Source organism: Myiozetetes cayanensis, unplaced genomic scaffold, assembly GCF_022539395.1.
Source record: "Myiozetetes cayanensis isolate MyiCay16 unplaced genomic scaffold, myiCay2020 scf2-11, whole genome shotgun sequence".
NCBI lineage: Eukaryota > Metazoa > Chordata > Aves > Passeriformes > Tyrannidae > Myiozetetes > Myiozetetes cayanensis.
In genome coordinates, this window is record NW_026087411.1 from 79,299,339 (window position 1) to 79,371,427 (window position 72,089).

The 72,089-nt window shown below is 39.3% G+C and overlaps 2 protein-coding genes across 2 annotated transcripts in view; one reads left to right on the forward strand and one right to left on the reverse strand.

The window, feature by feature from the left end:
- GJB7 (gap junction protein beta 7) overlaps window positions 1–688 on the forward strand; it is a 12,799-nt gene extending 12,111 nt beyond the window's left edge. The window contains exon 4 of the mRNA XM_050315713.1: window positions 1–688. This exon is cut by the window's left edge and continues 92 nt beyond it. Coding sequence (XP_050171670.1) covers window positions 1–688 — 688 coding nt within the window.
- A 2,134-nt stretch (window positions 689–2,822) lies between these two features.
- On the reverse strand, window positions 2,823–56,901 carry ZNF292 (zinc finger protein 292). The gene is made up of 8 exons (XM_050316632.1): window positions 56,731–56,901; window positions 31,761–31,915; window positions 31,180–31,258; window positions 29,687–29,822; window positions 21,821–22,023; window positions 18,913–19,049; window positions 16,164–16,305; window positions 2,823–14,428 (listed from the first exon to the last, which is right to left on the reverse strand). The coding sequence occupies exons 1-8, from the start codon at window positions 56,890–56,892 to the stop codon at window positions 7,256–7,258; spliced, it is 8,187 nt and encodes a 2,728-aa protein (XP_050172589.1). The 5' UTR covers window positions 56,893–56,901; the 3' UTR covers window positions 2,823–7,255.
- Between the last annotated feature and the right edge of the window lie 15,188 nt (window positions 56,902–72,089).

Sequence of the window (72,089 nt, forward strand, 5' to 3'; positions counted from 1 at the left end):
AATTTGGGTAGCCGTTGTGTTCATGTTCCGCTTACTGGTTTATGTTGCAGCCGCAGAAAACATCTGGAAATATGAACATGATGAATTTGAATGCAATATCAAGCAGCCTGGTTGTGAAAATGTCTGCTTTGACCATTTTTTCCCTGTGTCCCACATCAGACTTTGGGCTTTGCAATTAATCATGGTCTCCACCCCTTCACTCTTGGTTGTTTTTCATGTTGCTTACAGAGAGAACAGAGAGAAACACCACAACCAGAAACTTTATAGAAACCCAGGAGAGATAGATGGTGGGTTGCTGTGCACTTACCTAATCAGCCTCATTTTAAAAACAGGATTTGAAATAGTTTTTCTTGTTCTGTTTTATAAACTGTACAATGGATTCAAAATACCGCATCTTGTGAAATGTGACATAAGACCATGTCCCAGTACCGTAGACTGCTATATTTCCAAACCCACAGAGAAGATGATTTTCCTCTATTTTCTGGTTGCAACTTCATGCCTGTGCATCATATTAAATCTAAGTGAATTGAGTTATCTCATTTTCAAATACTCCCTAAAATGTTATCTGAAGAGAAACATGAAGAAACAGCAAGGCTCCAAAAGCAATTGTCGCAACTCAGAAATCACTGGTTACAACAGAGCAGCAGCTGCAGGACGATTCCCTGACAGCTCCTCATCTTTGCCTTGAATATACAAGATGAACATGAAAAACGTTCCCCGTTGACTTGAAGGAAGGCTGGAGACCACCCTCGCATTACACAAGCTGCTTTTGACAAATTGCTTTTCCAATCAGCGCTTTTTTGGAACCGGAAGGATAGTTACAGAGGAAATACTGTTTCTCTACTAGTTCCCCATTACTTGAGCTGATCAATTCAGTTACATTATATATGTCATACATAAAATCATAGAGATCTTTTCATGCTGAAACACGAAGTGTAGAAGTCTGAGAATCCCACGGAGTTTTAATATAAACACAGATGCTTATGATAAATGCTTATGAAACAACTGCTTACAGTTGTGTATTGAATATTGCACAGAATTGCTTTGGTACAAGCAAAAAGAGGCTTTTTATATGCAGAGGTGGAAGAACCTGGGATTGATTAAGAAGCTGAACAGCAAGGGGATGTACAGCATTTGTCAGCTGGGTGGATCTGATGACTGTTGAAACCGTAATAGGAAAGTGCTGGTGTTTGAAGTGAACTGTATAGTCACCAGCCCATTCCAGCGGACTAGCAAACATATCAAAAAAAGAAAAAAGAAGAGGTAGACACATCTATTTTAGCCCATGGTGACAAAGACAGACTCGCTTATTTAGCTTCTTATGGAGCACCTCCTCCTGAAAGCATCTGAGCCCTTTACAATTTTAAGGGTATTAATCATCAGAAAGCATCCTCTAATAAAGGCACTTGCTCAAACTTGTGCAAGCAGCATATACCAGCATACAGTTAACTCCTGGTCACCTGCACCAAGCAGCTCCCCAGTCATTAGACTTCTCTTCTGCTCTGTGGTTGTGGCATTTAAGAGAACGGGTCATTCCCAGTTCCCCAGGAGGGAGTAGAGAAATGCAGGCCACACAACATGGCAGAACAGTAGCCAGCAGTCCCTAGTATTGAGTAGCCTGGATTCTAGTCCCTTAAGTAAGGCTGAAAATACTGCTGCTCTTTCCTTTGGTAAATTTCTCTGCTGTAGAACATGTGAAATCTAAAAATATGAAAAACCTCTAGTAGAAATAAAGTAAAAAAGGATCATCTATTCCCTCCCCCCGTTTCTAAGTATCTCTTAAATACCACACACTTCTGCTGTGTTATGTGTATCATTTGGGATAACTGGAAAAGGATAGAATTAGCTAAGATGTATCTTCTGTTGAACCTAGACTTTTAAGATAACAGAAACTAGTGCCTTAAAAAACTTATTTCAGGGTAGTGTGCTCTTTCTGTTGCTGGAATGAAAGACCCTTGGACAGACATCAGTACTGAGCCTGATCAAAATGAACCCTTTAGCATTAGGAGTACTGGGGTAGCAGTTACAGAATTAACTTTAGGAACTAATGAATAAGCTACATGCTTTAGACTGTGATTTTCAAGGTGTGTTTTGCTTTGGTTTTTTCCCTCTAAAATAAACCTAATTTTATAAGGATTTGTTGCTGAACTGAGCAGTGACAGCAGTCCCTCAGATACCAGCTTGCCAGCCTGTGGCCAGCTGAAGTTTTGCACCTCGAGTGATGGTGAATCAGCACCTGTATCAAGACAAGGCGCTTTACGCAATTCAGGATGTTTCCTGTTAAAACTCTACATACACAGAATGTGGCTCATGACAGAAATTCCACTTGGAAAGTCTCTTGCAGCTACTGGACAAACCCACCAAAGAATACATGAAGCAAAACCACTGCCCATGAGCACTGAGAAACTGTGACTTCCACAGTTTGAGTAACTGATAGCAAAATCCAAGATCGTCTTGGCCCTTTTGGGCCCTCATACATAATGTTTTTAAAACAAAGGCAACACTATGAAAGAAAAAAGTGTTTCTAAAATGTCTGGGTTTTAATTATTGAGGATATATTTTAAGACAGCACATTAATGAAAAAGTATTTATTAATTGCTTTTAAAGTAAGGTTTATTTGGGAAAAAATGAAGAGAAGCAAACACAGTTTAGACAACACAGGTTTCTGATAAAATTTGTGCATTAGCTGCTCCCTAATAAAAAAGTATATAAAGTCAGCGCTTGAAGGGTTTTAAAGCATCCCCTAAAGCTCTGTGGCTGGTCAGAGATTCCCACTTAGACCAAAAATTTTTCCATAAAACAAGAACTCTCATTCTTTGGAATGTATGTTCAAAGTTTTATTTTTACTTCTATCTTCCAACAGCCATGAAATGATAAATAAATTCCAAAATCAGCATGTTTTGAGTCTTGGAGGATACTTCAGTTCTGACAAAGCCAGTACCTTACATGAGAAATATTCTGAAAATTTATTACAGACCAACTTTGTGTAACCAACTCACTCACAGCAAACTGCCAAGTAGCCTTCACATCATGCACTGAAAAATTTGAGTATTTGACAGTGCAACTCATAAAAAAGGAAGGGAGCGTCACACAAGGCAGCTCTGTCAGATTTTACTGAACCTCAGAGAACAGAAACTCATCTCTTTCTGAATCCTTGTTCTTGGCCATCATTTGGTCTTTTACTGGCTCCTTCCCTTCCACAGCCCTTTTCCTGCCTTTATATATGCCTTTGTTCTCCAGTTTAGGTTTCACTCATCCATACATCCCTGAAGCATTTGCTGTTACATTTTTTTGGTTCAAATGAGTTTACAGGCTTGGCCCCTAAACTTCTGAGTCACTCAAATAGACATGTTAAAAAATTTAATTCAAGTGCTATGTTCCACAAGGATATAAGCAATTGATAAGAAACTTATCTGAGCCCATACAGTAATGGACAAAAACCCATGATCACTCCATGCACATTCATACAAAAATATTTACCTCATTCATATTCCAAAACATCAAAAGATCCATGTCTTACATAAACTTTCATTTTCTTTAAAATCCGAGTAAGCTCCTTGCCTTGGGATAGAACAGATTTGAAAAAAAGACACAGAAAAATATTTCCCTATTTGCTGATAGTTTATTCCCTCTACTTACTTCTCCAGTACCAGTGGCCTTGTTTCCCACTCCTTTAATAGTATCACCTTCTCCATGCCAAGGCTCCAGCCAGAGCTGAGCACGAGCTTCTCCAGCTCAGAGGACCTACACCTCAGGGTAGCATGTCCCTGCCCGCACAGGTGGGAGCCATAACCAACTCTTTGGCACAGAAACTCACTGAAACAACCAGCCAACTACTTTTCCCCACCTGATTCAACAATTGGTTCCAGTGTTACTTGTGCAAGCATTGTTCACTTGCTATGCAAGAGCCATAGACTTGACATCCCAGTGCAATCCACAGTTCCCCCATCCTGCTCAGAAGCACCACCTGAAACATGTGACAATAAACCCACTACTCTTATTTACACTGAATTAGGGATCCGAAAAGAGTAGATTTCTTTATGAACACAGTTAACCAAGGAGAGGCTGACTGTGACTTTCAATCACAAAACAGTCTGTTCTCTGCATCCAGCCAGACTCCTCGATTTGGTTGCTTCCCCATCAGCACCAACTTCTGTTTTAGTCATTCCTGATGGCGACAAGGCGTTAAAAGAAAGAGCCTTTGCTTGAATGTCATCCCCCACTCCGGTTCACAGGTGACAAGTCTGGAAGACAGAGACAGAGGAAAAAAAAAGGCAAGGCAGAAGACAGAGAGGGACTGAGCAGCAGGGCCAGCAGCACCTTTGGGTGTGGGGGCACCCTACAGGCTGAGGTGCTGCTGGTAGAGCTGCCTTGGCCACTCTGGAGCCCCATCCTGTCCAGCAGCCCCAGGGGCAGGGTATAGCTCCAGGCTCCAGAGAAACCATCCCTTCAGGCACCCTGCCACTGCTACAGTGGGAGGTTTCCTACATCACCCAAGGTAAAACATCCAAATGCAAATACCATTTTTATTTCCTCGGGAGCCTTTCTAGGTGGCACTACCAAACCTGAGTGCCCTCTGCAGTCTGTGACATCTTAAACCAGACCCTGCCTTTGGTCCCCCACTTAAAGTTCAAAACACTTTATTTTAAAAAAGGAAAAAAACAACCCTAGCTTACCTGTGTCAGTACCCACCTAAAAGGGTCAGGGAAGGCACTGATTGTATTGGTACAGCACCTACTTTAACTGGATTGGGATGAGACAGTATTAAATATTTCATTCTCAGAAATTCAGACCCTACATTCAGATCCAAACCAGAAATTACCTTCTGGATATTTATGACATTGGAATTTTTTGTCTTTTTTTTTTTTTTTTAATAGCATTTTGGTATATCACTGTGTAGTAAATAGTTGTATGGTATTCTCAGTTCAAGAACTGCAAATGATGTGGAATTTATCATCAAGAATGTCAATGCTGAAGCTATTCAACTCACACAACACAAAAATTCTTCTAAAGACTAACAGTTGCGAGGTCTGTTGACAGTGACTGCAGTGGCTAAGTACAGCTGAAAACAAGAGATTTCAGGTGGTATTTGTGATCCACTCCAGAGGATCTCTGCTCTCTTCTCCCCTGAAGAAGCTCCCTCTACAATCACCATGACTGGTATCCAAGAGCAGCTCCATCCAGGGGGACCACGAGGCCTCTAGTAGGTAGAACATGGCACTGTGTGCTTGTAACTATTATAACAAACTCTCCTAGAGTTAAAATGCAAGGATTTGTTTTGGTTTTATCATTCTCAGGCAACACCTTTGATTTACTAACTTGGCAGAACTGTCAAGTCTAGTCACCTGGGAGGGATCAAAAGCGAGAGGAGCCAAGGGGCTCTGTTCAAATGGAAGCACGGGCTGTCTGTGAAGGTAGGCAATTTAGCACCACGAAGTAAACCAAGGGCGATGCCCAAATTGAACTGCTGTTGCCTTCCTGCCGTTTCATACATAATCCTCACTCTTGCAACAAGTCATTTCAATTGGTTGTAGGAATGTGCCCTCTGGACTGATATTCAGGAAAACTGTCAAAGATTCCAGGTGAATAGCTTAAGAGCAATCAAGTGTAGCATTTAATACAAAGCTTTAAATGGCAAGACAAGTTTATAGAAAAAAAAATCCAGCCAATCTCACCCAAGTTAAAGACTATTTTATATTACTGAAGGTAGGTCACATCCAATAACGAGAATAATCCAGGAAAAATTTTTTGGTACCACACAATCCAGCTGGCTTGTCCCATCTGAGTCAAGATAATCACACGTGAAAACCAACACTGAAGATTCCTGGGTACTGACAGCTCCCACCAACACATTCACACTTTTGGTTACTCAACAAACTGGATACCTGTCATTTCAGTTAGCAGCATACAGAGGAATTGCTCCAATCCCGGGCACTACAAGCAGCACCGCTTCTGAGGCTCGTTCCAGTGTGGAAAAGAGAGGTTGTGAGAGTGGTGCCAGGTACAGTCAGCAAGAGGCAGAAGAGCGCAAAGGGAGCCCATGCCATCAATAGAGCACAACCACTGAGTTTATCTGTAAGATCAGAATATCACTTCCCTTTCAGAAAGTGTCTTGTTTATTTAGCTTTTAATGGTATGGCATAAGGACTCGTGTATTTTATGGATAGATACCAAACTGGTATTATCAAAATAAACCATCTGTTTTATAAACCCACTATTTACAAAAACGGTTTCTGAAGTTTTTTTGTTTTGTTTTGTTTTTTTAACAAAAATTAAACTATACACCAATCTAAGTTACAGAAACAAAAATAACCTTTATAAGATCACATGTATAAAACAAGAAATGAAATGTGTTTTTATTTAAGGCAATACTGGGCTACTTCACAAATCACCACCTCAAATATATACACTGCTCCACACTACTAATTTTCTATCACATTCACAACGGATTCTTTAATACCAAATATTGTTTTAAATCTCCAATGTAGCAAACTATTTTTATTCACATTTCCATTTTTATTATGGAATCATAAATGCTTTGTATCCAATTAAAAGCAATGAAAAATGTAGCTATAAGAAAACTATTATATTTATGTGTTAACTACATATGAATATCATCCATAGATACTGGATGTCAAAATTTACAAAAATGAGAGTGTGTCAGTACATTTAACCTATGAAATGTGATCTTATCCAGCTCCTCTTCTGTAAATAAATGCTTTATGCAAAATAAACTGGATATGACAGACTTAGCTAGCTTTAGTTCAAAAGTTCTTAATTTAAAATGATTGAAGGACAGTTTTAAAAACTTGCTCACTTAGTTACAAATTAAAATTCCGAATATAAATGTGTCATTTAATAGTTTAGACTTACAGACTGCTGGTGGCAGCAAATGATTTACAATAATAAATATATACAAAAAAACTGTATCTACAAATAAAGAAAACTGTTATACATGAGAAGTAACCTGGTGAAAGATAACAATCACAGACAACTCACAAAGATTTAGTTCATGGAAAGGACAATCTGATAGAAAGTTGAGGTCTTGATAAAGTATTTACAGAACTGAAGCAATTACTCTGTTCTTCAAGTCCCATAGGGATAAAAACAAATAAGACATTTACATGACTCATGTCATGTTTTTTGCTAGATTAAATCACTTCAAAATAAAAGAGCTCCACAGTTACTAGCATGCTTGATGGCTTCCTATTCAAAATAAATTCTATTACAGGTCACGGTTAAACACATTAGGTTTTCAGTACTTTGATTCCCCTTCCTCAATACCCAAAACAATTACTTTTGCAGCTATAACTTCTGGATTATCCTCCCAACGTCCTTCAAGCCTTCTCAAACTGACAACAGGTTTCATTTCCTGAAGTTGCTTCAACAGACGCTCAGTGCAGTCTTTAAGAGTCTTGTCTAAAACTATCTTTACATTATCACCACATGGAAGCTGTGATGGGTTGGCAAACAGTACAAGGGTTTCAGTTTCAGAACATGACCAAGTGACATCACTTGCTACGGGGGTCTTCTCACTGGATTTCCGTGAGTTTGAATGGGATCCTTTTTTGGTTCCGCCACTGTGGTAGTCTCTTTCAGTGTTTTTCTTTTGCTTCACAGCAGACTCTTCAAGGAACTTGAGGAATGACACTTCAAAACCCATCGGCTTAAACGAGCTCCAGTCAAAGGCCGCAGGCTGCTCCTCGGCCGTTTGAATGGCAACAGCAGTCTCTTCCTCCCTGTGCGTGCCACTCACATCAACAGGCAGTGCTTCCTCAGTTTTTTCAGCTCTCTTTCTCTTATTCTGAGATACATTTTTTTCTTTATTTGCTCTTTTCAGGTTGTTTGATTTTTGCTTCTCTGAGGAGCAGGAGCTGGTCTCCTGCAAGTCACTATTTACACTGGAAGAGATTTTTGCTTGATTTTCAGTAGTTGAGCAATCCTCATTAATTAGTTTAGTAATGAATAGTTCTGTTAGTTCATCCACTTCATCCTTTTCGCCTTTTTCAGTTTCCTTTTGTGGTAAGGTAGTTGTGCTTGAATCATTATTGCTCACTATCAAACTCGGTTCAGGCTCTTTCACATCAGTTTTTTTATCAGTTTCCTCTTGCTCACAAGTGGCTTCCTTTACTTGGGAGACAGACTGCGTTTTAGATACAATAAGAAGATCTCTGTGTTGGGAAGTAAATGCTTTGGACAGCTTATGACATTTATAATGCCTTATTATGTTACTTTCACTTGTAACTACAGATGAACATCCCTTTATCATACATGGATACTGAGTCATGAACTTGCTTGTACATTCCGACAAGGCATCGTCTCTAGACTTTATTAAATACACATACTTGCCACGTTTTAGTGAATAAGACTGATTTTCTTCAACATCTATTTCTTTTGAGTCTTTATTTTCCAAGGGCACGTTTTTCTTTCGTTTTGTTTTCGATGACAGCCTGTTACCTTCTTTTCCCGATCTGTTTTTGAGTCCTCTCTGTTTAGACTTCAATGGTTTCTCCTGATTTGCTTTGCTTGAAATGTTTTCCTGGCCTGGTGTCAGTCTCCTGGGTCTTATTAGATGATCTTTATGCCTGTCATTATGTTTGTTAAAAATATGCCTCAAGAGGTTAGACCTAGTAGCATAAATACGGTCACAGCCTTCACAGTCACACTTGAATACACCGTCATCTTCTACTTTGTTTGGCCTTATCTTAACACCGTGATCTGTCTCAAGATGCACTACGTAGTTAAGATACTCTGTAAACGAAGCCTTACACTGAGACTGGTCACAAAAAAACCTTCCCACCTCTAGGGCTGATTTCATGTTTCCAATCTGCTCTGGGGTCATGTTGTGAAGCTTCACGTAATGTTGTATCAAGCTGGTAACTTCCTGAAAGATGCGGGAGCAGTCACTCACCTCACACCTGAACTCTCTGATGGCAGGTTTGGTTTCCACCTCCTCTCGTTCCTCTTTACCTTGCTCAATCTCCTCCTCCACTTCAGCAGAGAAGGCAGGAAGGTCTGATTTGTGCACAGCTTGGTAGTGAAGGATTAGGTTTTGTTGTATCGTAAAAGCCGCAAAGCAGCCCTGATGGACACAGCGGTATGGTCTGTAAGGGCTGTACCTTGTGGGAAACTCCAGAGACTTTGTTACAGGCTTCCTACCATTTCTCTCCTCTTTCTCCTTTCTGTGCTTCCTAACCTTGCGTGCTTTGGGTTGTGCGTCTGTGCTACCAAAAGAGGCTGCATTATGCTGCTCGAGTGGAATGGAAACCACTTGGGGAGGTTTTTCCAGTCTTTCAGGAATCTTATTTTCTGGTAGAAATTTTTCCGAGACTTCAACAGGCTCTACAACTTCCTTTATCTGAGCTTCTTTGACCAATGGAGCTGCAGTTTTGTTTTCTGTTACTAGTGTCTGCACAGTTTTTATTTCAACCGGTTGTGGGGCTGTGTTTACAGTTTCATTTTGAGATCTTCTGCCATAAGGCCTTTTAATTTTTAATTTTACCATCTCCTCTGTTGTAAAATGATGTACAAGCTGGCAGTGTGCTCGGAGATTAGAGTTTCTTGTGAAAGTTTTTGGACAGGAGGCTACAACACATTTGAATGGGGCATACTTCAACTGATGTTTCTTGATTTCTAGTATCATTTCTGCAGTGTACTGATGAATCTTGCCATAGTGTTTAAATAATGCATCTTTTGTCATAGCACTGTAATTGCAGCCAGGATTCTGACATACAAAAGGTTTATTAACTCTATCACTAAACTGAATGTTACTTGCCTCTGGAGATATCTGGATGAGGGGCTTATGTTCAATTGATCCAGTCGGGACTGCTGGTGCTACCGCGTCTGCTGGAGGACACTGGGAAACAGTCTCAGAGATGTGAACGGGAGAATCATCTTCCAGCTTCATTTTTTGCAAGCCCTCCAAAATTTCCAGCATTTTGGTATCATCCTTTTGAGATGTCTCAGACTGAGCAGAGCTACCCTTTGCAGCAGTGACATTCCCAGTGTGCCCAGAAAACTGCGTAGGAGTGGGCAGTTTTACACTGGGTGCAGAATTTTCTGAGGAAGCCTGTGCATTATTTACTCGCGAGTTCTGTCCTGAATCAGCAGTGGTATCCTGAATTTCAGTTTTCACCTCAAGTATCTGTGAATTCATAGCAGTTTTAATTATTTCCAAGGTTTTTTCAAAGTTCTGCATAACACTGTCTTTTGTAATCTGTTCCCCCGAATTTGCTCGCACACAAGAATTTACAGTCATCATTTGGGAATCCCCATTTTCAGTTTTTACTGTTAAAGGGGGCAGCGCTCTATGAGCCTCGAGATTTGTTTTGAAATTCTCTTTGATACTGGCCATAAATAACTGATTGTCAACATTGAGTTTTTGTGTGAGATTTTCCACCACCGCTTGAGAGCCACAATTTCCAAGCAAGTTAGACTGAAAACCTTCTCCCTGTATTTGCATGTTTCCTTCAGTACTTTTGGTTAGAAGTCCCAACACTGTTGCATTATTTACTGCTACCTTCTGTGATATACTGGGCACAAGCAGAGGTGTAGTTGTTTTTCTCTTCCTCTTTGAAGAACTGGTTCCCTTCTTATTCAAGTCGCTTGATCCTGAATTCTTGGGCCTACTTATAACTGAAACTCGTGAACTGTTCCCTGCAAAGTTTTGTGCTGCTGCAACAGTATTAGAAAATGAGCTAGGACACAAGCCGTTTTCAATGGTCTTTAGCATTAAGTCCTCTGTTGCAAAACCAGGCAAACTCTTGCATTCGTTTAGTGGAGGCATTTTGGCACTGAGGGTCCTGTTTTGGTCTGTTAGCAGGGTATTGGGGTTACAGACTGTCTGCAGCAGAGGGGACGTGGCTGAGTTGGGAAGAACAGCTGCATTTATCTGGGTCGTACCAGAAACACAACTCGTCGTCACTATGCGTGGAAGTACTTCTGTGTTATCAAAGGTACTCGGGATGCCTGCACTTTCCAAGGCTTGCTTTATAATTTGATTTCCTTCCTCATTCCCACTGGTATTAGTCCCACTGGCTCGTGGAAACATAGTCTGCAGTAAGGCTGTGGAACGATTTTCAGCTGCAAGTAACTGGAGGAATGATGGATCTTTAAAACACGTTTCTGGATTGAAGGCAGACTCCTGGGGTTGCTGCAAGTTTAATGAATTTGAAGAAAGAATCATACTGGCAAGCAAAGATTGTCCATTAGCCTGCAGGGCTTCTGGAGAAATCTCTGATCCTTCAAGAGGCTTACAATAAGACCTCTTAGATAAGTGACCACCAAGTGATCTAGGATTAGTGAAAACTCTGAAGCACCTGCTACAGATAAATTTGCCATCTCTAATTATTGCTGGCCACTTTGCCCGCTTGTTATGTTTTGGCTTCCTTTCTTTCCCATTTGGGCCCTGGCCACGATCTTTTTTCACCTTTTCTGAAGCTGGATGTTGAGAACTAGTTTCACTGAAGTTATTTTCATTACTCAATCGTGAGGGAAATATTTGATCAACACTTTCCTCTTTTGGGAAAGCAGAACTAGTGTTTCCTTCTAGTTGCAATGAAAAGCTATTTGTGTTATTTTCCAGTTGTGAGAAGACCGAATTTGGAGGATTCTCTGCTGATGAAGGAAAGAGAGACATCGGACCATTTTCTGCAGGCAAAGGAAGAAAAGGATCTGAACTGCCATCAATATTCAGAGGCATAACTGTTTTTGCCAGATCATCCAACTGGGAAGGTAAGGTTGCACCAGAAAGATTTTCCATTTGTGAACATAAAACACTCTCAGGCTCACTTTTAATACGAGTAGACAAACTTGGATTTATGACACTTTCCACTCCAGGCAACATAGGGTTGGCCAAATTTTCCAGGTGGGTTGGGAAAAGAGTACTTGAGACATGCTGTACTTGACTGGAACAGCTGGGATTCAAATTTGATTTGTTCTGTGCAGTAAAAGCAGCACCACTGAGATTGCCCACTTGCGACGGCGTAAGATACACAATCTTCCCATCATTCGGCACATTTTGCAGACTGCTGGATTTTCGTGGTCTCTTATTTTTACGCTGCATTTTAAAAGCAGCATATTCATCAGGGTGTGCTGCCTTCATATGTTTGCCAATGCTCTGTGACGAGTTGTATGTTCGAGTACAACCTTCAACCTGACAATTAAATTTCTGAACTGGGGTTGCTGGTAACACAGGTGGAACTAGAGAGCTATTTATGTTAGGCTGTGATGGAATCAAGGTAATACTTTCTAAAGTTTTTAAAGGCAAGTTATACAGATTAGCTGCAGCTTTAATACTGTCTTCAATTTCAAGTTTGGAAATGGGTAGACTGTTTCGATATCCTGTCTGATTCTGCATACTGAATGGATTTACAACGCTCACTTGTCTTTCTAAGCTTTTTGATTCAAGGGTTTCTGGTTTTAGTGTGTCTGAGGTCACAGAAACAGTTTGAATATTCTGAGTCTGACTGAGACAGTCTTCTTCCTTTCTCTCTTGGAAAACTGGAAGACAAGAGTCAACCGAGGGGCACAACTGCTGGACTCCAGGTTTAGTAGTATCTACTTTACTGGTAATAGCAGCCAATTTACCTCTTTTTGCAAAATTATCTCGGATCTTTTGGTTAACAACAGACAGCTTCATGCTGCTTGCTGGAGCTGTCACTTCTGTTTTCACTGAGCCCACAGGAGACTGCTCCGAACCAGCACTAGGCAGGGAATCCCCTTGCTGCAGTATACTTGCCGGTGAATTTACACTTTCATTCCCTACTGGCTCTGCTTTGATTTGGTTCCAAACAATGTTTTCTCCTTCAGTGGAACTACTTCGGTCATCAGCTGGAGGAGACGTCATTTCCTCTTTAACAGTAACTCCGTTGGTGTTTTCATTGGCTTTAGAAGGTTGACTAAGATCAGGCTGATTATTTTGGTTTTCAGTCTGCTGCTCTTTCTCAGGCTGCTTGCTGTGATCCTCAACATGCTTTTCCAATTCATTCTGTGAACGGTATACCTTTCCACAGCCTGTGACTTTGCAGGTATAGGTATTATAGTGTTGTGCTTCATGATCATAAAGTAAATAGGCTTCAGAAAACACTCTGCCACATTTAGGAAACATACACTTAGCTCTGAAGACTTGATGCTCTCTTCTGTGTGTCAGTAGCTCAGCATAACTGTTAAAACCAGCCTTACATTTCATCTGTATGCAGATATAAGGCTTGCTGCCACAGTGCATTTGTAAATGATCATTCAGGTGAGTAACACTTACAAAATGTCGTCTACAGTACTGGCAAATCACTTTTTTGCTTTGCATTTCAAGAAAACGTTTAGCTTCTTCATTATCTTTATGCCCCTTTGCGTGTGCTATTAGATTTTTAAAATATTTAAAACCTTTTTTACAAAACGTTACAGGGCATGTGAATTCATTAACAGGGAGTGGCTTTGGAACTGGCACTATCTCTGGTATGTAAGGTTTATCTCTGTCATCATTTTCATCATCTGAGCCATCATTATCGTTAAACACAATGAAGTCTGTTGAATAGAGACTGTTCTTCTTAATGGGTCGCTGCTCCTGTTTGGATACAGAATTAGTTTTCTGATTCTCGTTGGCAGTTGCAATTTTAGGAGGTCTTCCCAGTCTTCTCAGTGGTTTCATAGCAGCCAATCTCTCTTTGCTGGATTTTTTAACATGCAAAGTTACATGGGGAACAAAGTTTTCTTTAGAATTAAAATTTTGGGCACAAATAGGGCAACTGTAAATTCCATCTTTATAATGTTTTTGTGCATGTCTAACTATTCTATGACCTAGGAATTCTTTGTCACATAACACACAATACTGCATATAAGCTTGCCAGTTCCTAAATCTAGCTGATATGAACCCCCTCTCTCTGAGTTTTTTGATTTCTCTCTTTTTCTGCTTTTCATCTCCGATACCCCTAAGAAGGCTTGTAGCTTCATCAAGGCCAGCAAGCCCATTCACAGAAGTTTCTTTATTCTCTTCCTGGCAATCCTCAACCTTCTCATAAACTTCACTATCATTTAGCTCATCTATTGAGGACACGATGGATGCCTCCTCTCCCATAAGTGCCAGACACTGACGCTTTAGAGTTTTCCAGTCCCAGAACTCTGGATCAAAAGGCCACTGAGTTTTCAGCACAAGCAAGAGCTCACAGCGCAAAGAATTTGGTATTGGAAGATTCTCTTCATCATACTTCTGGTCGGGCTGATTATATAGCATTTCAACAGCATAATATGCATCCACAGTGGGCTCAAGAAGAAATTCACTCAGTTGACAAGCACGTTTAACTTCCAAATCATCCGGAAGTAAGCAGGAGATGGTCTTGCAAATAGATATCTTGACATCTGCATTTTCACTGGATTCCAAGCGCAGTGCTTTCACACATAGTTCAATGCAGGTTGCAAGTCCAGCACCATCGATCTGTAAAATCAAGACTAATTTTAGTAAGTCAGCTTATCATAACCCTTTCTATACTTGTAAGTGAAAGATGTCATTATTCAATTCTAAGTGTCAGAAAAAATACATCTGGAGTTCACAGTAATACCTTTTACTTTAAGAAACTTAGTGGTTTGTCCTTTGATGCTATTCCTTAGGTTGTATAATTTGTCTTCGTGCTACAACAAAAATGTGGAAGTGCGCATACAAATAAAATACAAATTATTTGTATGTTCTGCCTAGTTTGAGGGCTTTAAGACTGTATGTTAGAGGTATTAAGTTTATATTAGAGCAACACTGAGCCTTTTCATTAAACAAAGCCTGTCAGTTGAGTCACAGTTATTGCAGACGAGCTTCTATGAAGCTGTGTATTATCTATCAACACTGTGTAGAATTCAAATGGTTAAAAGTGCTACAGTTAAAGAAAAACACAATCTTCAGAAAGATCTATAATTTGTAAATCACTTAAAGTAAAAAGGTTTATTTTTATTTTTAAAGATTATGACACTTCAACTGACCTCAACTGAACACATGGCTTCAGTCCAACAGAAAGCACTAAATATAGTTAAGCATAGTTAAATGTTCCATCATTTGAATGTTCCAAAGGTCATGTGGTCTTTTCTCATTCATACCTTCAGGCAACATAATTTACGTTTACATCGGCTTTCCAAACTTTTTATGCTGCCAGGGCTGCACAGAGAGGCTGTGGTATACATGAGAATAAAGTCCAGCGAATTTATGAATGCACCAGTCTACTACCTAAGTGGTCTCCAATTTCTGCCATCAGTGAAATGATCCACTACTCACTGGAAAAAAATCAATATGGCATGGAGCGGACGGAGCTCTTAATATCTTAAGACTCCGTGAAAGTTATTTTGCTCCCCCCCGCCCCCCTGCCAATTCCAATTTATTTCAGATCTTTGGTAAAAAATAATCCTTAAGATCAGGAGATCATGATTAGCAGTACCAGAACACTGCAAAAGGAAAACTGGAATTTTAATTCTTAGAATTAATATCCTGACTTACAGAAATCTCCCAACTAAAAAGCTTTGTAAGAGCTCAATTTAGCTATCAACATTAAATATTGCAACTACTAAGGAAATTAAGAAAATTAGAAGGTGAGGTTAGCTGAGATAGATGAACAGAGTTTTAATACAACATTGGATCTAAGTCCACAAAAGGCAAATATTTAATTTGTTAAAATAAGCAATTCATAAGGGTTTCTTTTTCCTGGTTTCTTTTTTCTTTTTAAGCCTTTTTGTAATTTTACTTTTCTTACATATTAATATACACTCTTCATTTTCTTTCTTCATAAGCTCTCCATTTTCTGTAATTTTTGAAATACAGAAAATAATGACAAGGAATGTCAGGGCCTGCTTACAGAAAATACCTCATGCAGAGGACACGGACAATAGTAGAGGCTAATAGCCTCACCTTTAGTGTTTCCTTCCTCCCAGTTGTTGGCATCCAGCTTTTCTGTTTATTGCCCCTGCCTCCCACCCCCACTTTCTTCCAAAGGAACAAAGAAGCTTTAGTGATTCAAAATGAACCAACTTTTAATGTAGAAGGAAGTTGCTACAGCCTTTTTTCTAAAACCAATTAGGATTGCCCCAAGGTTGATGCTATACAGCAAGACAGGCTATCCAAGAAGCTTTCATAAATTTTCCTGATTACAGTTCTATTAAAAGTGCCAAAAATATTCTTTTAGGAGTATCCTTACCTCTGAATTAATTACTTTAATCAGGAAGAAAATGTGATAAACAGTCTTAGTTAACACAGACAGTTGACGACATCTCTCTAGATACACTTGAATAGAAGGCTCTACCCTTTGCTGCAGTTTACTCCAGAAAAGAGTCAGTTCCCTAGAACAAGAGAACAATATTTCAGGGCCAGCAATGTAACCACTGATCTGATCACAAGAAATGCAAGCCTGAGGACAGTTTCCATTTTGTCTTTGGGAAAGGAAAAAATCTGAATTTATTCAAACATTACCTTAGAGAGAAAGGCTTTTATTAAAATACTCATGTTATTAGTATCTAAATTTCCAAATTATGACAATGACTCAGTTCCAGAAGGTCAGTTCAAAATAAAACCAGTATTACCATACCTTATGCTACATAATTTACAGACTCATGATGTAGTCTTAAAAGAAAAAAAAAAGAAAAAAAAAGAGGTCTCACACAGTAGTTTACTCTGACTGGAACTGTATGCTTCTGAACTTTTACTAATTACTAACTGCTTGTCGTGGTTTTGCCCTGGCTCAATTTACTTTTATACCCCTCATACAATTACTATTAGTTGAGAGAAGGTTTATGCAGACAAAAAGAGACTGAATTAAAAAAAAGTATGAGTATTTATTATTAACAAGCTAACACTAAAGAATTATATTTACAACAATTCTACTTAAGTAAAAGGTATTATGTATTTACAGAAGATACTTCTCCCCCCACCTGTCTTTATATCAGTCCAAGGAGGAGAAGCAGTTCTTTTCTGTTCTCAGAATTCCAGCTCTCTCTCTCTCTAGTAACTCTGCAGCACTTTCGTCGCAGTTGGAACTTCTTTATCTCTCTCTCATTCTGTGTTGGCCTCCAGGGCTGGGCCTACCCCCCTCCTGGGTTAAAACCGAAGGCTGAGGGTTACCCAGGTCCTGAAGGGTCTCCTTCCATAGACTTGCAAGGGGACACTTGCTTACTATGGATCTTCTTCCACAGGGTTACAGGGGATAATGGTTTAAGAGTTTACCCCTGTTTCCCTATGGAGGTCCCTCCCCATGGGAGAACAGTCCTTGATTGACTTCTCGGCATGGGTCTAGTCTGGATCCCTTACTCGGATCCCAATATCCCACCTGAACCATTTTCTGCTCCAGCGTAGGTCCTCTCAGGGTCACAAATCTCCAGCACCAGCAGCACGGATCCCACACATGGATCCCAACATCCCTACCCGAACCATTTCTCTGTTCCAGCGTAGGTCGTCATCCCCCTCAGGGTTATAAATCTTCAACAGGATTCTGCCTCATCTGAGCCGCTTTTACTCCAGCATAAGGCTTTCTCTCTGTTAAAGTCACAAATCTCTGGTGCATCCACAAGTTCCTCTGTGAGCCGCACGGGGGGTCTCTTCACCCCAACAAACTTTTACAGGTGGCAGGGTTTTATTTTTCAGTCTTTACCCTGCTGAAGGGAGAGAGAGCGAAAGGGAGAAGAACAGCAGCTCTCCCCCCTTCGAACTTTTCTTCTCTCTCCTGTGACTGTAGCTTTGACCTTGAAAATCCTGTTATCTCATGGCTGGAATTCTTCTGCAGCGGTTTCTCGTCTAAGCAGTTCGTCTTTTAAACCTTTTTTTTTCTTCACTCTCTCACAAGAGAGAAGAGAGGCTTCAGTGCTGCACCTGCCCCCACCCCCGGCCCAAGCCGGGGAGGAGGGGGCCTTGGCCCTCCTCGGGCCCGTTACTCTTCTACATGGCTGCTGCTCCTAATTTCAACTGCGCCACCAACCTTCTCTTCCGTTTTCTTAAAGATGTAATTAGCAAAGGCGTCACTGAACTTTTTGATTGGTTTTTTTGTCCGGAAATCACCTGGACAAAACCATCCTCAGCCCCAGGGATGGGCTGGTGGGCAAAACCACGACACTGCTACAGAAGATTGTCTTTTCTCTGTGGTAGATGCATTTTTTTTTCTCAAGCTGCTCCGCTTTAAGAGCTGAATCTGACTGTGATTTGGTGAGAAATTACCCCCCAACACCAAACAGTAATTATCATCTACATTATCTCACTACTTCATTCCTCCTAAGGTGCAAATAGCCAAGAATTCCTAGCACCTTGTGGAATGGTGCCTAACCTTTAGCAGAATCTCTTAAAGCAAATCCTGCATTAGCAGTTTTCTCCTCCTGCTGCACATAAAAAGATGCACAAACAAAGCTAATTCTTCATGAATTGTACAGGTTTGCAAGTTAGCAGATGGAAATTCAGACTCTAACAGCTGAAATATCTGCCAACAAAGACCAGTTATTTACTCCCACATTAAAGAAAGCAAGCCCTAAACAACAAGTATCTTCATCTAGCTTATTACTGTGGTTATAAACGTAGTAAAGAGCTCCTTCTTTATTAAAAGTGCATTAGAAAAAGAAACACTGTGTTATTACAGAAGGACAGATGGGAACAGTACTTACCCATTAAATGTTGACATAATGTCGACTAGTTGCCTGCAGATATTAAACTCCTTATTTCTACAGAAAAATTATTAACCAGTTATTGGTATTTCACTCATCACATGTTTGGCCTTCAAGTTCTCATAATGAAAGGTAATCTTGCAAAATCCTTTTTTCTTTTTCAGCTGTCCAAGAGCCTTATCTCCTTCCTGTTTAGCTCACAGATTTTATCAGCTGAAGAAAGTTCACTTATGGATTATGTATCAGCTCTAACTTTCCCAGACTAAATTTTTGTTCCAATAGACAAAAAACAAGATTCAAACTCACCAGGCACAGTACATCTCCCCTTGCTGCAGCTGGCGAGACAGAAAGGCTGCACATAAAATTAGAGCACTTTTTTCATCTCCATCAGATTCTAGGTTACAGATCATTTCTAGAGCATCTTTGCAATCTACTTCTGCAATCTAGATAACAGGAAAGAAAAGAACAAGACTAAGAAAGTGTTTTCACATTTTCAGTCATCTGAGCCTTTGCAAAATGACTAATTTAAAACTTGGTGAATATTTAGATAAACTTAAAAACCAAATCAGTACATTTCTAGACAGAGTGTCAAAACTGACTATGCCACCAGAAAAGTTGTTTTATTAAAATGAATATAAACTTGTTTCTACTGTCCCAGTAACCTAAGAATTTTGAAGTACATTAATTATTAATATATATTACATTAATATTATAATTATGATAAGCAGATTTATAGTTTTAAATTGCAGCCTAATACAGAAATAAAACTACCTGAAATTCCAACTCAGTTTACTTGATGTTAGTACTTCTTTAATACTACAGGTGGGTGATCTGAGGTTTAACACAAATGTTCCAGTATTTTTAAGAAAAAAATCAAAGATACGAAGGAAAAGGAAAGCTGTACATTAAGAAGCAGGTCAACTGAATGCTTTTCTAGAAGAACACTGCAGTCTCTAGAATATAATTTGTTTGTTTAAGATCTCAGTTTCATGGTAGATCAAAGGAAAAACCACAGTTGCCCACTATTACTAGAGACAGCTGTATCAGTACTGAATCAGCGCAATTGTTATAAGAACTACTGTCTAATTTGATTCTCAGCAGACTGGCCTGATTACATCAATCAGTGCACCTGGCAGGACGTGCTAGTATTCATTCTTTAACACCAGCAGCTAAAGAATAGTTTGACCATGGCCAGCACCTCTGTTGGAATTCTCTCTTGAGAAATCACAGGACCACCCAAAGCAAGAACCAGAAGTGCCCACCCAAACACCCAGGTGGTTCAGTGCTCTGGATAATGTGGCAGCACAGCTGCACTGGGCACCGTGGTGTCCAGCTACTGCTCCAGCAATCAAACTACAATGTTGAATAGTACAACTCCTCATTTTTACCTCTAAATTGACACTTTGGGAATACACTCATAACCTTTCACCGAACATCATTTGAGGTTTAATAACCTCAAAGTCATCTTCTAAAGAAAACTGCATTTCTTAAGATGGAACGGCATAACTGTAATAGCAATTTAGGCTGAAGATCTGCTTTGCTCAGTGCCCCGTCTCAGACAGGGACTATCAATTAAAAGCTTAGAGAAGAATATAGCAAACTGAATTTACAAGAAAGGAATTTTTTTCAAGAAAAGCTTTACCAGCCTCTCAGACTTCCTAAGGGACCTAGTTTCCAACAAAGGTCCATGTAGGTCCATCCATCAAGTCTGTCAGTTTAGCATTTCACATACTGCAGATCTGAATTCTTCACATTATTGAAGCAAACTATTAGACTAACCCAAGCTGAAAATGAGCTTAAATGCTACTTTTCTGCCTAATGGATATAAAATTTTCCCCACCACTAATATACATTTTTACAGTTCATTTTTTTTACCATTTTCTCACTGTTCTCATACTACAAAATGACTGTCCTTCTCAGTTCATAAGTCCACCTTGACATGTTAAAGCATATCTGCCTTCTCTCGGTAATACATGATCTTTCCAGAATGGTTAGTCATACTGGAAACATCGCTGCAAGCTGAAGCTGCAAATCTAAGCAATCCAAAGATTAGAAATATCTGAATTAGGTTCTCTGATGATGCAGTCTGAACTTAGCTGTACATTATGGCACCCAAAGAAACAAGGCTACCCCATTCCTTTTGGGGATTCACAGTTCATTCACTGAACGGTGAACCCACTCTGCTCTGGGAGCACAGTGGGGCTGAGTAATGAAGGGAGTGTATCTGCAGGCTCATAAATTCCAAGTCCCATTGAATGTCCTCAGAAAACAAGGATAAGACTTCACAGCCCTATCACAGCAACTCCTGAGCCTGTTCTGGCAGGGTTTGCAGCAGTTAGAGCTGGGAGAGCAAGACAGATCCAGTCCTACTGAGCATCTGAAGAACATGCTCAGTGAGAAGCTGTCATCTTGGAATTTAGTCTGTATCTTGGGTAGGAAACTTTTTCAGCTCCAATCATGGCATAGCTTTCATCTCTTTATGATCAACTGCAATATGCTTAACGCTTTTTATTAACATAAAAAGACAGCAATAACAAAAAGACAGTAGAGATACAGACAGACAAGAAAAGTGACAATTGCAGTTAATTATCCTTTAGGAAGGAAAAAAAGCTCAGCTAAAACTTTGGGATGGGATGAGAAATGAAGATGCCACCTGAAAGAATGTAAAAGAGCAAAGCTGTCATCTCCTCTTTGACTTTTGAATTTAAATTAGAAGGATTTATATTACAAACCAGATAAAGTATCTGATTTCACCTTCAATCGCACCCAGGAATTTGGGTCAAAAGAGGTTACATTTATTCTCTGAACTGCAAGTAGCATCTAAAGGGCCTCATTCTATGTATTAGACACACAAAAAGCTATAGCTAAAATAGTAAGAACGGGAAAACCATTATCTTCATCTTACTAATGCGATCTGAGGCAGAGTTTTAAAATACTTCAAGCCAAATCCAAAAAGTTGTGGCAGAGAAATGCCTACAAGCAGAAAATGCCTATTAGCAAACTAATATTAACACTTCCACAAGTGTTTTGAGTCATGACGACTAAGCTTAGAAGTGACTTAAATGAAAAGAAAAAAACAAAATACCAAAAATATTTTTAGATCATATTTTAAGAGAAAAACCTCTTCTACAGAAAACAAGCCTATGAATAGTGACTTTATTATCATTACAGAGATGAGCCTAAAAAAAAAAAATTCTTCATTTTTTTTACTTACTTCTTCCATTAGCTTTTCATTTGGTGATCCTGAACAAAGACAGACCAGGTAGGTTTGTTTGAAATTGCCTTTTGCACTGATTTCTGGATGGTCAGAGCAGAGTTTTGCCAGGGCAGTAGCTTGCGTTAATTGCTTTGTTTTCATTAGGTGCTTAATACGCATATCCAGCAGGACAGGGCCTTCAGACACTAAAAATTCATTCACTTAAAAAAAAAATAAAAAAATAAAGAAGCCAAGACATTAAATGCATGTTACAGAATTAACAGATGACATTTACTCATTTATGGTTGACCCCCTAAAATTTATACAAATCAAAATAGGCACAAAAGGTATGAAGGAAAGATGAGGAGAAGGTTCTGTGTGAACTGTACTTCTTTATCATAAGGATTCCCTGTCACAGGCCTTGTATCTACTTGCAGGTTTTAATTAAATCTAATTTCTTGGCAAAACAGATACACAAAACAAATTTAGAAAGCATATAAATAATAAAACATTTAGATACCATTTAATTATAGCTCTACAGAAAGGCAACACAAAGCCACTGCTCTCACATCCTTTGTACATTTGTACTACACCTTTACTAATAGTTGCCTTTTAAAGATCTTGCTATTAAAGGATATATGTGACAAGTGTAGAAGAATCTGAACTGCTTTCTGTTGGTGTTACATGTTTCATATACACATCCATAGAATGCAGTCAAACTTATTTACAAGTTTTTCAATACAAATAAGTTTCCTACAAAAAGAGGCTTATCTTGTATACATTTGACTGTGCATAGTTTAAAACTCATAAGACATGGGTATTACCTGCATTTTGCAGATATGCTCCTACCAGAGTTAAACACTGTAGTCTATGCTAACAACTCAACTCTAGGTGCTTTAGGGGAACGCATAAGAATCCTACAAAAAAGGGGAGCACAGGTTAACATTCCCATTCTTAAATATACATCTTGTGTCTAATCCAGATCTTTAAGACCAAAACGGTTTCATCTTTGAAGCACGAGGTTTAATACTACCTTCAAAATATTTAAAAGTCAGTCATTAAAACCAGACACCTAGACAATCACTTTTGTTTAATTCTTTTGATATCAACCCATCCCTGTGGCAACTGTTTCCTCAAAATGGATATACAGTGCATAAAAAAATATTTTGGTTTTCAATTATCCACATTTTAATTTCATGACATATTCTCAAATCTTTTAAAATCAGCAGAATTTACTACTGCTTTTTGTTTCCATTCTTTCATGAAAAACAGCAGATTCATAATATACTTTCACTAATAGGGTAAAATATTGATCTTTTCTAAATGAGCTTTTTTCCAGCCTTTGAGTATTTTCATCTCTCCTTTGCAAAACCTTCTAGACATTTGCAGTGCTCGCTTTCTGACACATCTTGGTAGAAACCTTCATTATATTCATCTTAATTTACTAGCTCTTAATTTCAATGGAATCATGTTACCTGTTTACTTAATTTATTTTGTCTTGACTTTAAAAGTCCTGTTTGGTCTTGATGAAATAAGTATGTTCAGCATGTGAAAAACTGTGTCTCTAGTATTTGGAGTCTTAGTATATCAAACATGAGGTTTACTAAAAGACAAATAATTATCTCATTTTATTCTTTGCTTCCTCCTATCCTAGTTAGTTTTTGATTCATGACTGGTTTTTTATCTCATGATTTCTCCGTCTTTTAGCTACTTATACAGAATATTGCTAAAAGGCCATCTTGAAATCAAAATTAGGTCAACTGTGTTCTTTATCACTTCAGCACACAAAATTTTAGGGCAGAATATATAGCCTTTTGCAGAAATCAGGCTTGTTAGACCCCATCAGTATCTCTGATGCATTTTCAGATTTATAGTTGAATTATCATTCCAACCAATTTCTCAATTATTTGTTCAGGATTCTTGTGCCCTGGGACACATGATCAGTGATAACTAACTGATGTGTAAGAATGTTCAAACTAAATATGAATTCCTTCTTCCTCTCCCCATGTTGATGAGCTATGACCAGATTTTTATTCATGTAGGAACAAAGGAAAACCAGAGTATGCTAACAGACAACAGGCAGACAGCAGCCATTTTTGTATCTATTAGAGGACATCTGCCTTTTAAGCAGCAGATGAATGTTCCTTTAATGTCATTACCAATGCCTTACAAAAAACATTCATACTCTTGTCAACCCACAAATGACCCAGTGATTAACTACATTCAATAGTTTCAGCCTTGCTCTTCCTCTACTAGGTTCCAATAATCCGTTCACCCACAACATTTAGTCCCAGACAGTCTGCCTGGAATAACATTGGAACATTTTACCTTATTTCTGTAACAAGATACAGGAAGACCTTAGACTTTAAGCTATCGGTAACCCAAGATGTTTCACTCTGATTTATTATTATAATTACTGCATTTAACAATTTAGACTCTACATTCTACCTGCTAGAACTCAGTAATCCCCTTCCTTTAGTGTTTACTGCTTCAGCCAGCCTGTGTTGCATAAGCATCAGAACATTTTCTGTTATCTTCTCAACAAGATATAGGAAGACCTCAGGGTTAAAGCTACATATTAGCTCTTAAGCCTTTATTCTAATCCAAGTGATTATAACTATGAAGTTTAACATTTGAAAGCTCATTCAAAACATGAATTTTAATTATATTTATTTCATAACTGAACTACAGATGACATTTTTAGATAAAAACAGCGCCAAGGTTACAGGAGTAAATCTATAATGGGGAACAGTCTTAACGGTGAGATTTTGAGGGGTTTGTGGATTTTTTGTTTTTTAACGTTCAATAAATATGTTTTATCTTGCAATGTCTATTTCAAAAGTTATTGTAGACAAATTGTAACAAATTGACAATTGTAAATTCATAAAATCACTTTGAAGCACAAGTGCTTTTCTAGCACAAGTCACTGAATTGAGCACAAACCCTGAAGTATTTAATGGGAATGATTCTTGGGAAAATTATTAAACGTAATTTTAGTGCAATGTTCCTCTGCTCATTGAAATTCGTAAACACGTTTGTGCAAGTCACGTGCAGAATTCATATAAAATTACAGAACTAACATGAGAGAAAACAAGACAAGCAAATGACAGTTGACAGATGGTACTATGATCTACTCACTCTAGCAAATTAACTTGGGGCTACTGGAATATAACCTTTCAGACACAGTTTCCCTATAACTCCCTGGAATCCCACAGCTGGCATATCAGGTCCTACTAACCAAGGATTCCACGCCAAGCCTGCGAGGATGACTATGAACTTTTATTACAGATAATGCTTATACTATCCATGGATTAAAAGAGAGAAAAAGTAATCCATAGAGTAGCAGCAGATGAGAGCAGGAATAACCCACATGCATAATTCTGCAGCAACAGGTTCTCAGTCCACACATGTATGTCATGTTTTGGCTGACTGGAGGACTCGTAGAGCACAAAACAAAGAACATTTGCCTTATAAAGTACTCATAATCCTACTACGCCACCCTTCATCAATTGCAGGGTAAGTATAGATTTATCTACTACAGACCTTTATGTCTTCTTAGCCTTGCCCTGGCCAAGAAGGATGAAACCAGGGGGTTTCATGTGGACAACCCACCTCAAAGAACTTCAGTTACTAGTCAGTAACCTCTTTAGTCATCTTCAGGTGTTAGTCCACATGCACTGTGGGTGACTCTGAACTGGACTCCATACTTTCATATTTACCAGAAGCTGGAACTCAGAATCCCTCATACAAACAACAAATTAGCACAATTCTGCTGAAGTCAGCACCAATCCCAGATGCTTTTATGATGGCATACTGTCTGGTGAAGGGTAAAAAGTCCAGAGGGCTTTTTTGAGTATACCCCAAATGAAAACACTGGGTTTTTTGTTTCTCTCAAAAGTGAGGCTGTTGGTATCATTAAACTTCTGGTGATTGGATGCTCTGATTACTGAAAATAGTTCCATGCTGGCTGTTAAATTCTGCCTTTTCTCCACCTTGATAATCTCCGAATAGTAATGGTAGTATCCTTGATCATTTTTCAGTGGGATGTTCTTCAGAAGCCTCCCTACTACATTTACACTTTTGAAAAATTCAAGAACTTAACTCTTGGCATCCAGACTAAGAATATAGTCTGGATATATATCTAAGGATAGTCAGAATCAGGTATCAAAAAAACAGTGGCAGCCTGGCTTTTTGCAGGGTTATCCGAGCTCCTTTTCCTCTAGACAGTTCCTCCACTCACTCTCAGTACCAGCTGAGGAGACACCAATGACAGCTTTGAAGGACTACATCATCACTACAAGAAAATGACAATCTCAAGGATGGAAGAACAGGTTTGTGCTGAACAGCACAAGCCACACTGACAGAAACTGAGGATGGAAGTGCAGTAGTAGAGTGTTTCAGCATTGAATAGGCTACCACATAACCCCAAACACTGAGGTGTAATTCCACTTTCAGTCAATGGCATACTAAGAAATCAGATCGGACAGACAACCACACAACTTCACAAAACCTAATTTTTGGTTGTCATGAATTCAATTCAGCTTTAGTTCTAGAATAAGATCAGTCCTGGTCTCAAATTAGGCTATCTGGTAGTTCGGGAGGTGTCCAGTAAGACAAAACACACACTATGATGTGAAGAAGTAAGATAACCTTAGAAAGGTTTCCCTCCCTAACCAATTAATGCAGTGGAGAAATGTGGAAAATTCCTCCTTCCAAATACGTGTACTTCTTGTTCATCATATGCAATGTCAAAAGAAAAAGCAGTCATGCAGGTGAATCCTGAAGTAGATGCAGTTCCAGTCAGCATGCAAACAATGCAATGTCTGACAGCAACATGGAAACAGCTGATGAGTGCGTGAGCAGGTGAACCATTTCCTTTCGGACTAGTCAGTGATCACAGCTAATACTGCCTTCTTGAATTTAATGGAGTGGATAAGAGATTTTATTTTCATATCTCTTTCCAGATTTCTTTCTGCTTTGGTACTGAGAGTAGTTGTTCCCATTATGTGAGGCTGACGGAAAGTGGTAGAGCGGTGCTCCACAGCAAAGAATGTTACCAATGTGCTCCCAGCGGATCTCTGAAACGTTATTTGAGAAGCCTGGTACTTTGCTATCCCTGTGACCCAACAGGATTATGCAATTTTGGGTGATCTTTCAAGTCTAAAATGTCTACGATGTTACATGAATAAAGCTCCAAATCTGACAAATATCCTTTAAAAGCATAGGAGATAGGTTTCAAGTGGAAAAGAAGAAAATTCACATGAACAAACAAGTAGTTTACACATCCTGAGCACACTTTTAAGAGGTAATACTGCTGAGGAACCACAATCTGAGTAAGGAAGTTGCAGGCCTAGTCACATAATTGTTGTCCTGTTGGCTAAAGACATAGGCAAGAAAGAGAGGCAAGAAAGAAGATATGGGGAACTGGGGGAAGAATCTGTCCTTTCAGCACTGAATTCTTAAGTGGAAAATTGCCTGGAAGCTCTTAAATTAATATAGATTGATCCATGACACAATACCAAACAGATTTGGGAAACTCAGAAGGAGTTTCTCAGGAAATCTCTCAGATGGCAGTCACAAGTAATGCTATCAACTCCAAATGTGCACTCAGGAGGCCCACAGATGATAACCAAAGACCCTACTGGCAATTCAGTTGCTACTAATAAATATTCTTTGGAGTCACCAGTCAAGAACAAAAAAAAATATATTCCTCAGCTCATCAGGGATCCAAATACTCATTTCTAGGCTAGTCCTCCATACAATACAGACTAGCCTTGTGGGAACAAGTACAGTCACAAATGACAATGCTCATGTTTCACTTGCAAAGCAGAGAGATAAACTATTTTCAGAAACAACTCAAGTAGGGTATCAGCACTAAGTAGTTCCCAAGAGAAGATTCTCTTTTATTTATTATTATAGAATCTGGCAACTTAAGTGGCGTTTCCCAACTTCTGTTGTCATGGACTAAAAATCCAGGGCCATGCCAATGTTTGTCACCCAAGCAGGTGACCAAACAAGTTGCTGAATACTTCCAATGTGAAAAGACCTTCCATGTGCACAAAACCACAAATCTGTATCTACTGTATGTGCGTAGTTCCTGCACTACAGTTCAAGACAGATTTTTCTATTTTATATCACAGTACTGTATCAACACCTTGTAGTAATGCAGCAATACTCATCAGCAAAGAAATCAATGACAGGCATGCTGTTCTCAACACTGCTTTAAACAACTGGCTATCCATCTTTAGGGTTTTTTTCAAGCTCTTTAGTGCACAAATCCTTACAAACATACATTCATCAGAAAACCAAGCAGTGCCCAAGGCAGTAAGGCAATTATTTAATGACATGGCAACTCAGAGAACAGTCTCCCTAACATCTTAGGAAGCAAGTATTTCCTGCTCATATTTAGGTGGAGCCCATGCAATAGACCATTCTCAAAACTCTGGAGTGCAAGAGAACCACCCAGTTCAAAGAAGCCTGCATTTCCTCGTCTGTAATCAGAATGAGAAAGCTGCGCTGTGCAGTCAGAGAACATGAACTTATCTCACACTATGTCCTGAGTTTTTACAACTGAAAATAAAGGAATTCAAAAGGATCTATCTCTGAGATGAAACAGACAGCTAGCTGCACTTCCTACAGGAGATGCAAAGAGGTAAACTGTCCTTCAGGAGTCAAACACAGAGGACTTCCATAAGAGATAATCACTGACCTAAAACTTAATAAATACCCACTTATGGCAAAGATTCTGAATAAATAGGTCATAATTGAGATGACTAAGACTGGAATAAAACAAAAAACCCATGAAGGAATAACTGAAACAAACAGAGGCATCAAAAGTCTAAGCTGATCAGGAAAAACACTTCCAATCTCAACTAAAATTTCACGTCCAACAGACAAATGTTTACACTAGCCATTACTCAAAGACTTGAGTTAATCAAATCTGCCAAATGATAACAACCCAGTGTAACAAGCTGAACCTTTCATTTCCCATATGAGGAATGAGACAGTCAAGCCAGAAGATAGTATAGAACAGACACTATGGAAGAGAGAAGATATGATAGCAGTCTAATGAATCATGTCTTATGATGCATTCATTAAAAGACATAAGAATTGTTTACTTTTTAATAACTAGAGATTATCATATGAAATAAGCAGGCACCAGACTAAAGGTAGGCAGACAGTAAGAGGAACTAGTTTAACTGATATAAGAACAGTGCAGCTCTGACAGATGCTCAGGTGTGACACTTCCTAAAGATTCTAAAACCAATTAGGCACAGAATCAGAAAACCAGCTAAGACTTATTAACACAAGGATACCACTTCTGAATTGCAGTCATCAACAATGGTAATAATATATGAGGACAGTATCACTGTAAGCCCTGTTGATTACATACCCTTCCCTAAGTAACTTCTATAGCCATTCTCAGAACTCAGGTCTAAATGAATCTTCAGTGATGGCCCTCTTGGCATTTCATAACTGAGTAAATGCTATTCTCAAATATATATATATATATATATATACACACACACACATACACAGTTTGGGGTTTTTTTTTGTTTATGTCAAGTAATTTTTGTATTCTAGTACTGAACTTACCCCACTGTAAATTAGCCTATATGTAAACTGCCTTCACATGGCTTATAAAGAAAATTGCAAGAGATCTCAAGGTATGATTATGTTTTGTGCAAAATACCAACATAACTTGTATACTCCTATGAACATAATGCCCTAATAATTCAGACAATGCTACACATATATCTATTTATATAGCTTATAAACTATCACAAACTATATGAAACAAAAAATTTCCGTGTATCATAATAACATTTCAATGTATTATAAAAATGAGGTATATTTTATACGAACCATAATTTTAATTTTTACCTTCATCTGGGTCCAACTGTTCCTGGGAAAGAATGCCACACAATACTGGGTTCTTCCACACTCCTTTCTCTTGTGTAAGGGTAGTTAAAATGTGCAGTTCCCGGCTGCCATTTTCCATCAAGTTTTTATGAGCCACCTGAATAATATATTTTACAAAACAAAGTATTGTTAAAAAGACATTATTAATGAGTCTTTCATATTCCTTTATACCTTGTGTGGAAAAAATAACCCCTTACCAGACAGAGAGTTAAATGTATAACAAACCAATCTTAACATTCAGCTGATACAGATCTTATTTCTGCCACTGCTGCCTAAGATTAAGGCTGAGAAACCAAAACAACAGAGTGCCTCAAACTCACCTTGAGATTTACTAACAAGGCTACTTCCAAAATTTCTGAAACTAAATTTTGAAATAGGTCTCTCTTTTAAAAATGGACGAGTAACTCCTCTGGTCCACGTATTGGTCTGGTACCAGCTGCCTAAGCTATTATTCTTTTCAAACGCTTCAGTGGCTCAATTTCTAAGTGCTGGAGACAATGAAAAAATATTTTTGTACTTGTGAAAGATTTTAGCTGTAAGACCTCACTGCATGGTTCTAGGCAAATAAGCAGGTTGGAGTCTTAAAATCAATTAAAATACTTTTCACTGCATTTATATACTAGCATAAATCTGGGAGCAGACATACACTTGGGAGCAAACTAAGTACCTGCCAAAATCAGCTGAAGAAGCAATGCACAACTTACACTGGTCCTTAAAAAAAACAAGAAAAGGTTCACATCTTTCTTTTCACTTTTCTATTATTTTTTGACCTGCTCTGAAGGCTTTAGAGCACCTCAGCAAACACACCTCTTCAGAACTGTTTTATATCAGGCAGTTGGTAGTCAACATTCACTATAAAATAATCAGCCTTGCATCTTCATGTTATTTAGGCTGAGAATCCTGAGGTAACTGTATCTGGTCTTTTTCAGTATTATTCTTTCCTCCTCCGCAATCCCCTTTTCTTCTAAACTGTAGACAGGACAATTTTTTTTTTTATTTCTGAATTGTAGACAGGACCTCCCACTACATATTTCTGATAAATACTGAGGAGCAGAACTTGTTCCAACACCCTCCTTTAAAGCAGAGCTCTAACCTTAACCAGCTAGTGCCCTCTCTGAGATATAAGAACCCTGCAGTATCAAGAGGCCTTTCATCAATAAGTTTCAAATGTACAACCATATATAGTAAAGAATGACTTGTATGATATTTCATTTTTAAGAGTGTTAATAGACAAATACATCTTAAAACATGAATTTTCTTTCAATAATGTGTAAATGTTTTTTTCTCCACAGCTGCTGCATGCAGGTGAACATGACCTTCAGCAATACTGCAGAGTACCTAAGTTTTCCAGCTAAAGGCTTTGCTCTTTACAGACATGCTACATGCTCAACATTCCTAGGTTTCTAAACGATTCTGGAAAGCTACTAAGACTTCACTCCATGAATCAAACTCACCTGTACAAAAGCCTGAAATTCTTCCCATTTATTTTCAGGTAAATCCAGAGGCAGACACAGTAGAAGTTCAATACAGCTTCTGGAAGTCAAATGGGAGAATTATTTGAGGCAATTTTTTAACGTATAATTAACAACTCTTTATTCTAATATCCAAACAGTTATTTGTTTGAAACATCAGTCACAAAAGTTGCTTTCTTTGAATGCATAAAGAAAAGAAGGTCACAGACACTCCTGCAGAAACTGTGAAAGCAAACTCTCTAAAAGAAACCATTAAAAAAAAAAAAAAGGATTTGTCATCAAATCCAACCCTGTAAAAGCCTGTGTAAACTGATGCACTTTCAGATTGCATGCAGATCAATATTAGCAAAGTGTTTCAAGCCAGGAATGTTGGTTTGTCCTAAATCAGGAGTCCTTCTTGCCTCATTTCCAATAACCAAAGATATTTTCTCTCACATACAGCACCCACCATGACGAAGGTAGGTGCTTCCCAACCTTTTTAACACCAGAGTGGGAAAGCATTTAGGCAGTGCAAAGTTAATACCGTACAGGTTGGGTTTAGTAACGAAAAAGAATATACTCACAGTGCTAAACGCTCAAGCACAAAGGCTACATTTTCACACTCAGAGGTAAGATAAGGTCGTGCTTTTACATAACTTCGAATAGCCACCGTGTACACCTCCAGCAGAGGCAGAGGGTCTTCTGATGTTTTCCACTTTTCTGCATACTCCAACAAAGTCTGTTTAGGAAAAGGAGAAAACAATCAAAAATTCAGGAACAACCGTTAAATTTTAAATTTTATATTCTTCACTAGCAGACCACCCTCCTTAATGATTACATCTATTCTCCTTAATATGAATTGCATGTTCTCAAAGCATGCCTTTTTTCCTTAAAATTTACTGTTTCATTAACAACTGGAACTTAGACTCCGCACACCATCATTCTCTGATAATATAAAAATGTTATGACTGACACTCCCTCCCTATGGTACCATCATATGATTCATTTTACATTCATATTTTCCAAACATAGAAGCGTGAAGAGCATATCATAATTAAGGCACTGAAAACTCATCTTTTAGACATTCACCTCTACAGTTCAGCTTCTAAAGCAAGTAAATTTGAAAGTTCTAGCCTTTATTTTAACTTCTCTGCCTTGCCACCTTACTGATATCTACAGGTATCTTCAGGATATTGCTTTTTACATGGCCCTGAAAGGAACATGAACTATGCATTTTAAAGACATCATTTACGCAACTAAAAATCATTAGTCAAAAAGTTGTTTTCCTACTTGCCACACGAATACCTACAAACAGTGATTTCAAAATAAAACTCACGAGAGTGATGAAATAATCATCTCCACCTAAAATACAAAAGGCTTCTATTCGTTTCAGTCAAGGCTGGGGGACTCAGACACACATTAAGGCAGAGTAGCTAATAAGGTTTTCATGTCAACACCCAAACCAAATTCCTCTTGGATCTCTGCTCTCAAGCCTAGGGTAGCTTAAGAGATTGCAACCTAATTCTACCCTACAGTGGGTTGCATGCAGCCTGTCATATTAAGATGATCAATTTTGCTCTTTGCTTCTTGAGGGGCATAACAGGCAGAAAGCCAAGAGCAAGAAAGAGCAATTTTGGTTTTCTGACACCCAGCTGAAAGCAGAGCCATTAGAATATGTTGTTTGGAGGAATGTCTGATGGAGCTGTGAGTATCCTGAAGGACAGATTGCAGCCTTTGGGGGCAAACTGTTTCTGTGTGACTATAATTTATTAGGATTTTCCTCCATGAGTACTAGATGCAATCCCACAGTTTCTCAATAGAGGGATTAATCTCCCTCAGCTGGTGCTAGCACAGCTGAGGGTGTATCTGGTGGTCTGCCAGAAGGGCACCCTGGAGGCTGCTCAGGAAGGCAGCTGGATTGGTGTCCCCAGAGCTGGTCCCCAGCCTCTCCCAGTGCATGGGGCTAGTCTCCCCCACCTGCAGTGCTTTGTGCTCGCCTTGGCTGAACTGTGTGCCAGCCCATTTCCTCTGGATGCTGACATCCCTCTCAAAAGCTTCTCTGACCTCCCTTACCTCACTTGCTCCCAACCAAGTCTGCAGCATCTGCTGCTATCCCCTCATCTGCAGAACCAGCTATTTCATCACATAAGGAAATCAGGTTTCTCAGTGTGAAAGCAAGTTACATAGCTCACACTGTCAAGGCCATTTAGCAAAAGTAACAGTTCCCCTTTTCATTAAGGTCAGCTATAATTAAAAGAATTTTGACAACAGTGGTTCACTTCTGACAAGGTTTGTTCTGGTAAGGCAATTCAGACCCCTCTGAACAACAAAGCTCTTCTCCAGAGTCCCCCACATACCTGAACAAAAAATGGAACAAAGTGGTTCTCAACTCATTGTAACATGAAATGGTAAAATTTTGTTAAATTGTTAATATGCAAATGCAACAATCTAAAAGAACTTGCTGTGTCTGAGATACAATGCAACTCAAATGATAAAATCATACTTGGAGCAAGTTCATATATTATAAAGTAAGCAAACCAAGCTTTATTCCTGAAAGGTAAGTCAGTCACATAAAAAAAAAATACAAGACAAAACAAAACTAGGATTATTCCTATCCTCGACTCTACCAAGTTCAGCCTAATTTAAATTCAGTACTGCCCTGTCTGTGCTTGCTATCTGTACTGAGTTAACCAGTGGTGCCTGTTAAGAACATACTTAAACTTGTCATATTTGGCGATGTCCAAAATAAACCCTCTCGATACAAAATGTCAATTATACTAACTGAATCAGAGCAGTTTCATGTGGTCATTTGCAGTCACAATACTATCACTAGGTTATATATAACTCAGCCTGAACACAGATCAAAAGTACTGCATTCTTTTGAATTCACATTCACAGAACAGGTAAGAAATATGCAGGTTTTAGCAAATGCTGCATTAAAGCCTAGTTTGGTTTTAAAGGAGATCCTAATACACTGTCACCTTAAAAGAAGTTATATACTCCTCTCCTGCACCAGAAGATGGTTCTAGTGCTTCCTACTGGAACCCTGAACCTGACTGGAATATTGTCTCTGTTTTACTCTAACAGTCAATATCATGCTCTCCTGACAGCAGCAAAAAAGCACCACATATCATGGCAGAGAAATCAAGGAAGAGCAAAACAGAGTTGAAGCATGAAAGAAGCAACAAAGGAAAACTGGATAAACAAGCTAACATTACCAAACATCTATTTCAGTACCACTTGGTAATTTTGATCAATGCACTACAATAATCAGATCAGAACAAAGCAGTTGGCTTCAAAGAATCCTGAAAGAAACTCCAGCAAAGAGCCTCCCTTTGTCCTAATACTCACATAACCACAAGTACTATGATTTTCATTATTGACTTGTCATATGTTGACACGTTTAAGGATGCCAGTGGCAAAACAGCAAAGCTGAACAAAAAACACTTCAGGAAAGGATACTATACTTCACTTTTGGGGTCTTGAAGCAATGTTTTGGATGGAACAGGCAACAATTTCTTCCTCTTGTTCATCTGATATAAGTATTCATGTTAAAGGAGTGAATATGACAAGCTTCAGGTTTACATGAATACTACAGACTTGCAGAAAAAACCCTCCTTCCTAACTTGATGCTTCTTGCTAAGAATACAACAGAGCAATCAATGCTGCACCTTTCACAGTGTAAAATAAAGACACCCTCATATATGATCCTCTTCCCCTATGGAATAAACTTTTTCTTAAGTGCTTGGTTATGACTTGATTATTTTTGCCCTGGAGAAAACAACAAACAACTCCTTTTTTTTAAATGAGTATTGCAGCTTAACCAATTTTACACTTGCTTAAAAGAAACAATTCTCCCTGTAAAGGTAAAATGTGAAAACAAGTTACTGGTGCTACTGAATAAAAGAGGGACGAACACAGTAATCAGAAATTCAGCACAGCTTACTGTTCATATTGATTTGTAGATATGCTGAGAAAATTCTTTGCGTTAGTTTGGAATGCTACCTAGCTCAAACAGAGTCAGCTTCGTAATTGAAGATAAATAGTTAAAGCTAACATTGTCATAATGAATTCCTTTCCTTTGTGATTCATTTGAAACAATATATTTCTCTTTTTAGACTAAATATATTAAAAAATCCAAACCAGAATATAATAACCCACCCCCCAAGTGATAGCTAACATATCAGACCAAGGCAGTAAGAGGTTGCAAAAAGTACCATTTTTACCCAGCTTTTATCCAGGTCATCCAAACTTGTTACAACTTACCTGGCAGCCAAATAGCCAAATCTGCCAAATAGTTTCTGCCAGTAAATTAAGTTGATATTTAGGAAGCTCATCTATGAAGTTATGAATCCTACTTAATACTTGAAACACTAGGTTAACCTATTAAAGACTTGATGTAAGTCTCATTTTGAATGTAGCCCACCTACTTTTACTATTCTCCTCTTCAAAAGACCACAGCAAGCAAGAAGACTAATGCAAGCTTTGGCAAGTGAAGGACATTTCAAACTTAGTTATCGAGCCAGGACAACATATCCTGGAGGTGTCTCAAAGTGTTAAGTTGAGCAGAAGAGGAAAGAAGAGAGAGGTGAGAAAAGAGGAGGCAGGGAGATGTAACCAAGCAATTGGTCATCTGAGAAGCATGACTGAAGAATATCAAGAGGATTCTCGCCTGCTGTTACAAAGACAGCAAAAACTAGAACTTGAAGAAGAAACCGAGAGCCTCAGTAGAAAGACTGATTCATAACGGAGGCTGTGGCAAGTGACCAGGGAGACCTGTAACAACCAGATCAGAAGATCTCAAGTTTCATGGGGCAGGAGAGACAGACTTTATAGCCAAGTAGTCAGCATGCTAAAAAACTTCCAGCTAGGCAGTATCACCACCTGATCTGCACGAGGGACAATACTGAAGACCGATGACCCATTATGACAGAATCCAGATAGAATCCTCACAGATAATTGGGAACTTTACAGAAATACCATGTGGTCCTTAACACAAGAAAACTGGATGGGAGAATTACAAAAGCACTTGCAGAACCAATGACAGTCCAATGAAGACCTCAACAATTCAAATCCAGATTAATAAGAATAAATTGAAGCAAATAAAATTTCATTTTTAAAATATGAGGTTTAGTAGTAGTAGGAAGCCAAAACAGACACAATCAACAGATTGGCAAATTCTCAGAATCCACCATCTAACAAAAAGTATTGGGTGTGCTGATGACCTGTTACTATGATCTTTTAAAAGTGGCAAACACACTGTTCAAAGCAAGTAGAAAAGATTGCATTATAACACAGTGGCACTATTTCAGCACTAAATAGTGTTATTTTTATCTCATATATATAGATCAGCCACTTCCAAGCCATTACATAAACTATATTATGCCCTCCACACCCTTCAAAAATATCCGTTAGTATGACAGATTTCCTTGTCTGGATGTCCCTAGACTATACAGCACTGCCACTGTATAAAGAAAATCAAATTCATTCTGTTTCACTTAATGAATCATTGTTGTGCTCTGCTTGCAACCATAAAAAGGAAGAATTTTACCCCCAGCCCTGGGCCTCATTAAGTTATTTATCTCCCTAGTCAGGACATGCTTGTTAATCAAGCCAAGTACTGCATTCAGAGCACAGCAGCAAAGTTTTGTTCCTCTGTGAGACTGAAATGGGCATTTTATTTTAGCAGCAGCTTACACAGTCAAGAATCGTCCAAAAAGGGAATAATCTTGATCTGTACAATAAAAATAAGTATGCATTATAACTGTGATTGAAACTATGGAAAATATTTAGCCACAGGTAATATTCAAACAATACATTTCATCATTTTCAATCTTTTATCAGAATCCTGACAATGTTGCTGCAGCAACACACCCAACAGAGGATGCTTTGCTACTCTTGGAAGTTATACTGAACAACCCTCTCTGCTAAAACTAGATCTGCAACACCAAAGCAGTGGTTTATACTAAAAGGCGGCATTATTTACCATTAACTGAAGTTACACATGTATGGTCCACATTCTTGTGCTTCTTCACCTCTTAAGAACAGATTCTTACTCTGCACATATCTGGATAAGGGCAAACTTACTTCAATTTATGTATGCCTGGGACTGTTACTTTCATTCCCTACTAAATCGCAAGGACTAAGGGCCTGGGAAAATGACAGTCAGTGGGCACACAGGTAAGCTGCACTTCCCAAACCACTTCAGTAACAAGTAAAACCACTATTTCAGTGACTTTCCTCAAGCATATCCACAGAGAAGAAAAGTCCAAGCAACAAATTTGATATGCTCAAGTTACCTGGAGATGTCTTCAGGAGCTGCACACAGAGTGGCTGCAGGAACTCCCTCCAGGAAATAAACTCCACAGCAGCAGAGGCAGCAAAGCAATGACAGCTCCATGCAAACAGGCAAGCGCAGGAGCAGCAGCACTTCTCAGGGAGATCACTCTGCCCCTTCAGGTTCACACTGTGCATTCCCACAAAGGCAGGATTCCCCTTCGACTGGCACATCCCCATCTCTCACTCCTCCAGTATCTGTCAATAACCAACTGACTCAAAAGAGCACAGCTGCTTTCACAGGAACCATCAAAGGGTCCAATTCAAGAAAAAATTCAAAGCTGGTAAAGAATGCCTACAATTCTGATAGTATCAACAGCAATTTCAAAGGAAAGTGAGGGCTCCAGTCAAGAAAGAGGGTAACTTGAGAAAATCAGTGAAGCAGGTATCCCGTGTGAACCATGCACATGATTTAAAGAACCTTTTTCTTGGCTTGAGATTCTCCCCTGCGAAGAAGGCAGGTATGTTCTAATGACCAGAGCCATCCACAGCTTGTATCGCTAGATGGATTCATGAAAATGAATTGGGTAACCTGGGTTTGGTATCATCATAGAGGAAGATGCAGAGAGATGCTGTACACCCTAATGAGCCTTGATAACATAACTACTTCAGTCAAATCAAGTGCCACTTACTTCTCTGGACTGGCTTAGAGTTGGGCATTTAGGACTAAAGGGACTGAAAGAAAGAACACATATACCATAACTTGATCCAGAAGAAGTGTCCCTCAGGGCTCTTTCTTATGACCAGTGCTATTCAGTACCTTCACTAATGACACAGACGCTGGGATTGAGTGCATCCTCTGCAATCTGCAGATGACACAAAGCTGAGTGATGCAGTTGTCACAGCAGAAGGAAGGGATACTACCCAGAGGGACTCAGACGATCTTCAGAAGTGTATCCATAAGAACATCATGAAGTTCAACAAGTCCAAGTGCAAGGTGTGGCACCTGGGTCAGGTAACCCCAAATATGATTTAAACAGATGTTCTTTGTGAGCAGCTGTCTTCTACAGCAGATCTTGTTATAAACTCAGATCTAGTGCCAGGCATTGCCCTTAAAAAAACATACAACAAAAGTGAAAGGAAGTAGATTTTGTAGTACCACATACTGTTTCTCCCACATAAGTACTGCTCAAGTGCTACTCATCATCTGTATAGTTTTCTTTTTCCATGCAAACTGAGGAAAAATAAAGCTGTATTTCCCTCAGGTCAGGAAATATATTGTCTATGGTCAGCTGATGGACTGTGCAAAAAGGGAGTAGTATCTTTAATATGGACCTTTAAAAGCTCCATGTTACTATCAGCTTGCAATTATTTCCACTCTTGCTTCCTCAAATTTCTTGTGTAATACTTTAGATAATCAAGAACTAGCTTTCAAATATACATGACTGTACTTCAGCAATGTAATGCACAATAATAATCTAACTCCTGCTTGTCGATATCCAAGCTCATAAAACATGCAATGATGAGCCATGTGAACTGGACAAAACCAGACACTGCAGCAGTAAGATACGAAAATACTTATCATACCTATTGAAAGAGTCTTCTTATGCCAACTGACTGCTGCTGACTGTAAAGAACACTGTCAATGCAACTATGATGACCCGTGAAGAAGACAGAACAGATGATGTCCCCCAGTTCTGTATTACCAGCACAATTGTCTTTGTATTACAAAATAGAAGGGTAGCCCTAAAAGTAATCTGAGACTTTTACCAAAACTTAAACTGAAATTAAAACGGAAACGTTGGCTACTATATCCCAATATCCAGTATCCTATGTACTTCCTCCTTCTTGAGCTGCCATCTTTCTGCATCTGACAGGCAAAAGTAATTTTACTGAAGTTTAGACAAGAGAGATTCACTGTATCTCTTGTAAAAAATATTTTTCCCCTTCATGATTCTGTACTTCATTTTTGTTACCTCTTGCATTTACCTCCATACCTTGCAGATAATCACCAAATGAAGACAAGGATTTAAAAGTCTGACTAGGAGGCCCAGATAATTTCTCTTTACTTTATTTCTTTTCCAACAAAGGAGCTGTTCGGTTACAAAAATAACCCAATCAGTAAGATTAAAGACACCCCTCACCATACTAACTCCAAGGGTCTGTACTCTTAGTCAGTTTTCACTTCCAAAAGTAAAACCTATTTGCTTCTTCCTGAAAAAGTATTTTCCCATGTATATGCTTCACATTGATAACCTTTAAGGTATGGTAGTCACGAGCTGCAATGCTTATGTTTAACTACTGCTCAAAAGAAAATAAAATATACGAGATGAAATCTCTAAAAAATTAATACAGTGGTTCTCCTTCATCCTGATGAGTTCACTAATGAAATACCTACAGGAGATACATAGTAACAAAGTATTTTTTAAAAAATCAATGAGTTATGTCTAACTGCAATGTAAAAATTAAACTATTATCTATAATCTTGTTGTACATACATAAATTCTTCAGATCAAGAACAGAACAATACAGTGAAGTGAGAAATAAAACACCTTTATGAAAGGAGTCAAAAAATGATGAATGTCCACCAAGACACTGCTTTCCATGAATAAAGATAACAGAAAGAAATGGTCTCTAGTCTTTTTAGGATAGCCATAAAGGAATTTCTTAAATTGCATACAGAGGTGACAAGCCTCTAAACAGAAACAAAGCATGGGCACTGGAGAGAGAGCAAGTGCTACAAATTGCAAGGCAGCTTAGTTCATGACAAAGCCCTTGAATCCTAAGAGATGAAACAAGGAACATGATGACTTGATGTGGATTCTTGATCAAGTAGCTAGGTATAGAGTTGTGATGTTGATGCCGTTTTCTGAACTTAACACTAGGGGAATAAAAGTCTTGGTTTGTTTGTGGTTTTTGTGGTTTTTTTTTCTGGGAAACACAACTATTATGCTGAGCATAGATATTCATCTCATTCAAGAGAAGTTAAACTCGAGGGCTGTGTTTTTCAGAGTAAACCTGTGAGCCTGAAGTACAATCTTGCTGACTACTGCAACCACTAAAGAACTGAGCATGTGATGAAGATAGCATTGTTCAAATTCCTGGAAAGCTGATAACAGTTTACTTTTAAGGTCAATTTATGACAGTTTACAAACTATGCCAGGCTTCTGGCCTTGAGTCTTCTGTGCAACTCCAGTCCTGTCCTAGTATCATTCCTGAATCAAATGAAAAGTCACGGAACTGAATGGTAAAATAGAAATTAACCTGTAAGTGAACAGATCTCTCCCTTCAAAGTGGAGCATTAGTCCTGGTTTGCAATAGTAAAATCATCCCTGTCCCAAGAACCCACTGTAAATTACAAGATGACTAGGATGATGGTAGGCATGACCAATGAGCAGAGGACCACAGACTAGGCAGTCATGTCCTCATAGCATCTAAAAATGTGATGTCTCTCTTCTGTAAGGAAAATGAACAGACTGGTTGAGAATAGCTTTTCAACATGTTTTCTTTTTAATTAACTAGTTGGGATACTAAACCTACATTAAAAATCCAAGTTTAGACATGTCTGGAGTGAACAGGCTGTTGTACCAAAGCATTAGTACCAGATGATGTCTTTGCGAAGTCGCACAGTAACGTCACATACTAAGGGGACACCAAAACAAACTTTAGAGGTGTTAAAATACCATCATTCTCAGCCTCAAAGATCTACAGCTCCTAGAGCTGAAGAACAGGTTTTATTTTTGTGATTTCTCTCCTCCTTGTTGTTCAGGGTTTTACCAGAAGATGGAGAACAAGACCTTCATACATAAAAAGCTAACTGCTACAACTTCTTTTAAGTTGCTAGGTTAAGGTTCCCATGAAAGGCACTTTAATTTGAGGAGGCTAGAGGCAGCCAAGGAGTAGCTGGGATGCAACCGCATTTATGATCACTTTGTACAAGGACAAACTATCCAACTAAGAAGTCAATCAAATAGAGTATTCAAGTAAAAACCTGAATAGTTCTTGGACTAGTTCTGCATATTAAAAAACCCCTTACTGCTACTACTATGTCTAATTTAAACCAAGCCTACTTCAGATTGCCCACGAGACTTCACCATTTAAGGCACTAGAAACAAATACTGTAAGATGATTTTAAAGCATTCAAAACCTGAATGTTTATATAGTATAAACCCCATCATACCTCCTTCCCATTTTAAAAAGTATGGGGGAGAAGAAGGAAATAAAAAAAGTAGGAGTACCCTCTGATCAAGGCAATCTCTCTTTATTCCCCTTTCACCTTTGCCTCCAACAAAGAAACTCAAACATAAATGACCTGTTTCCATTTTGTTTTTTTAGCTGGGATGCCCTACAGGGAAACTGATTTTTAGATTACAACAAAACTTACACAGAAAAGCACACATATTTCAAACCTGTCCACAAGCATCAGACAAAACAGCACCATCTGAAACACTGCTGCCCTCACAGATATGCCAAAGCAATATCAAGAAAATCAGTTTTCATTTATTTATAACCATGTATGGAGAGGTCATTTTACATCAAGACAACATAGCACTGTACTTCTAAATCATTTCCAAAGCAGTTTAATTATGCAAATTAAAACTGGCACTACTTAACTGATTCAGTATTTGTTTACCAAGGCAAACAAACTTTTACCAAGGCAAACAACTACTGTTACCTTGACTGTGCAGCTGGATGAGTGCCGAGAGAATATTATCTCTTACAGGTTTGCTATTATAATACAACATAATACAATAATATAATCCAGAATCAAACAGCAAAACTCCAGCAGGTACAGAATATCAGATTATATTTACAAAACTAAGGATGACTGTGGTGGGTTGACCTTGGCTGGATGCCAGGTGCCCACCAAGCTGCTCCATCACTCCCCTTCCCACTGGACAGGGGAGAAAAAATAGGATGGAAAATGACTTGTAGGTTGAGATAAAGCAGTTTACTAAAGCAAAAGAGAAAGTTTGTGCGTGCACAAGCAAAGAAAAAGAACGTTTGTTCTCTATTTCCCATCAGCAAGTGATGTCTGTCTGCTTCCTGGGAAGCAGGGCTTCAGCAGGTGTTGTGGTTTCTCAGCAAGGAAACACTGTAAACAACGAATGCCCGTCCTTCCTCCTCCTTCCCTTAGCTTTTATATCTGAGCTGATGTCGTATGGATAGAATATCCCTTTGGTTAATCTGTTCAGCTGGCCTAGTTGTGTCCCCTCCCAGGATCTTGCCCACCCCCAGCTCTTCACAGGGGGGAACGCTGAGAGACAGCACTGATGCTGTGCCAGTGCTTCGTGGCAGCAGCCAAAACACTGGTGTGTTATCAACACCTTTCTAGCTACCAATGCAAAGCACAACACTGTGAGGGCTGCTGTGGGGAAATGAACTCCATCTCAATCACACCCAATACAATGACATAATCAAATACAATTATATTTTCTAGAGTCCAAGTACCATTTAAATTATGGTTATAATGAAAAAGCATCAATCCCAATTTGTACTCAGTTTCGGTTTTTAAAACCTTTCAAGATTTTAAGTTGTTGATATGCTATTTCTATTTTGAGTATGTCTTCTGGATTGTTTCACAATTAAGTTGTTAGCAGAGTATTGCTCTAGAAAACCAAGATGCCTTTGGCTGAAGAGTCAGACGATGCTGCTTTAATTCTAGTGGAGATATTGACTTGTGTCCAGAAGAGAGGACTGAAGCCAGACTCTTAATTCCACCACTTGGAACAAGATTGTATTTAAGCAATTGTTTTCATTCTCAATTTCTGCAGGCATGGTGCAGAGCTATGCCATTTTTTTTTCCCATTACTACTCCTCCACTGACAGGCAGCAGTTCCAATCTTCTTCACTGTTTTCTTCCTTTCCCTTCAAAGAGAAAACTCCAGCTACTTTTACACTTTGCAAGGCCATGCTAAGACACACAATATCACTGGCTCCTCTACCCTGCAGCTGAAAGCAAGGGAAAGACAAGTCAAGATTAATAAGTACTGAATCAGAGTGTCCAAGAAATACTCAGTCACAGAGTGACTCAGATTAAGTTCAAAACCAGAACTGGAGCTTGCAGTTAAGTTCCTGTCCACAAAAAGTTCACAATGACTTCAGAGTTTCAGTGCAATGCACAAGGAGCAGATCCATAGAGCAGAGAAGGCATTTCTGAGAACCCAAGTCCCCAGTGAACCCATCACAGTGGTTGTATTTCAGACTTTCTCATTTCAGCTGGTTTCATTAACCGGACACCCATTAGTGGCTGAAGCTTCTGGAGCATAGCTTAGTTTCATCCAAAATGCTTCAAATTTCCACACTGCAAAGACTCTTCCACAGTGCAAAACAAAGTGTGGTGACAGTGACAATCAGATCACTTCCAAAGTGAACCCCTTGTCTGACCCAGACATCCACTATTTTGGTTCACATGTGTCTTCTAAAACTGTTCTTTCGACCATTCACTTTCTCATTCATCTACTGAAGAGAGAAATTCAGAATGCTAAAAGTAGTTTTGTTGTAGTGTATGAGCACGCATGTTTTTATACTCTTAAACACTTTAACTACAGTGTTTCTCCTTTCAACGAGAAAAGAAAAAGCCCACCCATGCTGTGTTCTGTACTCAGACTGACGTACCACCTCCATGATGGTACTGATTTTTGTTATTGGTACCTTCAGTACTCAGATACACAAGGATATGCACTCGCTGGTACAGACAATCATCGCTTACTAAAAACTAATGTTTTTTGGTGTTATCTAAACAAAAAAACAGTAGCTCAAGTACTTTCGAGTACTAGTTTCCTTAAAAGTTTTAAAGGTAACCTGTAAAAGTGTTGCAAAATTCTACCCATCTATAACCCTTTTTTTTTTTCTTACATAAACATTCTCCTCACCATCCTCTTCCTTTTTTTTTTTCTAGTCACTCTGAATTTTCAGAACCATATAAATATGAAATGTTGTCTACCAAACCAGAACACAAAGAAGAAACTGACCTGTAATTGCACATGTGTTTTTTTTTTATGGTAAAACTGCAAATATTGATGACACAGATCTAGGTTTTATGCTCAAGTTCCACCAGAAAAGGAAAAGGGGATGCACAGAAACAGCGAAAAATCAAGTCTTGCACTAACTCATGCTCCTGTTCATACTTGAGGAAAGCTATCCTCATTTTTTAGAGACAACAGTAAGTTCAGAACACACACTGAGAAAAGGTACTTGCTAAAAGAACTGATACTACTTTGTAATTTTGATTTATTAGAAAGAATTAGAATACATTCAAAATACAGCAAATATAACCTACCCTGCAATTAGTGACTCATTTTCTCAATTTATTCAACTTCACATTCATACATATATTCAGTAGCTTATATAGTGTACATATTATGTAGTTTATTATGGAAATTAAGTTTAATATCATTCCACAAAAATCAGAAAACACAAAAGTTGAGCAAAGATAGAAAATTAGTAAGAATTACCATGAACTACTTTTTAACTCCTGCCTAAAAAGATTCTCTCCAAATAACCACATCTACTTAGGTCTCCTTTGTGGATTTTGTTTTTTTAGTAAAGCTCCCTGCAGCTCTAGTTACTATGATTATGCAATAATGAAACAACTGATTTTGACAATTCTGAAAATGTAAGAATGCACAGATTATTTGAACTGCCCCCTCCTTTCTCTACATGTATTAACACCACCTAAGGTGTTAAGGACCTTGATGGTTCTTTACAACTACTTGACCGTAGGGCTCTCTCTCATGGTTGCACATCTCTAGTAAAGAGACTTAAGACTAATTGAGTCAAGAATCCACGAAATGATCAACCACATAAAGACCCTCAAGATTAACTTTCTGAGGATTTTTTTTAAACTATTGTTACAATTCAATTTTTATAGACATTAGCACCCCGAGCCTTCAGCACACAAGCATAAAAAGTTAACCATGACTCTAATCCAACTATTTCTACTTCATTAGGCAGATAAACTAACAATGAAAAAAATCCAGGATTGTTCTCCAATGTATATAACTTCGAATAGCAGGGAAGTACCACTGCCTCTAGTTTAGAGATACAAAACCAAGACAGATGTAACTATGCTGTTGAAAAATATATTTATATTTTTAAGGTCGAGTTTACACTGAAAGAAGGTTTGAGAAAAAGCACCTCAGCAGATATAGAAGCAAAACCAGAAGAATAGCCTGTTGGGCCCTGCTACAACTCTCATAATAATAATGTCACCTACCATCACCAAAAAATAATAATTAAAAAAAACCAAAACAAAAGCAAAGGAAGAAAGAGAGAAAACTGGAAGTTGATTACCAAACACAGGACCTTCTGTTAACTAACAGAGATATGTTTCTTTCCCCAAATATAAGTTAAAAGGCAAAAGCATTTTTATGTTTTTCACCTGGGCATGCTGAACATAGTGCATGAGCTCAGGTTGCTAAACCGAAAGAGGTAAAACAAAAGAGAAATTTCCTCTCATTATTTTTAAGGACTATATTGCTTAGAATTCAAAAACCACCTAGTTTTAGAAAAATACCTAGCAAATGAATGGACTACACCTGTAAACTATTTTAAAACAAGTAATTTATTTAAAACATCAGTAAGTAACTTCATTAAGCCTATGCTTTGTCATACACAGTAATAGAAATTACTCATCTTTAGGCCTGCCACTAATCTTTCTACATTTTGCACTCAATATGCTCTTTCTGATCTGGTCATTACTATCTAATTTCTCTCTTGCATCCTTACATAAGAAGTCAACTCGTTATAGTCCTAGGCTGCATTTCTTTCTGTTCAGGTTTTTATTCATGTCTTAATTCAATGTTGTCATCCCAACATATATATTTTAGTCTGTTTAGTTAAAAACAGTATTCAGCAGTTGGCTATTAAACAAGCATTTCATGAATGTGGTGGGATGTTCATTACAGTAAACTTTTATCCATTGCCAGGAAATCTCATTTACCTATTCTTTTAATTATCAGACTGGCATATGGGCAGATTAAAAATAGGAAGACAGCCAGAAATAACTGTGTGTAATCTGGAAATATGGGCATTTCCTGCAGCATAGGTGACTTGAACCTGCTCTCTCATCAAGACAAACGAGACTTTACAATATTTCTATAGTTCAACTGCATTACATTTTTGTATTAGCATTTATCAGATGAATGCAGCTTCTCCCACTGCTACTTCAAACCTTTTTAATTCTGATAAGAACTTAATTGATAATCTTCTTCCTCAGTAGAAAGGTTACTTAGTCATTATTTTAAGTTTGTCTACTCAGCACAGTCAAACTGGCATCCCAAAGGATGCTTCCATCTGATCTGTATTTCCAGTGAAAGAACAAGGCAACATCTACCACACTGTGTCTAATAACCAACAACCTGTGTCCTTTTATCAGTGTCAAAGTACTGCCATTGTGTCCATGTGTAAGGAAGGAGAGGAGCCAAGACCATCCTTTCTCCTGAATATGTTAGCAAACCACAGCGGAACTCCAAGTTCCTGCCATCACACTGATGTGGTTCACCAGTCTGGCTGGGTATCCAAAAGCAGGGTTCAACTGCCACGCCAGTTTCAACTAAAACATTATGCAAGTTCCAGGTCTGTAGAGTTTGGATACTGAAGTTTTATCATCTTCACTATTATGTATTCAGAAATTTCTTTTTATCCCTGCAATTCTCACCATAAGAGCAACCCTCCATGACTAAAGAAACAATGACGTTCAGATTGTCTTTTGTGGTGCTGAACATTTAATCTCTTCTCAAACTCATCCTTGTGTTCATTCTGCTGTAAAACAGTGTATTATCACAAGCTCCTGAGACAAGTACTCTATGACAGGGCTACAGCATTGAGGGACAGGGACAGAGCAACTGACATGGTCTACCTGGACTTATGCAAAGTGTTTAACACTGTCCCACATGACATCCTTGTCTCTAAATTGTAGAGACACAGATCTGATGAATGGACCACTTGGTGGGTAAAGAACTGGCTGGATGGCTGCACACAAAGAGTTGTGGTCAACAGCTCAGCTGTCCATGTGGAGACCAGTGACGAGTGGTGTCTCTCAGGTTGGTACTGGTGCCGATACTGTTCAACATGTTGGTGACATGGACAGTGGGATCGAGTTCACCCTCAGCAAATCTGCTGCCAACACCAAGCTATGTGGTGCAGTCAACACACTGGAGGGAAGGGATGCCATCCAGAGGGACCTTGCCAGGCTTGGGAGGTGGGCCAATGCAAACCTCGTGAAGTTCAACAAAGTGAAGTGCAAGGTCCTGCACCTAGGTTGTGACAATCCCAAACACACCTATAGGTTGGGTGGAGGAGTGACTGAGAGCAGCCCTGCAGAGAAGGATCGGGGGGTGATGGTTGATGAAAAACTCAGCATCAGCCAGTGATGCGCACTCACAGCCCAGAAAGCCAACTACACCCTGAGCTGCACCAAAAGTAATCGGCAGGTCAAGAGGGTGATTCTACCCCTCTACTCTGCTCCTGTGAGACCCCACTTGAAGTACAGCATCCAGCTCTAGGGACATGGAACTGTTGGAGCAAGTCCAGAGGAGGGCCACAAAGATGATAAAAGGACTGGAGCACCTCTCCTACGAAGACAGGTTGAGAAAGTTGGGGCTATTCAGCCTGGAGAAGAGGAAAAGAAACCTCATAGCACCTTCCAGTACCTGAAGGGAACCTACAGGGAAACTGGAGAGGGACACTTTGTCAGGAACTGTAGTGATAGGATAAAGAGGAATGGGTACAAATTGAAAGAGAGGAAACTTAGGTATTAGGAAGAAATTTTACACAGTGAGGGTGATTAGACAGCAGAATAGGTTGCCCAGGGAAGTTGTGGATGCCCCAACCCCGGCAGTGTTCAAAGCTAGGATGGATAAGGCCTTGAGCAATCTGGTCTAATGCAAGGTGTTCCTGTCCATAGCAGGGGCTGGGGGGGGGGTTGGGACTAGATGATCTTTAACATTCTATGATTCTGTAAGTCACAAGCCTGAGGAACTCCTTATTCCTAATTTGATTTAATGCCTGATCACTGAATGTACTTTATTGATTCATCAAAAGTGTATTCAGGGTATTAGGTACACAAATATCAAATAGGATTTGCCTACTCAACAGAATCCATTGTCTTCATTGTTCTGTTCTTTATCATATACAGGAGACCAGGAATGCTACACCATATTCACTACCAGTTCAAATGAAAACTTTTATATTCAACCCAAAAGATAATAGAGAGTTGCAAAATAAAGACTGGTCTTTAGCCTAAAGATTATTCTTATCAAAAACTACAGGCACACATTTTTGCAACTTTAGTCCAATCTCCTACTTGAGCAGGTCTATTTTCAGAGAAAAATTTTATAAAGCTCCACTGCCTTTTTGATGTTACATACACCTTCTTTCTGAATCTCTTTGTTCTGTCAAGTACTAAGTGGTACTAGATTAACTCTTCCCAAATGAAAGCAGTGCAGTTCATACTTAGAGATGAAAAATATGAGGAATAATACCGCGGAGTTGTCTTCGGAATATTTGGAAAGATAAATAGAAAAAAAATTCCACACCTTAGAAAGAAAGACCTGCACACCTCTTAGAACATGAGACATTAAGTTCTTACCATATGCAAAAGTACAGATCTAATAAAATGTGGAACACTATTTCAAAAGATAGTTCAAGTCATATTGTTTACCTGTTATTTAAACTTAAATTTGCAAGTTGCTGTACATCATTATTTTAAAGACATCGATGGCATAAGAACATTATGCTATTTTCCCTCCTGAAAAACTATAGAATCATACACACTGTATTACAACTGCTCAAGGATTTATATGGAGGTCTTTAGAAAACATTAATGAAAAAATTTATAGATATTAATCATTGCCTGCAGCACTATTTCTTGAAGATACGCTCCATACATGTATGAATTTGAAATACTTTCTTTGCCTTGCCTGTCAGTTTAGGTAATGCACCACATAGAAGAAACAAAATGTTGATGTCTTCTAACTGTTCTAGTTTGATCTGTAAATTAGGGAAGTTATGTAGAAACAACCTGCAATATATTATATGTCTGCATAAAGCCAAGAGTAAAAAAATACTATGATATTTAAATAGCAGAGTAAATGGAAAAGGCCAGATGACATTCCCTGATTCTTAGTCACCATGGAAGCAAAGATTCCCCAGAAGACCAATTTTTTGCCACCTTCCCCCCAAATCTGTGGTATTCATTCTCTATCAAAATAATAATAATAAAAAAAAAATATACAGACAATGGACTGGACATTCAAATAGATATCTCATATCCCTATCAAGAAACTTGAGACATACCATGTAGATATTCTGACACGATGAGATGCCTTACTGAATGTTAATATTAACCTACATACATATCTTATACAGTCCTGCACAATATGTTTTCCATAGTCAGTATCTCATGTTTTTGAAATAGTGAATCTTAAGTAACTGCAGTTTGAGAAAGCAACCTAGACATTATTGATATACATCGTTCAAAAGTGGAGAACGAAGTCTGGATTTGTGGGAAAAGCTAAAGGCAGGAATGCATGTACCAATAGAGAAAGTACTTAATACATTTAGTTATGCTAGTTATACATTTAGTCAGAGATTTGCAGCTATGCTTACAGCCAACTACTACAAGTACATTGAAATCTACAGAGAGGTCTTCAGAGGTTTTTTTAAAGGGCTGAAGGACTGTATGTAGCAGAATGCCTCTCAGTCTTTGAATGAGCAACAACAATCAAGGATATTCTGCAGGAACTGTCTCCACATATCATGACCCGTAATTATTAACTTTTAACTACAAATATTTCTTAGAGAAATGGTAGCTTGCTGATAGGTGTTTTCTCAATAACTGCAGTAAAAGCAGCACATAACTTTAACCCAGCAAAACATGTGCATCAGGGTAACTAAAAAAGTATCTAATTGCTGAACCTACATAGAAAGGTGAGCTTTTGTGAAGATGCTGAAATTTTATTAATTTTAAGCCCTCCATCTACTTTTGTCATCCTCTTAACTACCTTAATTTGTTATGCTCCATAGAACTATCACACTTCTCATGAATATTTGCACTTGGAAGGCTACGTTTTATGGGAAAAGTACTTAAATCCTAAGTCTTAGATAGATTGTCACCTTGTTACTGAATTACTAGATTGCTACCTTCCCTGCAAGTAAGGACTTCAAAACGACACACATTTCAACGATATAGCAACAAAGTAAAAAGGTAACAGAAAAAAAAAGGAAAAATTCAAAATCAAGGACTGCAAAACTCTGTTCTCAAAAGCGAAAACTGGAAAATGACTGAAAATAGTTTTGAAAATCTAAGACGTGCTTCCAACAGAAAGGGAATATGCTACTTTTCCTATCTACATGGGATACAATAAATCACAGTAGTGTCAAATTGCAACAAGAGACTAGAGATCAAGGGGGGGGGGAAATGACTACAGGCAAAGATAACTACAATGTATTATCCAGCAAGGTTTTTTGAATCTTACTTACCAGAAATTTTTGAGAACAGATTACACAAGCATTTGTAGCTATGGCTTACCAATAAGCAATCTGCCTTTGCGATCACGGTCTAGTTGAATTACTTTGATATAGGAAAATTTATTAATAAACTCTTACAGTACAGAGTTCAGAAGTTCCAATGAAGACCAGCTCCAATCTGGCATGATGCTGAGGCCTGATGCCATTATTGAGGACAATGGAGTATTAGAACAATTATGACCATTGGCTGGATGTACCCTAAACAGTGAGGATGTTTTTGCCTAAACATTTTTCACACATACATCTGTATAAAATGTGCCCATGCCATTTTATTTGAAAGCAAGACAATTTCCCCGACTCCTCATAGTTTAACTTAAAAAAAATCCAGGGGTGTTGTATTTTCTACCCTGCTCTCCATTCAAAGAGATAACATCACTGTTTGACAGGGCAAGTCTTACAGTGATGAAGGAGCACAAAAATGCCTGAGGCAACCGAAAGTCTGCATGACATGACATGGTGATGACAGCTGTTTCTCTTCATGCACTGGGGAATCTGTGTGGTGTACTATATTTTAGCAGATTCCTTGCCATTTCTAGCAGTTGTACATCTCTCCCTGAATAGCAGAACATCTGGAGGTCACAAGTATGAAAGCAAAATTAAAAGTATTGGAAGTTACGATGGGAATTTTACGTTCATGGTAATGTATGTATAAAAAATAGCAACTGTGAGACCAGAAGAAACACAGAATGGTAGAGGCAAATGTGTAAAGACAAACAGCAAAACAGAAACTTTTAAGTGTTAGGCTCAGTGTAAAATATGGCTCACTGGACTCAACAGAAAAAGGCTATAGAATTCATGCATACTCAAAAGAAGAGATAGACTTAGTTAGACAGGAAATCATTGAACTGAAAGCTCAAAAAACTTTCACCTTACTAACAATCCCATTCCAGCAGCTTGTGACTATATTATTTAAATATCATTATTAGGTGTTGAGCCAAACAAAATCTAAGGTGGACATCTATCTAAACACTCCGTGAAGAGTTTGATGAATATTGTCTGGAAGAAGAGATCCGGTGAGATATTAAGAAAAAAAGGAAGTGTGTTCCATTTATATTAAAAAGGCACCTGACATTTTGTTGATGGTGTTTCTCACCATCAGTGACTACTAATCTTATGGTCAAATCAGGAAGAAGGACATGGCAACTGCAGGTACTTGATGAAACAGTAAAAAAAGCCTTTCAAAGGCTGTTGAGGTCTTTATATACGGAATTACCCTTGGCAAGGGATCGTACTCTAAAAAGGAGTGATTATAGGTATGTAACAATAACAAAAAATAGAAATAAGCTTTTTTTATGTAGAGCTATGCATGTTTGCTTTTAGGAGGGACAACTTAGACTAGTACAGTATATATTCCCCAATATTACCAAGATCTACTCTAGTGTGACAGCACACAGAAAAAAAAATAGAGTAGGACCTTAAGGTCCTAATACATCACTAGAACCTCAACACACACTAAAAATCAGTTTAAAACAGTAGGAACAAAGTCTATGAAGCCAAAGCAGTTAAAAACAAGGCTTCTTTAAAAGAAGTTTTAGGGTTTCTTTTGAAATACCTAAAAACTTTCACGACACCCCATTTTTCCATCAGCATTACACTTTTTCTGCTAGTGTTAAGAAGCTCCTAAGTTTCTATTGAGTAAACTCCCTACACTAGGAAGATATTGATGTGCCTACCAACAGCTAAGCACACTTACCTACATATTTTAACACACAATTTTTCTCATTAACAGGCAGACATTACAAGATAACCAAGAGATGAACCGAAAGTACAGGTAGGTTATTGAGGAAACACTGCACAACAGCCCAAATACTTTCTTATGTTTATAATATAGGTCACTATATGTTGTCAACTTGCATGTTAGTAGAATAAACCCGATCACCTCACAGTGTTGGAGAATTTGTACCACAAAGTACAGCAGGAGAGAAAAAAACAACCCTTAGAATCAGATTCAGGAAAAAGATGAAAAGTCAAAATAATAATGTAGGGAAGACTCAAAGATGAAACATGTCAACCACAGAAAAACAGTTATAATAGATGGAGGTAACAAAGATTTCAGAACTAACTAGTGACAAAAGAAATTCTGTTAGCAGCCTGAAATTTGGTATATAAAAAAAAGAGGTACAATGGGTAATGACCAACTGGAAGTGAACACAGTCCACAGTGAGGAATTGTCATATACCCATCAGCATCACATTCATCTAGCTCTCAGGTAAAAAAAAACCCCAAACATTTTGATCTTCTCCAACCGAATGAACACAACAAACCACCTTTAAGAGCTAAGTTTGAAAATAATATAATCAGCCATGACAAGGACAGCAATTTTTCTTTGGACCATTCTGAATTCCTGCAAAATTCACACTTTCAAGTTTTAGTCACTACAGCTGAAGATACTTGTTCTGTCTGCCCCGGTATGCACACATAGCTTGTGACAACATCACCATTTGTCAGGGATTTGCTAATTAACAAATTGCAACAGAAGAGCATGAATTGCAATTAAAAAGTCATTTTACATATATCCATATGGATGTGAATTTCAGTTAATAACAATAATGTTGCATGCTGCCAATGGAGTTCACACAGATATGGTACAGGATTAAGGTCCAGTCTATAATCCCCTTAAATTTAAGAATAACTGTATCATTTCACAGTGCAATCAGCAGCAACACATGAAAATATTTGTAGCTAATGAAATGCTGCATATAAAATACATCAAAGTAAACTTTATTCTTACAAGAGAAGAAAACAGTTGTATAACGTTTTCTGTCAAGGTAAAAGGGGTCTTGTATAAACACAATTCCTGTGTTTATAACAGGAATTCTACACTATGGGGTTATAAACAATAAAATTGTTCAAATTGAGATTTTTTTAAAACCAGATAAGGGATTTGGCTGTACAACTCCCACTTCACTTAACGAGCACAGAATACTTAAATCCTTTATTTGCCTTTGAACCTAAGGATCTTTCCATGGTCTACTGCACATTCCTCAGCTTCCGTCAGTATGAAAATACGCTGATTTCTAGAACATTATGTTACCCACTTCATTAAAAAAAAAAATTAAAAGTTAATTTATGGCAACAAGCTCTGTGTTTGCTGGGCTCCAGAGTCACTACCTGGCAAAATAAAACAGGGACACAAGATTTTGCAAGATTTTTACAGTTAATGCGTGCCTAGAAACTAAGCACCAAGAAAAAAAAGAAAAAAAAAAGGCAGGTGAAATCACACCAAGATAAACACTAAAATATTTCTTCAGCACTGCCTTACTAGAGCTAATATATAAGTTATATTTACACAGGGTTTTATAAATATTATATAATAATAACAACTCTTGAGTTTTGTACGTTTGACCAAATTATTCCTTCATGAATATACATTCAAAGACTTTATTCAGGAAGCCAAGGTAGATGCCTTTAATCTCTTATTTAAGAGAGACTTCCAAGGTGGCTTTTACATTACATGATTTTTCTATTTTCTAGCCTGTGTGATGCAGTACAAACTAAGCAGCTAAGCCTACTATCTGCATCATGAACACTATTTTGTGTTAACCCAAACGAAGGCTTAAAAGTGTAGGAGAGGCTGGATATTCTGGCACCACAAGCACAGGTGAACAGGTTTTAAGAAATGCCCACTGAACCAGTATAAAAAATGCCTGCCCAAGAACAACACTTTTTAATACATTAAGCAACTGTTTAGACCTCGGTTTAAAATTTGAAAAGTAGGATCTTTCAACATTGAATGGCATGTTTCAACCCTCAGTGTTACATATTAGCTTTCAGCCTCCAAAAACAGATATGGCCTTCCTATATATCTTGGTATGGAAGGTACAGTAATTCATTTCAAACCAGCACGGATTTACATCTAAGTCAATTTCTACACATCTGATTTGTTCAGTGAGACTTGTTTTTAAAAGGTCCACGGTTAAGAAAACTAATAAACTTGGGCTTTACAACAATCACTAAAGTAATAAGAATATTCATATTTGTTAAACTTTAAAACCATCTATCAAGTCTTGAAGCCACTCACCAAGAACACACAACCACAACTTCAGTGATGAATCTGCTTTAGACATCAGTAACCTACTCTTTACGTGTCAAGGATGGTGTCTTCATTCCCACCTACCCAACTACTTCAGTTCAAGGAACAGCTCATTCATAAGTTAGAAGTCGGAGCCAGGAACGGCGGATTTCCACCTCCCAGTGTACAAATTTAAGAAAGGAGGCACACAGATAAAACAGACTGAGAACACACTGATCTGAACCAACACAAACCAATCTTGTTTCTGTGCATCTACACAGACATTCTAACCAAGTACAAGATCATAAATTTTGACCACAGAAAACCAACCTGAAATATAACTCCTGTATATACAAAACAAAATAAAAATATGCCTAAACTATTTAGTAGTAAATTTTCCTGGTTAGTAAAAAGTAGAGCCCATTTTAATCCGGAAGACATGAAATTAGCATTCTACAATGGCTACCAAGAATCAACTGCAAGAAAATAGGTACAAAATCACAAATAAAACACAATTCAAACCAACCATGTGAATTGGCTCTTATCAATTCCACCTTTTAACCATGTGCCTACATTCCATGAATGGGCGACAGTAATGTGTAAACAAACATTATCCCTTTCATCAGACATAGTGTTAAACATAGTAAAGCTACAGAAGGAGTGGTTTCTGTGAATTTCTGTGGCCTAAAATATTTGAGAACTTGTTTTATACACTGGGACACACCTAACGCCAGCCAAGAAAGGATATCTAAGAGAAATCAGGGCCATCTCTAGACACACACACAACTAAAATGGAGCAGTCTGCTTTAACTGTGGAGCCAGCACCACAAAGTTTGTTTAGGAAGGGATACTCAGCAGGGTCACCAGCTCAGAAGAAACACCTGCAAACAAACCCTGCTCCAGCAGCCCTCTGGAAGCAGGCCTTTTCCCGACGGCAGAGTAATAACACACAATGGTGCTTCCAACGGTGCCGGCTTGGGAGCCCTCTCCCGTGGCGGGATCGCGCTGCCTTGACAGGGCGAGAAAACGGGGAGCAGCACCGCAGATCTACCGACCTGGCACCACCACGGGCGACGTAGTTCAGCCCACCACCACTCCACCGCCTCCTCTTTCCCAGGCTGGCAGAAACTCCGCTATCCCTCCGGGGTACGAGATAGGGAAGGGGTGGTGGGAGGAGAGGGCAAAGAATAGGAGCCCCGCGCTAAGGGACCCGGGACGGACTTGCAGCTCCCGCCCGGCCCCTCGGCGGAGCCCCCGCCGCCCGGCCCGCCGCCTCGCTGCCTTCGCCCTCGGGGGAGGAGGGGTGCCCGAGGGACGGGTGGGGGGAGCCCCGGTCCGCCACCGCCAGGAACAAAGGGCCCTTCGATAAGCCGAGCCGCAGAGCACAACAAAGGGGCCTGGAGACCGCGAGAACCGGGGCGGGGGGAGCGAGGCGGGGGATGGGGATTACGGGCCGGAGCGGCAGCGGGCGCGGGGCCGCTCCGCCTCAGCCACAGCGAGCGGCGGCGATCGCCCGGCCCGGCCCCGAGCCCCGGCTGCCCCCGGGCCACCGCCGCGCCGGGGCCGCCGGCTGCGGGTTCCCCGCGGCGGGGGCGGCGCTGGTGCCGCCCGGCCCCCGCGCCCCGGCCAGGCCGGGCTCGCACAACCCGCACACACCCCGCGGGGGAGGGCAGGGCGCGGGCGGGGGCACGGCACGGGAGGAAGGGAAGGGAGAAGGGAAGAGGCGGCCCGACCTGGCAGAGCTGCTTGCAGTACTCGGTGGCCGCCTGCACGGCCGGCTCGCGGCTCTCCCGCAGCCCCGTCTCCAGCTCCAGCAGCCGCTCCCGCAGGCGCCGAAGCTCCAGGAGGTCTCCGCCCGGGCCGCTGCTCTCCCGCTCGGCCTCCTCGTCCGCCATCTTCGCACCCCGCTCCGTCGCGTACGCAGCCCCCCGCCCTCCCCTGCCCCCCGGCCCCCCCGCGCCGCTCCCGGGTCACGTGATTACACAATGCCACGTTCCAGGGACGGGGGGTCACGTGCAGACGAGATGGAGAGGCGCGGGAGCGCGCGGCGCGCGCGCGCGCGCACCGCCGTCCCCCCCCGCGGCGCAACGGCTGGGGCCGGGAAGGGGGCGGGGCCTCCCGGCGTCACGTGACGCGACACCACGCGCGCCCCCGCGCGGCCACGTGACGGGGCCCTCCCCCGCCCGCGCGGCGACGGGTTTTGGCGGCAAAGCGGCGGCAAATGGCGGCGGCCCGTGGGGAGCGGGGGGGGTCCGGCCACTCTGCCTTTGCCACTGCCCCTTGAGCTCGGAATCACAGAGTCAGTTTGGCTGGAAAAGACCCGTGAGGTCATCAAGTCCAGCCTATGACCGAACACTGCCATGTCCAGTCTTTCGTTACACACCTCCAGGGGCAGTGACTGTACCACCTCCCTGGGCAGCCCATTCCAATGTCTAGTCACTCTTTCTGTGAAGAAACATCCAACCTGAACCTCACGTGGTGCAGCTTGAGGCCATATCCTCTCATCCTGTTGCTGGGTGACAGCGTATGTGTGGCCTCGTGGTCCTGGGGCTCCTCCACCCTTGCAGCTGCTGTTGCGTAAGCAAGGGTGCAGCTCTCGCCAGGGGCCTGAGCAGGTTATTTCACAGGATTAATTAGGTTGGAAAAGACCTCTGAGATCATCGAGTCCAACCTGTGACTGAACACCACCAGGTCAACTTGACCACGGCAGTAAGTTCCATGTCCAGTCTTTCCTCTTGCCTGTGAGAGCGCCCCGTGGCCCCAACCACTGCTGAGACAGCCATGGCTGACACCACTGGAGTTTTGTGCCATGTTGTTTCCTCACCTTTCTTCCTCTGCAGGAAGCAATGGGGTGTGTAAGCCTCAAGAATGCCAATGAGTTGACTTCCTCTTACCTGGATCATCCTGCTTTTATTATAATTGGAAGTCTCAAATCTTCGTTCGTGAAGCCTAGCCATGATGATAATTGGAAGTGGGAAGTGTGGCTTTGCTCTTCAAATAAAGCACTTGAGATCTGGAGGTTCTGGGCTTTTTTCTGGACAATGGCTTTGTTGTCCACTCGGTCCTGGTGCTGGCCAAGCACCCTCTCACACTCTGGTGAAGTTCTCAGAGCAGTGGAAAGCGCCACTGGTGGACATTGACCTTCCCTGCATCTACTCAAGATGCCGAGGAGACTCCTTCATCTGTCACAGGTATTGGAAATACTGGAGATGGGCCTGAGGCATAGATTCTGATGAGGAAAACGTGGACCTGGCAGACACTGAATTGGCATGGATACATGTTTCACAGTCTTCTAGGCTGCATAGGTTGACACAATCTTCATGGTATCACTGTTCATTGAGGAAGTGAGAAGTAAATGTGTTACTGCAAAGAGAGCACTGTCTGTTGGGATTGGATTGGGATTTCTCTTAGGCAGCCAGCAGTGAGAGAAGATGTCAAGCTGGGCATTTCAAATCATCTGGAAAACAAGGAACACTGGTGCACTGCACAAACTTAAATCAGGTGTAACAGTCTTTTGGCTGGAAGAGACTAGCTGCAGACTCTTCAATATGCCAATCAGTCTTGCTCCAAATAAAGTTTAATAAAATATCCCACACCCGCCAACTTATCTCATATGACCATTGTACTGATTTGATGATTATGTTCTCTTTTTGGGTTTTGGGTTTGTTTTTTTTTTTTGGTCACAAAGGAAAAGTGGCACAATCTCCTTCTTGCATACAGTTGAAGGCTGAGGTGTATGATGGGATGAACACAAAATCAGATCTGGAAAGAAAAGAGGTTCCTCCAAGACTGCACAAAAGTTAATCTGGAAGTGTAGACATTCACAGTGATAGCACTGAATATGCAACAAGTTGGAGACAGGCCAAGACATTCATAGTGATAGCATTGAGTATGCAACATTTTGGAGACAGGCCTGGGGGTCTGGTCCAGAAATGACCGCATTTTGGGTCATAGCAGTAAACCCAAAGTGGTATGTTTCTTGTTTTCCATACAAGTATCCAAGTAGATATCTTATTTGCAACTCGTAAGCCTAAAACTTTTAAAGTTTCTGATTTTTACTGCACGTGAAGTCCATTCTGTTACAAGTAAAAGAAGAGAAAACTTTCAGCTTTTCCATTTAAGCCTTAATTGTAGTACCAGAAAAATTTGGGTTCCATGTATCCCTCACTACCAAACTGCCTATAACATCAATACTAATCAGTGATGCAAATACTAGAAACAATTGCATAAAAACCTTTTTATTCACTCAGTGTATCTGCAGGAGCTAAAATACGTTCTCCTCTGGACAACTCTGTTCTATGCTGCACTATTTGTAATTATTTTCAGTCTAGAGTAAACCACAATAGCCAAATTCATTTTCATAGTCTGTCCTTGTTTTAGCTAGCTGCATTGTTTCTTCCTTGCCCAGAGGGTTTTGTGAATTGAGCCCGGGGCCAGGAAAGAAGGAAGAAGGTGTAGTGTGAGTTTCTTGCTTGTCCAAAAGGTTAGCACTTGGAGATGGTGGAGTAATGTTGTTTGTTTTGTTCTTATCAGGGTCAAGGAAAGTAGCCTGTCCTTCAGTTGTGCTACCCTGAAGAGGACTTTCACTTAAGCCTCCAGGGACCTTGTGCAAGGGAAGATTCCTGCCTTTAATCATGACTCACAGGCAGTTAATTGCTAAGCTTACATCTAAGAGACCAAGAAAGGAATTAGTAAGTGGAAGGAATAACCACAAACAGTGCTGAATAACGGAGGAGTTCTTTTTTTTCTTGTTTGACAACAGTGAGAATATGATGACAGCTACTGAGGCAAGCGTGGTGATGGCCTGAGAAAGAGGAAAAGAATGAAGAGCACGACCAAATATAAAGCTGTGTTATTCATCCTGTATTTGAATCCTGACAAAAACTACACTGTGGTAGATAGAGCTCATGGAAGAGAAGAGCTGGTGCTCGGTGGTGACACGAACAAGATTGTGCAGAGATGTTCTTTTCATATAACCCGTTTTCTCCATGTACTTGTGGGGCAGACTATGTGACTGTGAAAGAATGTGAAAGAATGTGAATTTAAGAGAGAGGAGGCTTACTATTGCAGTGGAAATATGATCAAGGAACCCATTTGCTGTACTGGAAAAGACAGAGAAGAAAGAAGCAGATGAAGAAGATGTGTGTATGGGCAAGGACAGTTAATCCCATGAGGGGTGAAAAGAAGGAACCCAACCAAAATAGTTCAAGGAATAAAGAGAGTGGAGATTGTGAGAAGGAACAGAAAAAGGATGGAAGACTGGAAGAGGAAGGACCTGTGTTTTACACCTGTTCAAAGATGAAATTTTATGATAAGAGAAATGGAATGGCTTATTGGGTGTGTTAGAAATGAAGATTTAAGATAAGGGCTTGTGGCAGTAAAGATTAGTCATCAAAAATTTCTTTGGGGTTCTGATACATGCTTTCCCATTCTCTTATTCTTGCCACTTCCTTGGCTGATTCATTGTTTCCACAGTGTGGTGTTTTTGTTGCTCCCCATTTCATTTTCATGTCTTAATAAAACTGTCATTTAGAGAGGCATATCAGATACTCTCTATGTTTTGGGATGCAGGGCCTGGTTAGAAATGCATAAGAGATAAAGGAGACTTCATGACCTAAACTCCTCCTTATGTGGGTTATTTACCTACCAGCTTTAAAAAACCCCAACAATTTATGTAATGTCCCAATATTTGTTTTAGATACAAATCCGCCCTGGAAGAGGGAAATCAAGCAAATAGCAAAAAAAGTATCAGCAAGGAGAAAGGATTGAAATAGTGATGAGAGTGTAGCTTAGACTGTATTTATAAGATAGTTGGGAGGAGGACTGCTAACTCTTCCAGGGAGATATCATGTTAGCAAGAAACAACTGTGATGTTTGTATAGCACTGGAACCCTGGCAACAAAACTAGACCTTTTAGGGATAACAGAAGGTATGACAGATTAGAAATTAGGACAGAATCACACAGCTATTAAAACACTTATGGAAGCAAAGGGGATTAACAGAGGATTAGAATTTGCTGTGTGATATTAAAGAAACAAAACAGCGACAGGAAAGATAAAGTAAAACTTGTTTGAGTCGGTGTTGGGGAAATGTGGCAAAGAGCTTCTGTTAGCATGAAGATATACTGGAGATGTTTGGGTTTAAGTCTGGAGAGAAAGAGGTTTTGTAAGATGATTAGGAAAAATACTACTTGGAGTAAAAGTAGGTTGATAACTAAGATTCTTAATTTCAAAGGTCAAACTTTGAGAAATTAAATGGAAGGAGTTGATGACAGATGCATCTAGGTGGCTGAGGACTTGCATGTGGAGAAGGCTTTACATCTGTCAAATCTTTCTGAAAAAAATATACCTCTAATTCATATCTCAAACAAAAGCAACTCAGTCCCAGCTGGGTAAATAGCCACTTCAGAAACATTATTGGGAACAATCAAAATCTTGAAAGGAATGAAACAAAATTACTTGAAAAATACTAAGAAGGGTAAGAGTAAAGTGAGAATTTTGAGAAGCTCAGCTGAGTTTCCTTACAAAGGAAATTAAAGCAGGGGTAATGAGAAAGAAGATATGAAAATGAATGTTTCCACATTTGAGATGAAAGCAAAAAACCTATCGCATACCCATCTGAAACATCAGAAGATCTTTATTCATCCAGAAATTTCCATTAGTGATGTAGGTAAAAAAATATGAGCTGTAATAATGAATTGTGCTGATGACACAAAATAGTGAGACAATTTCAATATGAGAAGGATCAAGACTAGATGACCTTCAGAACCTAAAAAATAGAACTGATTAATTTTAATAACACAACATGCGAGGAGACCAAGAGCAGTACTTTCTGCTGGGGAAGACGCTTGTAAGTTGAAAGTGACAGTGGGTAGGAAGTGCTCATTGTATTAGTTGGTGATGACCAAGTCATAGATATCATCCACCTGCAAAAAAAAATTACTAAAATCACATGACATGCCAGGTCAACTATTTCCATTAGATACTGCAGATAAAAACATTGGTCTCATCTCATTTGAAACAATTTATGCGATTCTGGTCACTATTATTTAGAAAAGATGAGATCGCACTGCAGGAGGTACAGAGAAGGACTCAAAGGATGATCAGTAAAATGGAGAATCTGTTTCCTGAGAGGAGAATAAAAATGGCTCATTTAGCTTGGTGAAAAGAAGTGTTATTTCAGCCCAGAAACAGTAAAAGTAAGCATCAGTTAGGACAAAAGCTTTTCAAGCTAAAGGATAGTAGTGTGTAAAGAAAAACTGGTGTTAACTGATTGCTGGAAATGTTGAAACAGACATAGCTATCACATTAGACAATAAGTAGTGCTGTTTCTAAGGCACTTAAGTATTCCTTCACAAGATTACAATAGAAACTTCGTGAAAACAGTAAAATAGTAGATTTGTGCAATGAAATCTGATAATGAAAATTAATTGCAAATGAAACATAAACTCCAAAAGGGTAAGAAAACAAATCTCGTGTAGTCACATCTTTCTTAATGATACTTCTGCCTTCTGTCAAGGTTAGGATGATTTTCACCCATGTTTAAAATCACTGATGTAGGTCTATACATTACTCAGTAATCAGCGTGACCTATATGTCTGACACGAAGAAAAAAACCACAGCTGTTCAGAGTGTGGTCTGTAGCTTGCCTTTGCATAAACTGGGAGGAGGAAAGGAGAAAGTTTTTGCAACATCCATTTTCAGGTTGGAGAAAGGAGCAAATTAATGATGAGGGAGGACAGCACATTTGAAAATACAGCCTGGGTAATGCCTTGAATTATTTTCTCTGAAGGGAATCTTACAAAATATTTTCAGAGCTATCTTAAAAGCAAGGGAGTGGCGGTGTTCTCGTTTTACATAATTTAATACAAACCACAATGCTAATACCTGTAATTACTGGTGCCTTTCTACCTTTCTAATTGTCTTTTCTGTTTATCATTTTCCTTTGTTCATTTCCCAGTGCATGCTTCCTCAATCCTCAATAGTTTTATTCTCACTGAGAGAATCTAACAGAGTTCTAGCCATACTTAAAAAAATTATTAAAAGAAAGAAAGAGTCTCCTGGAGATGGATTTGTTTTCCCATCATTTTACTCTTTTCTTTATTCCCTTCCCCATTTGACAAGATAGGCACTTAAACTAGGAGGATTCCACAGAAACACTTTTTTTTTTTTTTTTTAGTGGTTGTTTAAATTTTATGTCTAAGAACTGGATCTTTTTGATGAGCACAGAAGAAAGGGATTGGGCATCAGAATAGGGCAGTTCTTGTGAAGAACTTGGGGAGGGAGAGCAAAGAGTTTATTTAAAATAACAACTGTGACTATCCTTGTGATAGGTAAAGGAAGAATTTGCTTGTAGGTGTGAGGTCAGTTAAAAGAAGATTTTGTTTTTCATGTTGATCTGCATTCTCCATTCCTGACTGTTTGTGATTTAGCTGTTTTATAACCAGTTTATTACTTAGTAGTGACAAACAGCTCTTCACTGTGATAAAGCATAAAAATGTTTCTCAAGAATATGTTTTACAGCAATATATTTATTTTTAAAAATCATATTTCATTGAATTTTTCAGCAAAGTAATACTGAAAACTGTTAATATAATACAGATTCCAGTATCAATAGAAGGCAAAACCAGAAGTACAACCTGCAAATGGCAGGAGGAGGAGGTACAGGGATGGATGTTAAGCATGGGTAGCATAAATGTTCTGTAATCCCTTACCATTCTCTGACTGATGATGAACTACATGTACTGCCTGTTGCAGCAATATTGATTGCAATCAGATGATAAAACCATTGCACAGAGAAAGAAACCACTGCAGTAAAAATGAAAAGATGGAAAATGTAATGAAGAGATGGAAATGTAATAAATTCTTGATTCAAAAATGATTTCTCAGAATAAAACAAACCCCTCGTTTTTATAGCTGAATGTTTTCCATAGCAATACCAAAAAATATAACCAGTTTAAAATAAAATTTGTTTTAAACTATGTATTTATCTTCAACAGCCATCCCACACTTTTCATCAACATTCCTTATGCTACAAATTTTCCTCACTCAGAGGCATAGATTTACTTACAATTAATCCACTGGTATAGTGATGGAGATTCATGCTGGAATGCATTAACTTCCTCTGTTAAATCCCCCCTCAGGCAAACCTCTTGAAAAATATTTCCTTTGTCTAGGACACACGGTTTAGTATCTCTCTTCTTATAGTGAGATAGCAGTTCTTTCGCAGTGATTTATGCATACTATTCAAATACAAAATCTGCATTAAATTATGTTACATTAAAAGATCTGAGACATGCATTCCACTACTTAGGCACCATTGTGCGAGGAAAAATGTAGGTCTGATCCTGTTGCCTTTTAAGCCCACGCTTACAGAGTCATTGAATCATTGCGATGTGCAGTTGCCATGATGTAGCATCATCAGAAGCTGAGTAACTTTTGGCATACAGGGACCAAACTGACCTTTCAAACTCACTGATGACCATGTACACCTTTAGTATTTTTATTAATCATACAAACAAAGTTGCAATGTGCTATTTTAAAAGAAGTAGGATCAGGTTTTCTGGAGGGGAAGATTTCACAGCCTCTAAAATAGCCTGTTTCAATGCTTTGCAATCTTAACTGTTTGAATGGATTCATAATACCCGACTTAAGTCTCTGCTGGAAATTCATTGGATCTTTGTTCTTCCTCTAGTTGTCACAGTGGAACAATAGCCACCAAATCTTTTATGGCAGCTTACTACATTTTTGAGTGCTACTATAATATCCCACCTTGCGCTCTTTATTTCTCAATTTACTGTCCTGTTTCTAAGCCACATAAACCCCATTCCCTCAGCTTTCCTCACAGCTGGTAATTCCTAAACTCTCCTTGTTGTATTACGTGTCCCCTGCCCCCTGCGATGAATTGCAATTTTTCTTTCTCGGAGCACAGTGAGCAGTGTCGAACCCAGTACTGTACTTGCTGGGATTTTGCCAGAGCTGAGTTGAGTAGAATAGTTACTCTTTGTGTCACCTATTATATTGTTGACTCTAGTTTGTGATCTCCCACATTTTTTCTGCCCACACAGTTGTCTCCTATTCTATATTTAACTTTCTGCCCTCGTTAGATTTCTCTTTCCAAAGCATTGCTTGGTTTATATTTTGTCTGATTGATTTTAGGCTGCTTCTTCAATTTCTGAGGCCTGTTTTTAGTGCTGTTTCCATCCTTCAAAGCACTTTGCCACTTTACCCAAGCTGATGTCACTGCCCAACTGTGTCAGAGCACAAATGTGCCACTGCCCAGGCTGTTAATGGAGGTGGAGTATAAAACTGGCCCTAGGATGACGTCGTGTGGCACTCCTCCTGAGAAACCTTCCCAGAATGACAGCAGACCATTAATTACTGCACTTTCAGAACAATATTGCAAATACCGTGCATCTGCTGGGTTGCTGCTCAGCTCTGGAATGCACTGTTGTGGCTTACTTAGGAAAATACTGTGTGGGACAGCGTCAAAAGCTTGTCATTGTCAAGATGCACCATATCTGCTATTTGCACTTATTTGTTAAAGCAATTATCCTGTCAGAGAAGGAGATTAGCATCAATTGATATAATCTTTTCATGACTAACCCATTCCAACTGTTTTTTAATAATTATCATAAGCTTCCAAGTATTTACAATTTTTTTATTTAATAATTTGTTCCATTTCAAGGGATAAAAGTTAGGTTGACAATATAAAATGCTCTAAGTTCTCTACCCTCTCTTTTAAAAATAGGTATTGCATTTAGGCTTTTCTAGAGTTTGAACCTTCTGTGCTTCCTGTTATTTCTTGAAAATTATCATTAATGACTCAAAGATTACTTCAGTTAGTTCTCTGAACATTCATGATGAATTTTGTTACAGCCCACTAACTTAAACACCTTTTTTTTTTTTTTTTTTTCCTTCTAAGTATCATGGAATCAAGGGTTTGGACTCCTTAAGCTTGTACTTGACAATCCCAATACCATTCTGCAACATGTGTGCTTAGTGTCAAAAAATTGTTGTAATCAGCAAAGCGTGTGTGCTTATGTACACCCCTGCTCAGCCAGTGTGTAAGTACATGATTAAATGCTTCTGAAATCATTGGGACTTGGTACATTACCGAAGTTAATGGGACTTCACACCAGTGGCTGCTCTGCAAACAACTGCAGACTGCTCAGCTGGGGACGTGGTGCAATCTCCTGCCCTGAATTGTATGTGAATGTCTGCTTGCCGCTGGAAATAATCCCTCTCTGCATACCGGGATAGAAGGAAAAGGCGTGCGAGTGGGGCAGGAGAACAGAGGTAAACAAAGTCACCGCTGGGCGGTGCACACCGAGGTGTTAAAGTAGGGTGTGTTCCAGCGTAGCCTCAAGCACCGAGTCTTGCCTTTGGCTGCGGGCAGGTTGATCATGCGAGCTCCACACTGAGCAAAGACACTGCAGAGTGCCTGAGCTGTGCTGATCCTGAGTACAGAAGCAATCCACTTGCAGTAGGATGTCTCTGTCACTCCAGTGACAAGTGTTGCTTCTCAGCTGAACTTACTAATTCAGATGTGGCAGCACACTGCCGTGTCTCTACTTTTCTTGTGACTGAGCTGGTGCGTTTATACAGGGCTATACCACAGCAGTGGATGTCCTGGCGCCATTCGGTGCCTGCAGAATGCCTCTAGATCCTGTGTTGATACCTGCCTTGGCCTTTTTTAATCTGCTTTCAGAACCTTAGTGTCTGTAGTGATGCCCTGACAAAAGCTGTAGTGGTTGAAATATGGAATAGAGTAAATTTAGATGGGCTGCTAAAAAGTGAGGTTTTGGTATTTTGGAGCTTGGTGGCCAAATGTAAGAATATGAAGTGCAACTGTACATGCCTACATCTGAAATTGATGTCTGGCTTCCCTTTATAACCAAGGAGAGTGGTCGCTTTATCATGGCCTGAGATAGTTGTCAAAAATAGATCTAAAAGTGCCTTCTGCCCCTCTTTTGATTCTGAGGGAATCTAGAAGGTCAGCTCAGCTGTCTATATGGCATTGCAGCTGCCTGAGTTCGATCAGACAAATCTCAGGCTCATTCAAGTACATTTTGCAGAATATGTGCAGCCATACTCTCAAAGATACATTCCAAATACGGTAAATAATGAATGTATCAGCTCATATCCACGCCTGCTTTTTTTCTCATTCCTCTTCCCTACTCTTTCATCTGCATTCAATTTTATTTTGTTAGACTTTAATTTGCTAGACTGATGAATCACTTTCTCCGTGGTTATCGGTTGCTCACTCCTCATTTGTAGCTGGTACTGATTGCAATTTTGTATGTAGGAATTGGTTGAGTGGGAGGGAAAGCATGTGCATGGATTCATATTGCTTCTTGCAAATATTTGCAAGACCACCATCCAGACACCTTGTGACCCAGCACTGGTTCACAGAAAGCAGGATGGGTAGCTAACATAAACTGAAGATAGTCCCATAGGACTCTTTTCTACACCCCAGGAATCTGAACCCATACTCACAATGTTCCCTGTCCTGCCTGTTTGCACAGAGCAATTCTGTCAAGTTGTGCTCTGAGGACTGCTAATAGTATGTTTGTGAGTACTAATTCATGATTTGCTTAATATACATTTTTAAGGCATGCTACCATGGGTATCAGATCGGAAAAACTTCCCAAGGATGTCGCTTCCTCTGTTTCACTACACATTGAAGCAACACTGGTGGAAGAGCTAAAGCAGACAGCCAGGAAACTGTTAAAGCACAAAGATATTGGCATTGAGCTTTACTTTTCCCTGTCAGAGTGAGCTGATTTCACACAAACCAATAAATCAATGGTAAACTCGTGACCTTATTTGCTGTAATGAATCGGTTGAACTGCCATGTTCTGTAGCATATTAAAGAGCAGCAAATGTGGTTTCAGTGGCCAGTGCACTCTGCCTGCTTCAGTGCTGCAGTGAAGCTCTGTTTAAATAAAAAATGTGTGTTTTGGTTTGACAAGACATATCAAATGTTAACCTTTGTTCCCTAGTCATACTTCACTTTGTAGTATTTGGTACTAGCAAAGTTGTACTATCTCTGATTTTTCCATATAACATTTAGATATGGCACTTTAAATATGTTTAAAAAAACCTGCCAAAACAACTGTAAAGGATATCCCCAGGGAAAAAAAATACAGCCAATTAACAAATGGGGACATTGAAATGTTTTTATTAACTCGATAGCCAACAGCTCTGACTGCCTTCTTAGAGTAGTGGGTAGTGCACTCTGAGACATCAACATCCTGAAGCTGGAGCTGAAGGTGTGCTTTCAGGATCTTGTGTGGCACTTACCAGCATGATTTTTTGCCAGTCTGTGAGTATCTGCCTGTACCAAAGACTCTCCAAGCTAAAGGACCATAATACGTATTTCTATGAAATCAAACCCAATACTGTTCCATGCATTTTGTGTTAGTCTGTGGACTTCTGTATGCCTATCAGACTCTAGGTCCTTGTGATGTTATTCCTTCCTGTGAATAGCTCTGGGGAGGTGATTATGTTCCTTGAAGTCTGCAGCACTTGCAGCACCATCCTTTAAAAGGATGCAGTCCATTCTCTTCTTAGTATGAAGCAAGCAGGGTGTTGGTCTGTAGTTGTTACACTGTCTAGGAGCCCTCATCATGGATAAAAATAAGTTGAATAAAAGGATTGCCTATCCTTCTGAGAATTTTCAAGCTAAATACCCAATAAGACAAGAGATTACAAAAAGCACAGACAAAGAATCTAAGAGACAATTAACAGAAAAGATCAATTCTCACTTTCCTCCCCTTTCTAGCCTCCTGGATGGGCTGAAGGAAGATACAGAGAACTTCCAGTTACAGCGTGGATCTCAGATTGTCTAAATGTAAAAGAAAAAGCATGATTATAGACAAAACATTAAAGATGCTTTGGACTGTGTACTTCTGGTCAATTGTGAATACCGTAAAAAATTGATATTACTATCTAAGACAGCTTTCTTGACCTGTGTATAACCAGTGGAGAGAAACAAGCAGTTGTAGGGCATCACCCATTTCATTTTAATGAGAGTGCTAAGATGGAGTAGACACCCTGAAAATGCCTGTGACTTTCCATTGATTGTAGAGGTATCCAGAGCAACCAGCTTGGACACTGGCCACGTATACTGCAGGTGTCTGAAGTTGGGGGGATTTGAATCTCACTGTGGTATCTTTTCCCCTTCTGCACACTTCTGCAAGGGTAAAATATTAGTAATCTATACGTCTTGACAGCTTGTTATGGAAGTGGACACAGAAAGTTGCATGAACAAAATAATTCCCAAGTGTTGAAGCAGGGAGTGACCCCCTGAAGCATTTCCCATGGCATTTCCCATGTCTGGAAAGAGGACACATGCACCATCTAGACCATTTGAACTAGGAGATTTTATTTAGTTGTTTCTCAGGTCTTTCATTTTGTATTCTAAACTTCCCTTAAAATAACATAAAATAGCAGCTTTTAAATTTTTACTGGTTTTCAGACCGCCTTCCCTGCCCTTTCCCTCCCCCTAGATTTACAGGTCAGACCTTTGCAGTTTACTTACACAGACATTTACCTCAAATTTGAGAGGTAAATTTGCTGGATTGTTGGCCCCTGAGCACAGCTGTGTAATACTGCCAGCAGCAACAGTGTGGGAAATAAGCTCTCAATATCCAGCTTTCAAAGCACTGTAAGATCTATTTTGAAGTGTTATTATGTAAATTTAAGCCCTTTTTATTTCTGATAGACAACTGTATGGAGGTGGGCAACACTGGCCTGCTCTTTCCAATACAGCATTAATTGTAATGCTCTAGCCCATTTTCCATGTGCTGAGTCACACTGATAGCCAAATAACATGTATAATTTCCTTTATTAGTTGCTCTGAAAGTCTCTGGCAAACATGAACCAAATGCTACACACAGTTCTTCCAAAGAGGCAGGTGGCTGTGGGAAGGGGCTGCTTAGACATGTGATCAGAAGAGATCACTGTGAGTGTGGGACCAGACCTGCTACACTACATACACCTGAGGCCTCATCTGAAAATTTTGGTGAAGCCCAGAACATCAGTCTGACATCTGATGTCTTAAGAAAAATGCCCAAGTGGGTGGAACAGAAAGTGTTTAGGGGAATGCCTTTACTCCTCCAAACCAAGTATAAAATGGTGAGTTCTCCAGGGCAGGGGACCAGCTCTGCTTGTTCTCTGTGTGTGTTTCTTAGGTGCTGCTGTAATACGGAACCTAAATATGGTGAACTTTTTATTCAGCCAAATTACCTGGCAGCCAGTTTTCTCTGTTCAGTGACAGCAGAGAAGGTAACAGCAAGCCGGTAATGATCCTCTCGGTAATTTGATAGAAATAAGCTCTTTTCTTCAGAAACCTTTTTACAGCTAAGTTTCTATGTCAGTACATTTGCTTTATTACAAGCACTGTAGACTATTTCTTGCTTGCTGCAATTTGATTGGAATTTGAGGAACTTGGGCATTTTTTCTGCTTTAATTTGTAAAAAGCAGGAAATACACTTCTATGAAATGTGAAGGCAATTAATGATAGAAACTTCTGATAGAAGAGGTGATACAATGAGCATATGAAAGCATTCAGATTTGGGGTTAAAGAAAGATAGTAGCTAATTGTCTGAACAATTATTACTGTATAAGATAATGAGAATTGCTGAAATTGCTAGTTGTATAAATGAGACATCCTGCATTATTGATCAGGCTTCTTTGTTTTAGCTGCACTAGAGGTGTACATTTCACTTTTACATGGCAATTTATCAGGTCTAAACCTCACATGTAATGATCAGCTCATATGTTTTTTGGGGTGGTTTTTTGTAGTGGTTTTTTTTTTTTTATTTTCGTGAAAAAAAGATAAATGATGAAATATGTTTATAGTAAGGCTGCATTATCTGTCTCTCATGGGCTACCCTCATGGAGGGTAGTCCCTTCTAGTGCAGGAATATATTCATTGACATAATCAGTTTGATCAATAGACTAACGCAGTCCAGTGTTTTAGCTCTGTCTGATAATAAGCACTTCTTGTTTCAGGAGTCTAACAAAACTGGTTACTTCAACTCAGCAATGTTATAAGTAACAGGAATAGACCTTCCTGACCTTGTGAGCTCATTTAGTCATTATATGAGGTGTCGTTACCTTTATTAATTAAAACTAGAATAAAAGAATATTCAAATACAGTCTCTAAAGGCCTTGAGGTTAAATCTACATGTTAATGACATTTTGTTTGCTGTTCCACAATGCTGTGAGAATTGTAATATTATCTATTCTAAATTTACTCAAAGGAATTGGATCTCAAATAAACCTCTTCTAAAAAGAAGCATGAAAACAGAGCTGAACAGAAGCCATCATCCTATTAGTACCATAAGTTGCCCAATAGTGAGAAATAATTAAACATTTTGACCTTGACAAGTTACAGTAAGAAGGCAGATTAAAGTATATCTATTCCTTATAATCTTTCTGTTTTTCATCAGTGGTGCAATTTTTGCTTAGCTCTCATGAAATAATGTTTATTGCACATATTTCTGAAGTGCCATCATCTGTAATATTAATTCCTTTAAAAAACAAACAAAAAAATGTATTAGTGAATCCTCTTTATGATTTTAGAGTAAGAGAGGCTTTCCAGTCAATTATTTATGTGCAATAAGTACTGAAAGCCTTATTATCTCAGAATAATCAATGTTTGGCTGAAGCTCGAGAATGCTAATAGCTAATCTTAAAAGTCCTGATCCAGTGTCATTTGAAATAATGGCAGAACTCCCATCAATTTTAAGCAAAGGAGGATGAGGCCAGAAAGTATGGTTTTGAGGGATAATTTTAGATAATCAGTGAAAATATCTGCAAAAGAACAGAAAATTTTACTTTCACTCTTTCCATAATACAGTATGAATTATTTCAGCAGACAGGAGTCCTTAATGATGTGTATCTCTATTTTCTGTTACCTTGGGGAGCCTTTTTTACATGTATATATACTAAGCTGGTGTTATTGTCTCTGGGAACAGCAGGATGGCAGCTGAAAAAATTAGGAGCAAAGTGGGAACAAGTAGACAGACTCTGAAATGTTGAAATACCTATCTTTTTTTTTTATCACTCAGGTTACTTCTTTT

Bases quoted from the DNA above. Each gene is read 5' to 3' on its own strand.
- ZNF292 (XM_050316632.1), bottom strand. From the start codon at position 56,892: ATGGCGGACGAGGAGGCCGAGCGGGAGAGCAGCGGCCCGGGCGGAGAC. The intron at 22,024-29,686 runs GTAAAAATTAAA...TTTTTTTTTAAG, and splicing joins ACAGTTGGACCCAGATGAAG to TGAATGAATTTTTAGTGTCT. The intron at 16,306-18,912 runs GTGAGTTTGAAT...CTCTTGTTCTAG, and splicing joins GGGGAGATGTACTGTGCCTG to GGAACTGACTCTTTTCTGGA.